Source organism: Prosopis cineraria, unplaced genomic scaffold (assembly GCF_029017545.1).
Source record: "Prosopis cineraria cultivar Desert tree isolate PC_DT_omini unplaced genomic scaffold, ASM2901754v1 PC4, whole genome shotgun sequence".
Lineage (NCBI taxonomy): Eukaryota > Viridiplantae > Streptophyta > Magnoliopsida > Fabales > Fabaceae > Prosopis > Prosopis cineraria.
In genome coordinates this window covers 3,423,081-3,484,028 of record NW_026555335.1, presented here as the reverse complement: position 1 = coordinate 3,484,028, position 60,948 = coordinate 3,423,081, and the positions used below count along the sequence as shown (strand labels likewise).

The 60,948-nt window shown below is 34.9% G+C and overlaps 4 protein-coding genes, 2 long non-coding RNA genes and 3 pseudogenes across 8 annotated transcripts; 4 read left to right on the top strand and 5 right to left on the bottom strand.

Moving 5' to 3' along the window:
• Nucleotides 1–3,881: 3,881 nt before the first annotated feature.
• On the top strand, nucleotides 3,882–7,467 carry LOC129309103 (uncharacterized). Its single transcript, XM_054950482.1, has 7 exons — nucleotides 3,882–4,160; nucleotides 4,273–4,390; nucleotides 4,728–4,816; nucleotides 4,922–4,968; nucleotides 5,067–5,155; nucleotides 5,439–5,572; nucleotides 6,302–7,467. Exons 1-7 carry the CDS (start codon nucleotides 4,065–4,067, stop codon nucleotides 6,974–6,976), a joined length of 1,248 nt encoding a protein of 415 aa, XP_054806457.1. The 5' UTR covers nucleotides 3,882–4,064; the 3' UTR covers nucleotides 6,977–7,467.
• Nucleotides 7,468–8,966: 1,499 nt separating this feature from the next.
• Nucleotides 8,967–9,972, bottom strand: LOC129308355 (glucan endo-1,3-beta-glucosidase-like). Its single transcript, XM_054949435.1, has 3 exons — nucleotides 9,748–9,972; nucleotides 9,080–9,661; nucleotides 8,967–8,972 (listed from the first exon to the last, which is right to left on the bottom strand). The coding sequence occupies exons 1-3, from the start codon at nucleotides 9,970–9,972 to the stop codon at nucleotides 8,967–8,969; spliced, it is 813 nt and encodes a 270-aa protein (XP_054805410.1).
• A 3,573-nt stretch (nucleotides 9,973–13,545) lies between these two features.
• LOC129309742 (heat shock 70 kDa protein 8) lies at nucleotides 13,546–15,749 on the bottom strand. The gene is given in 6 exon segments (XM_054951436.1): nucleotides 13,546–13,817; nucleotides 13,820–14,404; nucleotides 14,407–14,436; nucleotides 14,439–15,081; nucleotides 15,083–15,367; nucleotides 15,369–15,749. Coding segments are annotated over 6 exon segments (1,827 nt in total). The 5' UTR covers nucleotides 15,558–15,749; the 3' UTR covers nucleotides 13,546–13,722.
• A 730-nt stretch (nucleotides 15,750–16,479) lies between these two features.
• Nucleotides 16,480–16,887, bottom strand: LOC129308283 (uncharacterized). The gene is made up of 3 exons (XR_008592577.1): nucleotides 16,846–16,887; nucleotides 16,649–16,746; nucleotides 16,480–16,549 (listed from the first exon to the last, which is right to left on the bottom strand). It is a non-coding gene; the product is annotated as an uncharacterized LOC129308283 (long non-coding RNA).
• A 9,628-nt stretch (nucleotides 16,888–26,515) lies between these two features.
• On the top strand, nucleotides 26,516–32,667 carry LOC129308337 (G-type lectin S-receptor-like serine/threonine-protein kinase LECRK4; annotated as a pseudogene).
• A 1,320-nt stretch (nucleotides 32,668–33,987) lies between these two features.
• On the top strand, nucleotides 33,988–36,575 carry LOC129308354 (G-type lectin S-receptor-like serine/threonine-protein kinase LECRK2; annotated as a pseudogene).
• Nucleotides 36,576–36,990: 415 nt separating this feature from the next.
• Nucleotides 36,991–43,228, bottom strand: LOC129308054 (amine oxidase [copper-containing] alpha 2, peroxisomal-like). 3 transcript variants are annotated; one of them, XM_054949032.1, is made up of 6 exons: nucleotides 42,425–43,228; nucleotides 38,386–38,770; nucleotides 38,187–38,300; nucleotides 37,992–38,094; nucleotides 37,556–37,895; nucleotides 36,991–37,468 (listed from the first exon to the last, which is right to left on the bottom strand). In XM_054949032.1, the coding sequence occupies exons 1-6, from the start codon at nucleotides 43,210–43,212 to the stop codon at nucleotides 37,264–37,266; spliced, it is 1,935 nt and encodes a 644-aa protein (XP_054805007.1). In that variant the 5' UTR covers nucleotides 43,213–43,228; the 3' UTR covers nucleotides 36,991–37,263. The 3 variants fall into 3 exon arrangements, with proteins under 3 accessions (XP_054805007.1, XP_054805006.1, XP_054805008.1); XM_054949031.1 differs by having other exon boundaries at nucleotides 37,556–38,094; XM_054949033.1 differs by having other exon boundaries at nucleotides 37,303–37,468; nucleotides 37,587–38,094.
• A 6,019-nt stretch (nucleotides 43,229–49,247) lies between these two features.
• On the bottom strand, nucleotides 49,248–52,511 carry LOC129309865 (amine oxidase [copper-containing] alpha 3, peroxisomal-like; annotated as a pseudogene).
• Nucleotides 52,512–58,784: 6,273 nt separating this feature from the next.
• LOC129309901 (uncharacterized) lies at nucleotides 58,785–60,148 on the top strand. The gene is made up of 2 exons (XR_008592971.1): nucleotides 58,785–59,154; nucleotides 59,801–60,148. It is a non-coding gene; the product is annotated as an uncharacterized LOC129309901 (long non-coding RNA).
• Nucleotides 60,149–60,948: the final 800 nt, after the last annotated feature.

The window sequence follows — 60,948 nt, the reverse complement described above, 5'->3', positions numbered from 1 at the left end:
AAGAAAGCCAAGCAAAGTTTGTGCAATTAGAGGTTTGCTTTTGTAACGGTTGGGATTTAAGAATCACAGACATTATTATTAACCGCATAAAGCAAAGTCAAAAATCAGCATGTATATAGTCAAATCATTAGTAGTTTCTTTGTCATCTTACTAAGTTATTAGATTTTTTTTTTTAAAAAAAACAACTACTTGCATGAGAAAGGTTAACGAACCAACGTCTCATTTAGTCAAATTTCTGGTTGGAAAATAAATATTTTAGCGAATCAAGTGCTTTGGGTTCAAAATGGTAGGAATTAATTGATTTTGAGTCATAAGGTTTAGAAAAAGTTGGAAAATGATATGAACAACTAATAAGTTACCGTTTGATATCATTCGGTGCTTTACGGCTGTTGCTTTGCAAAATCAATTCAACTCACTTTTGAGTTCCAAATTACTTTATTTATTTTTTCCTTTTTTTGATAATAAGACATCTTCAGTTTCTTAAAAATAGAAACCTTGTACATCATGTCATCCAAAGTAATAGCTTTTAGTATACATTTAATTAGCTTCCCTACAAGTGCGTCTATAAAACTAATCTACGCATACTATTTTTCTCTTGAAATATTAACAGGCTTCACGTCTAATTTTCTCTTGAAGCAAAGAAAAAGGTACAGTAGGAGATGATTAGTTTTTTTATTTATATTATTTTATTTTATTTTTGCCTAGACAGAACGAAAGAGTAAATTATTAGTTAAACAAGGCATTTATGAAGTAGATATGAATGCTGCTACGAATTAATGCAGTCTATTCCCATAATATCTTTGGCTAGTCATCATTTTGGACAAAACGTGAAGCCTCACCTTATTTGTGTCCATTTCGGGTCATAAATCAGACACATGGGTCCTCCCCAGTCTTCTTCTTCTTCTTCTTATTCTTCTTCTTCTTCTTTTCTTTTTTCTTTGTCTTTTTTTTTTTTCGGTGGGGTATAGGCAAGCTTTCCAGTTTCTCTTGCATTATATGTAGTATAACCTTCTACAGTGGTGGTGCACTGGTCTATATATTATTATATACATGTGAACGCTTTTTTTGTTGGCACACAGCCACACACAGATCTAGAGGGAGAGAGGGAGAGTGGATGAAGGTGGGTAGAAAGTAAAAGCAATGTACACTTTGAAATTTAAAAGGCAATGATTCAATCATGATGTGGTTGTGCTGTGTTGGTGGCTGAAAAGGTATGCGTTTGGCCATTATGTTAGATATATGAGGCAAAGAAAAGAGAGGGAGACAGAAGGGGTGTTTCAAATTTTGAAAATGAGAGAGGAGAGGCAGAAGGAGAAACAATCAAAAGCTTTTTTTTTTTTTTTTTCGGTTCATATTTTTTCATCAAGGGTAGGTGAATGAGTTTATAATTTTGAAAATACATCAGGGAAACAACTTCAGTACAATTGGGCCACGTGGGAGGGCTTTCAAGCAACACCATCATAGGCTGTATAGCTATAGCCTTCTTTCTTCCTCCCCATGGATTCATACTTGTTTGATCTTCTTACTAAACAAAAACTTGGTATATATTATTGGTTTAATTTTATCCCAGATCGCAAGTCATCGTTAAAAATAAAATAAAAAAGGGGGGATATTATTTTTTTAGAAAGACAAGAGAATCTGACTGGTATTTGAATGAGGACAAGTGAAACAGATCTCACACTTACTTCCAGCTTTTAATTTGTGCGTATTAATTTTAACTTTAAACGATAAAGCTTACAACTTTAAGCTTTGGGAACCCCAACTTAGCAGCCTAAATATCGGTTTGGCTCTCTTAATATTCATGCCTCACCAGTCTCTAAGCCCCAACAACTCTTCTTCTTCTTGTTTTTCTTTTATTTTCCCCCACTCTCTCAGTGAACCGACGACCATTTCCTTTTACTTGTTATTCTATTTCCACCTACTATTTGACTTTCTCTTTCGAAATGTGGTAAACCCGCTACACGGTTCTAGACTATTAAAGAGCTCCGAATAAAAAACCTCAAAATAGACAGGGGAATTGAAGACTTCGCACGTAAAGAATGTTGGGACAATGATTTTTTTTTCCCCATCTGTGTTTTAATGGCGGTGATATTGTGGGGGTGGTGTGCAGGGTCGTTGCCGTAAGGACAACGGACTTGGAATTCTCATGCACGGGACTTGAATTACTTTTGGTTTCATCAATTTGATGTGTCTCTTACTACAGTATTGTGAATCTACGAACTCTCATACTAATGTGGAGGAGAGATGACAAGTATCGAGGTTTGACCTGCGCAACCCACACGAGTTTTTGTGGGTTCGTGCATTCGACCTATCTATGTTGTCCCTGTCTCCCAACAGAGTTCGCGAGAGCATTTAACCATCCACGGCTACTTTAATATTACGGTCTTGTTAAGCAAAACCATGCATTTAATTTATCCTCCTTGCATCCACATTAATTATGCAAGCATATCATTTTGAATTGCGATGCCCTATATATAGTACTGTAGTGATATTCATCAACCAAAATATACATGTACGCGGATATGTATACAGTCTAATATAGAAATGCGCATCACTGTCAACATTGATGCATAACAAAGTCAAAGTGGGCATTGAAGGCAATAAAATCTCTGCATACACGAAGTATGAAATATAAGTTAGGGGAGAGTGTGGTGATTTGACGTGGCTAGGAATCAAGAATTTGTATTGAGAAGGCGAGTGATGGATATTTAAGAGAAGAAAAGCTAATATATATGCATGAGGTTGAATTCACGCAAGAAACAACACCATCACTGTTGATTCACAGGAGACGGCCATGTACACATCCGAGAGAGAGAGAGAAAGAGAGAGAGATGGATAAATATAGCAGCTAGGTAGAAAAGGGTTGAGGAGGGAGAGAGAAAGAGAGAGAAACGACTATAATATATGAACAAAGACGCTAGAATCCAGAAAGGAGAGGATAGTGAGGGAGGGAGAGGGGAAGAGAAAGAGAGAAGAGGGAGTATGATTCACAAATGATACGTCTACTTATCCCGCAATATCCGTTCACGTGCTGCTTCTGGTTTTGGCCTGAGCAAAGCCCTTGCCTGATTGTTCATTCCCTCAAATGGCCATGTACCTCTCCCTTTATTCACTCCCCATGCCACTGCATGCAGCCTTTTCTTTTTTCACCCCGCATTTCACTTCTTCATTATTCACTCTCTCTGTCACCTTCAATGTTCATTCCCGACTGTTTGCCCCCCTATACTGCTCCTCATTTAATTTCCTCACTTCATCTCCACGTTGCTAAACCCTTTTCTATCCCACACACTCACATATCTAACAATGCATACTCATTCATCACGATCAAGACTTGGCTTAACAACCTTGATCAAACTTTTGAAAAGGATTGACCACCAACAATGGATGAAAAAATTTATGAATTTTCCTCACTACGTATAATACCTGAAAGAAGATTTTAGAACAAGTCTGAAGGCTAATTATACAAAATATCATGTTTTTATAAAACTATATAAAATGTATTAAAAAAGAGATAATCAGTATAAGTAAGATGAGAAATAAATTTTGCAATAAATCTAAGCATGTGAATGTAGAATGTTCTATAATTTAGTGGAATGGAAAGAAAATGAGATGGTTGAAATAAAAAATGTTTGGACTAGGATGGAATCGTTTGGTTTTTTTTTTTTTTGTTTTTTTGGGGGGGGGGGGGGTGACGATTTCCGTTAAACAATGCATTGACCAAAAAGTAGGGAGGAGTGGAAGTGTTGACGCTTTCACAAAAGGCTTTAATAACATGAGTGGGTTTGCATGCGTGAGTGGGCTTTTCTCGGATAACGCCGTTACGGGCCGTTGTTTCCCTATATATACGCCCTTTGAATTCCAAATTAAAACTCATCCTCCCACCCTTCGTTTTCCTCAGTTTTCTATCCCACAAATGCCTACCTAGTTCCAAATTGAACCCCGCCTCTTAATTTATTCATGCTTGCGTGAGCCAAAAGCTTGGCATATTAGTCTCTCGTTGGAACGCTAATATCAATCATTGTCCGTCGCGTTTCTTTAATCTCTCTACCCAGCTATTTCTCGTCATGGGCAAGAAAGAGCCAGCGGATCACAGAGACAATGCCAAAGTTGAAGCTGTTCTTGACCTCATCAGAAAACAAACCCCGCTCACTGTTAAACAGGTTCGTGATTTTTATATTTCCTTTCACCCTTGTTATTTTTTTTCATTGCTACCACAAAAATGGGGTCTCGGTGTGGTTCTGATGTACAGATTGTCTTATTGTTGATGTGTAGGAGAAGTTCTGCAACTACGCTTGCGTAGAACGGTTTCTGAAGGCCAAGGGGGATAATGTTAAAAAAGCTGCAAAGCAACTCAGGGCTTGTTTGTCTTGGAGAGAGAGTATAGGCACTGGTAATATACCCACACGCAACACAGATGCTAGCTTTTATTTTTCTTGTTCTTCTTCTAATGCCTCTCTTTTTCAAAGCCTTTTCTTTCCTGCTTGCCGTGAAAAATTTTGTAACGACACAAACTCTATCGTTTCTTGAATAATAGAGTTTCTCTTTTTGTTTTCTTCCTCCACCAGAGAATCTTGCTTTTTTGCTTTTTTTGAATCAGTTAAGTTTTAAAACAAACAGTTCAAACCCGCCCCCTCATAGTAATCATGAGAGTCACTCCAAATAAAAAAGAAAAAGCTTCTCTCTTTTCTTTTGAGAATAACTGATGATTCAGAATATTGCAAAAACAGAGCATCTGATAGCAGACGAGTTCTCGGCCGAACTTTCCGACGGGTTGGCATATGTAGCCGGTCACGACGATGAATCCAGACCTGTTGTGGTAATTTCACTAACCCTGTCTCCCTGTTTAAAAAACAGAGACGTTTTGCCGTTTTATTCTGGAATCTGAAGTCTGTTCGATGGTTTGAAATCGGGGCAACTGCAGATATTCCGGATGAAGCAAGACTACCAGAAGTTACATTCCCAGAAACTGTAAGAATTTAAAACCCAGACATTTCCTCGGGCATATTATATGTGTCACAGTGACCAAATAGTAATGGTTCGGGTGTTGTAATTTGAAAATGGTGAAGGTTTTCTCGATTGCTGGTGTTCACACTGGAAGTGGCCATCTCGACCATGCCAAAAAACGTCGAACAGTTTGTGATGCTTTTTGACGCGAGTAAGTCCACCTCTCGAATTCCCATCATAGCCTCGTCTCGTTTTTGAAATATAAACATGAGGAGAATTAATAAACAAGTGAGGTGTTTTTTTTTCCCCCAATTGAGAGGGGGGTATTATCGGGAATTGGAGCGATAATTAATGCAAATATCCTGTGGCAGAATTGGTGCATTTGAAATGAACTCAGGATGCGATGCATCCTTAAATAAATTATTGTAGTTCGAAGAGGGTGGCAGGTGTAGTGAATTGTAAAATTGAGAGAAAGGGGGTGTTGGCATGTGCAGGCTTTTACAGGTCGGCGTCTGCTTTTACGAACTCGCTGCTGGCGGCACTGAAAATTGTGGGAGAGTACTACCCTGGTCGGCTATACAAAGCCTTCGTCATAGACCCTCCTTCTCTCTTCTCCTATGTCTGGAAGGTATTCCTCTTCTTTTCCATTGTCTCTTTTAATTTAATTTAACAGCCATGCCTACTTGTGGCTGCTAGCCTGCTACAATACTCACTTGCCAGCGACGCCTCTGCATGCTCTGTTCCTCATCAATGCATTACTTTTAGCCAGCCCACCGAGTCTGTCCCAGTGTCATCAAAATTGTGGTTACCATGATTGTGTGTATAGGTCAACCATTTTGAATTTGGAGACAGGCATGCACTGTGAGCACCTTTGATTTCCGGGGCTTGCTGTTCACATAATGCTGTACTACTACTGTTTTGGATTATGAGGAGGGAAAGACATCGAAAATGACCTCGCCCACCTGTGCCCGTTTCCTTGTCTCGGATTGTTATACCCTTCTAGCCATGCACAATTGCACATGCATCCCAGCCCCGATCATAACACGCGCGCACACATCCTTTTTTGCTTTCTCCTCTTCCTTTTACCCCCCACAATCACATCACCAATCCACACCACTCCAATTAATGTGTACCCATTCTCCACAGGGAATATATATTCATTCACAAGGCCATTTAAATTTATTGAATACCAGAAAAGTAAAAAAATAGTTTCATCTCTTGTTGATTTGAGGTTTCGGACACTTTGAAAAATTACTAAAAAATTTATTCTGCTGTTACTAGCTAGTTATTAAAATATTGAGTTGAGGTGTGATAAAAATAAAATAAAACAATTGATAGTGGGGATGATTGGGTGCAGGGAGTGCGGGCATTTGTGGAGTTATCGACTACGACAACGGTAGTATCGTCCCTAGACTTTGAGGAATCGCTGGACTTCAACGACATGGCGGCTTACCCGAGAGCCTGCTCCTCCCTCCGATTCGACCCCTCCACCATCAAGTCGACGGCCAAGATCGGCTCCTGCTCCTCCTCTCGCTTCTCCTTCACCGTCTCCCATCACTTCGACTCCCTTAAGCCCTGGTACCTGAGCTTCACCGACACCTCAGATTCCAAGGTGGGCCCCACTAACCTGGGCCCCTCGCTCATCTCCCCGCTCAACGCTCGCTCCCTCTCCTTCGCCTCGCCGGTGGCCAGGGGCCCCCGCGGGGACGTCAGCGCCAGGCTGGCCGCGAGGAAGAGCCTGTTCCCCTCCACTCCGCTGCCGCAGCGCGTGACGCCAAAGGAGGTGGCGACGCCCAGGAGGACGCCGCGCCCCTCGTTCCTGCACTCGCCGGCCGTGTTCTTCAGGAAGGAGGGCCACGTCAGCAGGGCGGACAGGTGTCGGGAATCTTTCTTGCCGTTCTTGAAGTTCTACAGAAGGCCGTACGACGAGATGATTTATAGGTCAAAGATGAGGCCCCCACTAGGCGGTCTCATCTCCATCGTCTCTCCACACCTCAGACGACGCCACGTTTCGGTGTCCCAGCGATTCTAACGCGATCAACGGCGCCACGCGTACATACAACAAATATTTGGTTTCACTTGACTCGCCAATGAATGAGCCTACATAACACTAACAGTAATTATTTAAAAAAGAAAAAAGAAAAAAGACGACGACGTGCTGGGCGGAGCATGAAATGGTGTGCCTTGTGCATTGATTCGGTCCTTTCGAAGCTTCGAGTGGAGCGGTGCCTGGAAATGAGGTGGCGTAGGTGCAACGGCGAAGCATTCTTTGAAAATACTGCGGTGGGAAATAGAAGAAGAAGGAAGAGACTGATACAACGAAAGCGTTGAAATTGAAACGACAACGTCGAAATTTGTAATATTATTACTATTATTTTATACTTGTTGCTGTTCATGTGGTAACTTTCTGAGTATGGAGCGTGAGAAACAAGAGGGCAGAGAGAGAGCAGAATCTTTTGGACCAGCTTGGTCGGACTTTTTTTGTTTATAATAAAGGAAAAAGAAAGAGCGAGTTTGAAAACTCGGACACTGTTGTACTGTTGCTGTTGTCTTTGTCAATAGTTTATGGTAGAGTTGGTAAGAATAAGTGTCGGGTTTGATTGTCTGAGAAGTCAACCAGGGCTCTGTTTTTGAATTTTTATTGGGATGAGTATGGGGAATGGAGAAGTGAAAAATTTGACAAATAGGAGGATCCGGGTACGGCGTGGTATTGGGGATTGGGATGGTGGTGTCATGTATCTCATGTGACGTTAAGGAATCAAAAATGTAAGAGGAATCAGTGTTGCGGATTCGCATATGCCGGAGAGAGCATCGTGTTGGGTTTGACGTGTTCCAAAAATGGGATTTGAAGGAGAGGCGGAGATTGAGGTGCAATGAGGACAAACACTGTGCGGTGTGCTCGGCACTTACATCAGCATATGGTGTTTGGAAGCAGTGGTTTGTTTGGTTGTGGGGTTTGAAACTCAAAGTCTTCTCCTCTGCTTCCTCTTGCTGTTTTTGAGGCTTCCAAATGAAAAACGACACGCAAACTCGATTATGGCCGACTGCACCTCCTTGTCAACTGAAATATCACTAAATTTACCCCCCCCCCAAAAAAAACCGAGGGGGCTTTCCTTTTCACCAGGGTCAATCCTTGCCTATCTCTTCTTCACTTGGATCCGACAAACTTGGCTCCATTTATGGCATTCGATTCGGAAATACGTTGCCTGTTGGGGACTGAGGATTCTTGTTTTTCTAACTTTCAATCCTCATTCGTGTTACCCGTATTCTTTTGTAACTTTCATCTTATTCTTAACATATTGTGGTTGTTTGTGTTTCATAATGTACATTATTGTACGTTCATAATCTTAATATATATATATAGATATTGATGGGGTATAAAATTATCATGGCGCATTATTAACATCGAGTTTGTATGAAGATGTTTATGGTAAAAGAATTGTGAGAAATTATAAAGCTTTAAAATAACACTTGCTAACAACCATAGTCTTGGGTTTTTCTTGGAGTGTCTGGACCCTGGAGAATTGAGTGTTTGTACCTTCTATTCGGTTCAGAATATGATTACAGATCAATCTTATTATGGCATTATTCCCATGTCTCTATTGGGCTGGCTGTACAAACAGAAGTCCAAGCTCTTTTTGGGGCTACCACTTCCCTCCTTGTCAATCAGACAAACATATTTGTTAAATCGACTAACGATGGTTGGGCCCATTGAATATGATTTTTAGTTCAAACTTCGTAGATGAAAAAATTCACGTTCGTAAAGCTATCACTATTAGATTTAACAATACTTAAATTTATCCTGACAGTACCAAATATTACATAATTATAAAAATTATATTACTTAAAATATGTTTGTTTCCACCTATGATGTTATGAATCTCTTTAGATATGCTAAACGCCACAATGGAATGGAATGGATATGCCCACGCTGGGATACAAAGTAAGTGCCAGTAACAGTACTATTCAAGGTGGACAACATATTTATGCATATATATAAATGGATTCTATCAAGCACTTGATTAATTCTGTGCCAAATAGGGTAAACTTCAGTGAAATCATTATTGAAAGTCCCAAAATTTCTTCCCACCAAATCAGGTTGCGAGTCCTCATTAAACATGGAATATATATAAACCTCCAAGTAGTTTGTCATCCTAGGAGTGCCCCCAACTCGCTCGACGTGGTCCTTCAAGTTTCTGTTATAATTCCTGGCATTCTCCACACAAGTGTAGGGCTCGTTCCCCTTCACAGGCCACCCCGTCTCCGACACCACGACCCTCACCCCCTCCCGCCCAACCACTTTTGCCGCCGCCGCCACAAAAGCATCCACCATCACGTCAAATAAGTTAAAGTACTCCGGCTCTCCGTCAATTACCAGCGGCTTTTTCGCCTGAAACAAAACAGGCTCCAGAGCTACGTGCTGCGGATCATTCACCAGCGCAGAATAAGGGTACGCGTTTATTAGGAGCGGCGCTCCGATGGAATGCAAGAAGTTGGTGACATCGGTCATGAAGTTGGAGACACTGTCCTCGAACTGACCTGCCGACGGAGGGTAGGACTTTCCCAGAACTTTAGGGGATACGGAGGTTGTGACCTTTACGTCGTAGGGCACCTTGTTAGAGATAAGGGCTTGGTGTGAAGGTTTCTCATGGCCGGGGCCACCAATGAGGCGTCGGGGCCGGGGATGGGCTCGTTGCCGACGCCGATTTAGCGGAACCTGATGGTGCCGTTCAGAGAAGAGATGAAGGGGGAGATGTTTCGGTCGAGCCAGTCGGCGGCGGCGGCGGATTGGGAGGAAGCGACCGAGGGGATTTGGTCGCTGGGAAGGGTGACGGTGAGGACAAGGTTGGAGCGTCTGAAAGCTTGCAAGACCTGAAGATCAGCGTCAAGTAAACGGAGAATAGGGATCGAGTAGTTCAAATTTTGTGTGGGGAAACCCGCCACCTGGCTTGGTGTTGGCAGATTCTCTGCGTTTCTTCCATATGTGATCCCGACCTGAGCTCCTGCTCGCACACACCCCACACCCATAATTTGTGTGGATACATCTCTTACAGGTGGGTCTAATAAATGGGACCCGCAATATTAAACAACAAATATTTTGATTTCGAGATGACATAATTAAATTGATTATTAATATTAATTAACTTTAACTAACGATGGTCGATGAGTAAGTAATTAATCTCCGTGAAAGTAGTGCCTATTGATCTTCATCAGAAATGCACCATTTCTCTTGTCATTGTAACTCTTTGTTGAGAAAACTTTATATTAGGGATTTTGAATCTACCAACATATTATCATATATGAGTCTTTTAAAATTGACTCCTCTTTCAGCACATCATTTCATCAATTCAATCAATGATTTATTTGATTTAACAGAGACAGATTACTAATGATAACATTAAAATAAATACACTACTCATTTAATAATTATTATAAATAAGTATTATGGATTTATTTTTAAAAGTAATTAAATGACGACAGTATTAATTTATTTATTTTAATGTCATAATTACCATTTGGACACTATTGAATTAAAAAATAATTAAATAGGGTGTGTGAAGGATTCAAATCCCAATCCCAATCCCAAATATATATGTATGTATGTATAGTGACTGACAGAAATAAGAGCAGTTACCCTGGGCGTTCACAGATGGAGAGAAGCTGATGACAGCGGTTGCAAGAAATGCAATCCAGATTCCAGAGACGAAGGTCATGTTTGCTTAATTTGAAGATTATCTAAACAACATCATTTACTTGTAAATAATTATCACTGTGTCTCTTGTTTTGTGTGTTAAAATGCCGTAGAGAATAACGCTGAGGTTATAAGCCGTAGCAGCCCTGAGGAGTTGCAGAGGCAGTCCAGGTCCTTTGTCACCCAAAAACTGAGATGCACTTCAAGGGGACTTTCTACTCTTCCTGTAATTGCGTTGCTTATGCATTGATATTGATACATCCTGGGATTTCTCCCCCTTAAATATTTCAAACAAGTTAATTAATTGTCTTAACTAACTGCTACTATATTAATTTTATTAATTGTTTTCATATTTAATGTTTTAGGCGTACAATAAGTGCTCCATGCCGTAACTATATATTTTTTATCAATTAAGGCCACTTATTATGCGGTGCCATGCGTTTTCCTAGGCTCCTGTTGTTGTGTCTATGACCAATTTTGTTATTTCTTACTCTCAATTTATAAAATATTTTTAGGTAAAATTTACTTCTCCATTGCTATAACAAAATATGAAAAATTTTGAGAAGATTAAAATTTTATTAAATAGAATTATTTTAATTTTACCCTCTCTCTATTTAATGTTAATTAAATGTAGAATTAATGTTATTAAAATGAAGGATGTTTTAGAAAGTTTATATTTTTATTTTAAAAAAAAAATTGTTTAGTGTATTTAATGAGGTTTATTGGTGTGTGAGATTTTATCTAAAAGTGTCTTATAATTTAAATAGGAAGAGTATATATTAATAAATTTCATTAAATATACTTTATAATATTATTTTTTCAAAACAAAGATACCCCTATAAAGTTATAAAAAATGCCATTCATTTAATATTTTATTATAAAATAATATTGAAAAAAGAGAATATAACAAGAAGGATAATATTAAAAAAATATTATTAATGAAATCTTATTTTATTAGAATGTCTTATATTTTAAGATGTCATATTTATCCTAAAATGTTTTGTAATTTGAAATAGATGGAGCACATTATATGTACTCCTATTCAAGTAATGACTGTTAATTTATTAAATATATCAATTATTTGTTTTTGGTCAAGAAACTACCAATTATGGCGTTTCTATTCACACCATCCAAACAAGCCTGAAGATCCTCATCCTACTAATTGTCTTATTGGCTCTAACAATGAATCAATCTTGTTCCAGGTTTAGGAAATCTGATTTCTTTTTTTCTCTTTCTTATCTATCCATAGGTTTCATTTATCTTATCACAAGAAAAGAAAGTGAAAAAGAGCAAGGAGCTGTGAGAAAGCTGATGAAGACAGGGTGGTTTTACGATTATAAGAGTTCTTTTGGGTGTGGGGGATTTGAGGGCAGCGTTTTTCTGGGTTTTGTTCTTGGAGAAGAAGAGGAATAGGTGATGTGGATTTGTTTTTTCTTTTTAATTTTTAATTTTAAAAATATGCCATGTGTCATTCCAGGTGGCATAAAATGGTCAAAATTTTAAAAGTAATAGTCAAAATAGTTAAAGGATAATGATAAGGTGATATTGTATCAAAATAAAAACATTGGGGGTGAAATTATGCTAAAAAATATTTTAAGATATAGAGTGTCTCTGGATGAAAACATTAAGGATAGATTTATACTTTAATCATTTTTTTTAACCAAACACATTGAAATTCTAAAAGGACAATTCATTTCATTAAAACCTTAACAAATTTCAAAATACAAATGAAATTCCTTAGACTTTTAATTGATCTTTTGACAAAATTTTAAAGTGACTTTTGTAAATATAGTTCATACTATAATATCAAAATAAATAAACAGTCCAACATTTATATATTTTATATTATGGTCATTTTATTATATTTCTCAATAATACCGTTACACATTATTGATAAATTTCTTGTAAATTTTTTAAATTTTTAATAATAAATTTTTTGTATATTAATAACAAATTCCATATATATTAATATAAACTAACTATGCTCCTAAATTTTTAAAATTTTGGTGCGTACTTTCTTATCACAAGATTTTTTTTCGTTAGTGGGCTAATTTATCCAATTTTTTAAAACTTACAAATTTGCATCCTACTTTTGAAATTTGCAACTCCTACTTTAATTTGTAATCCAATTTTTCAATAAACTTTTATTAATAATAATGGTCAAATTGTATTATTTTTAAAAATTAAAAAAATATTATATTAAAAATAAATTTAAAATTCTAAATGCTCTTAGACTTGCAGTTTAAAAGCTAAGGTGCCCTTTTGCTTTTAAAAACATAAATAATAACTTATTTTATTTTAAATTTTTTTGTCCCATTTAAATTAAAATATACTCTTTCTATCTTAAATTATAAGATACTTTTAACAAAATTTAATATTTTAAAATATAAAACACTTAAAAAAATTAAAAATTTAAATTTATTATATAAATTTATTTTAATATTATTTTTTCTTCCTGTACAATTAATTATAGTCTATTCTCTTTTCAATATATTAAATGATGAGTTTTTAAAAATTTTTATTTTAAAAAAATAAGGTTGTTAAAAATGAATTTTATTAATATATAAAATTTTATTTAAAAATATTTTATGATTTAAAAATTAAAATTTAGAACAATATACCCGTGTATTAGCAACTATTTTAATAATGATTTTTTGTTTTTTATTTTTTTATACTTCCATGCATATTAAAAATCTAAACAAATTATTTTTTATAATTCGAAACAGAACAGTACATTTTTGTCCACCAATTCCTTATTTTCATTCCCCCTATTATTATCTTTCTATTTAACAATAGTAAATGAAAAAAAAAAAAATAAATAGAGTCCCGTCAACAATGAAAGTCATTCTAGATGGAAGTCATGATATTAAGTAGATTATAGTCATATAGATATAGATTCATGCTATGTTTCAGCTTTTATTATTTCATCATATACCGCATATTTACTTCCAGATTTGTAAGATCGGAGGCGCAGAACACCATTTATACAAACACCAAACGCTAAAACACGTCTCTAGAACACTAGAAAACCATGGTTAAAAAAAAAAACAAAAAGAAAATAAAAGAAAAGGCATTGATGTATCACTTTATGCTTTCCTCTGGACAGTAACCAAGTCCTGTGTATCACCACACTTCTTATTTAAGGCCTCAACGCACCAACCATGGCCGTCATCGACAGTTGCATCCTCACTTCCATGACCGGAATCACCGACTGCCGAGACCCTGGCATTACAACACCTACTAACACTGTCAGTGCATTTGCTGCATTTATGTCCATGCACACATTAATCTCCGGAACTCCTTTAGGTGCTTCAGGAATTCCAACTACTTTGAAATATCCCAGCAAATGATTCTCTTCAGCCTTCTTTTCCTCACCTTCATACACAATGATCAATGCCTCAGTTTGATTATCATGACAGGTTGTGAAAACCAAGTCCCTCCTTGCTGGTATTGTTGTATTCCTTGGTATCAAAGGGACAAAGTTGTTCCCATCAGCTCTGATCCCTATAGCTAGAGGTGCGGTTTGGATAGTTAGCAAGTCCAAGTTTCCCACAGCTCCCTCAACTGCTGCACCCCGAACCGCAGCTTCTAAAGGATTTAACCCTTTGTAAAGTTCCTTTCCATTAAACATGCTAGTCACAAGATTCTTTACCTTCGGAATATAAGAGCATCCGCCAACGACTATCACATCGCTTACGTCCTCAACCTCTACTCTGGCATCTTGCAAACACTGGATGATGAGGTTTTCACACTTCTCAAACACCTTTTGTTCACTTCCTCAAACTCGTTCCGGTTTAAACCCTGTTTAGCTTCAATCCATCTCCCAAGTCTACATCAATATGCACACTAGTTTGAGAGGAGAGCCTATGAATGGCGTCCTGAGTTGCAACTCGGAGCAGGGCCATAGTTTTGATTTCTTTGATACCGCGGGTCGTGAATAGAGTTTGAGATTCTGGTAACAGATAATGCATCGTATTCTGAAGCAAGTCTTCGCCCCCTATGGTACTTCCTGCCAATGCCTTTATCTGTGATACTCCTCCGGCTGTAGATGTCACAGCGACATCACAATAGCCAGCACCCATATTGAAAATTAGAGCAATCTTCTCGCTTCCGCTGCCCATCATGTCATGAGAACTCTGCTGCTGCTGCGCATATAATAAAGCCACAGCAGTTGGTTCAGGCATCAGCTGGCGAATGTGAAGGCCAGCCATAGCACAAGCTCGTTCAATTCGGGTCAGCTGGAATCGATTGAATGAGACCGGAACTGTGAGGACTGCATTTCTTATTGGTTGTTTTAGCTGAGGTTCAGCCATCTCTCTTAGTTCCAGTAGAAAAATAGCCAGGACTTCTTCTGGCGTGGTGGATCTCCACACATTGTTCACCAGTGCCGCAATAAAGGGACGTATACCAATATCCAAGGTCTGTACCAGAAATGGGAGATTTTTTACTAGAGTGAACAGCTGGGTCTGTATCAACTCTTCCAATCAAGCGTTTCATGTTGAAGATTGTAGCTCCGGATAACAAGTCATGTTCATGAGAGAGTTGACTTTTAACTCCTCCAGAAGGGGTATCATCATTAAAAGTCACATATGATCTCATAATCTTCTGGTCTCTTGTGTTCTTCAAAAGCTCCACTTCAGATCCATTCCACACAGCAATACTGCATTGTGATGTACCAATGTCAATTCCAATGCCAATTTCAGGAAAAGTTGATGACTTATCCTCCCCAGTGGTGTTCACTGTCAGATGCCACGGTGTATGAATTCAGCCATTCTGAAATAGATAGAGGTGAGATCATAAATTTTGTATGGAGCATCATAAAACAGCAATCAAACATTTTGGAGTTTAAGCTTCGCCGATGCTTCAACAAATTATTCCATCCATCCCTGATTACTACTCTTAGTCTACAAAACATGTCCATTATACCATCGATGCTAGGAAGAATGCTTCAAATACAAAGGGATTACAAAAATGTGATATGGCATTTCATTTGTTTCATTTTGTTGTGCAATTCTTAGATCTTAACCATTTTGCAGTTGTTGACACGGTCCTTATCTTGGTAACCCAAGTAGACAAACTTGTTAGATGCAAAATTGAATCGTTACAAAACTGACATCTGAAATAGTTTAATCCAATCCCAAAATCAACGTACTAAAGATTGCTCTTTAGGATTTCTCCCAGCCTCTTCCTTCATAAGAATAATAGGATGGCATGATTCTTTGTATCTACGAACTCATTATCCTCAAAATAATTGAAGGCCCAAAGTCCAAGTGATTAATAGTTGGGAAAAAAAAATCATAGAAATTGCATTTCACAAGGGTCTTTTTACAAACACCTCTGAGACGATTTTGCTCAAGTCGAATACAGAGCATGGACACAAAACTCAGTTAGAGAAATAAGACAACAAATGTAAAATGCATCTCTTAGGATATACAATGTAAGTAATCAAGAAAACTTAAATACAGAACAATGCAAAAGAACATTCATTATCATCAAAGAAGATGAAACACCATGCGAAATGGCATCTTCCAATAAATGTTGGTTCTCTATTTCCGTCTTCATGCGAAATGGACAAGCAAGAGATACAGGAGCCCAAGCATATAAGCCTTTATACTAATAAAGATTTTTTGACCGTCATACTGATAAAGATTAAGCAGACCGCAAAGACAACGGAACGGGAAAAAAAATCAGAAACAAATTCTATATTATCTTTTGATACATTCTTATTAATTGCACATCAGAATAGGGAGTTTATACATTTTGGATCAAGTCAAGACATGAGTATAGTAGAATTCCAATACACAAAATGACAGAACAGAAAATGTCATCAATGAACATCGTACCAAGAATCAACCCGTGGCCCAATTGATCAAGCAGAGAGAGTAAGAACTAAACCAAAACGGGCCCAGCGCACTGCAGGTCACGATTACTAGTCTGATTTTAATCCTCAAAAATCGAAAGAGAAGGTATAGACAACTCAAGTAAAACAAGTAGGAATGAAAGAAGCCGAACCTTGGTGGAGCAAAATGCGTAAGAAGAGATGGGGATGAGGAGTCCGAGAGGGAAGTAAAAGCAGCAGAAGCTTGAGAAATGAAGGAGAACCTGAGAAGCTGCGAATCCGATTGGCAAGTAGTAGCGTGAGATGAAAGAGGGAGAAACTAAATACAACAGGAGATGGAGTTCTAGAGCGTGCCAGAGAAAAAACGAACCATATTTCCTGAAGAGTCCAGACTCCAGAGCGACTCAACAACTGTGCTCGTCAGTCGTCACACTGCTCAGATTTTGAGTATTCTTTTATATTTATTAAAATAAAAATTTATAAAAGTTATAAAAAGATTTTAATAAAATTTTTTATCATCAATGTGATTTCAATTTAATTTTCAAAGTTTAATTTAATACAAATTTTTTAAAATTTTTATATATTTTTATTTTAACATTATATAAAAATATAATATTAAAAATTAAAATATATAAAATTGATTTTTTTTAAAATTATAAGTTACAAATTTTAAAATCTAGACTATACAAAATATATATAGATAATTAATATATAAAAATTTTAATATTAAATTGATTCTTCAAATTAAATATAGATCAAATTGATGATACAGAATTTATTAAATTTTCTTACAATTTTTATAAATTTTTTAATAAATATAAAATAATATTTTAAATTTAAACTATTCAAATTAAAATCAGATGGTTCAGACTGCTCATTAATATAATGAGCATGAAGATGGATCCAAAGCTCTAAGGCTGTGATCATATTTAATTTAATGTACACTTGTATATTAAATTAATTAGATTGTACGCCATTGCAATGAAAATGAAGGGGCAGGGAGGGAGGGAGAAGATTTTAGTGAATAAATGAGCAAATGAGGTTATAAAGTTTTGATAGAAAAAGGTATAAGGGAAAAGAGTAAAAAATCAATTAAACATTTTTAACTTTGCTTTATTTTATTTTATTTTTGGAACCCATTAAAATTCCCACTCCCCTTCCTAACTTTCTTATTCCTCCCTTAAACTACACAGATCATAAAATTGATAAAATTTAAGTTAAATATTACAAAAAATATTAATTTAATACTTTTTTAAAAAATTAATATTAATAGTATTTAAAAGATTAAGTGGATTATTTTTTAGTAGTTATTTTATAAAAAATAAATGTCTCGAATTTGTGAAATATAATTATACGAGTGATGAAGGAAAAATAACTATAATGATAAAAGTACCTATAAGGCTATAACTATATTTCCGTGCACGTATTTTTAATGTTTAGAGATTCTCTACAAGTGCTCTACTGCCATTCAATTTAAACAGGCTTTAATATCTTGTTTTTACTTTAATAGTATCTTTTTAAGTTTATTCTTTTTGTTTGAATGCTGATACTCTCTCTTTTAAAAAAATATAAATATTTTTAAAAAATTTAATATTAAAAATTATAAAGTATTTTAAATTTTTTTAAAGTATAATTTTTATTTTTTTTAAACGCCCATATTAAATATATTACTAAATTTTTTTAGGCGAAATATTTTATTAAATATGAATAAATATAAAAAGATAAAATTAATTTTAAAAATAAGTAATTATTTATTTTGAAGTGAGAGATTAGTAAAATATTTTATATTTTTTAATGAAAGCAGTAATTTTTTTTTTTTTTGTTTCTTTGCAAGGGGTTTCTTTCTTGCAATATTCATTCTTGCATTTCTCCCATCTTCCGAAATAATCGAACACAACACGTTCACGAATTGAATCAAAAATATTTCGGACATGTACCCGAAATATTTAACGAATGGGTCTATTTAGTTTTGGCTTTTAAGTTGGCCATAATTTTGCCAGCATTTTCCCTTAAGAAAGAAGGAAAACCAATTATATTGAGTCAACATTTGCTAGAATTCCAATAAAACGAAGGATGAACGCTATATACCATTCGTAACTTCCAAATTAAAACTGCTAACATACATAATACATTCATTGAATGATTATAAAAGTAACAGAATTAGAAACATGTTCCAACTACAAATATGCAACAATAAATTAGAAAAACCACGAGCATGACCAAAAAAATAAAAAGAAATGATAATTACATATATTTTTTTATCTAATGTTGTGTACGACTTACAAACTTATATTACAAAAAAAAAAAACTTTTGGTTTGGTTCAATTTACTTAGGTTTCTTGAACTCAAATCCGAACCAAATCAAACAGACTGAAATAAAAAGTAAACGGAATAACACAACTGGACAAACTAAATTTTGGTTAGATTTGGTTTTGCACATACTTAGACCCCTTGTTATACGTGCAAGAAAAAAAAAGTATTTTTAGTAATATCAATTATGTTCTTATAATTATAATTCATTATTTTTTAATTAATTTTCATGATTTAATAAAGTATATATGCATATAAAAATTAAATTAATGTATCTCTTGGCTGTTAATTCTTACAAGGTAAAAAAAAAAAATTATGTATTTAACGTGATGTTTTCTTGACAATCAGATTAGAATAAATACATGTTAAATTTATAATAAAAAAATCAAAAGGTCAATAAAAACAGTTAGTTATGGGTTAAATTAGAGATAAAAATAAATATTTCTTAATTTATTTTAAAAAAATCTTACGTATATGAACTTGAGTATAAAATTTTAAAAAAGGGAAACCATTGCAAAGACGTACAGTAACTTTAATGACAAACTTATATAGCAGCTTATAAAATCAGATCTGTAAATCAGAAAAGCTACTTTATTGATTCCTTGAGAAAAATTTGGAGTAGATACAGGCTTGATTGTACAGTATGAGATTGGACCAAGACAAATAAATGTCAAGATATGGATGCCAGAGAGACCAAAATCCAAAATCGTGTTAAACATTCCTTAAAGGCATGCCTTCTCCTTTCGGAACCATCCACTTAAACTTCCAAAATGCTCTTTGACTATCTGATCTCAGATTAGTCATGGAATAATAATTAATTTATTAATTAACTACATTTTGCTTTAAAAAAACTGCAATGATTTTCCTTCCCATTTCTTGCTGTTCATTTTACTTTACCCTTCCTGTCGAAACTTAATGGTTTGATTAAGTATAATGAATTATCTAATCTAGAAAAGTACTGATTATCCTTCCCTCCAATAACTATATCAATCTGGTAATGGTGATTAAAGGGATTTTATTCTCTAAAGGGCAAACTTGATGCAATATTTAAAATTAGATAGAAAAAAAAATAATTTTTTAAATTACTGTTTTATGATTGATAAAAAAGCAACTAATCATTTTTCAATATAAACATTAATATATATTCCTTTTGTTCAATTTTCTAAGGTATTTTTTTAAAGTGATATATAACCTTTTTTGATTCACAAGGTATAAGACATTTTTTGGTCTTTCTAATACATGACTTATAATTTTTAAAAAATGTAATTAATTAGGGATATGTAAATATGTAATTAATACTCCCTTCCTTAAAAAATAGAAAGTATTTTTGAGGAGTTGAATGTTCAACAACATATAAGAACTTTTAGTTTTCGAGAGGTGTAATCAATTATCTTTTTTTTCAAAAGTGCCTAAATGATGATGACTTTATGTTTATTATGGGCATTTAATAGGGGTAAATATAAAAAGATATGGTTAGTTTGAAAGTAAATAACTTTTTATTGGGAGTAAAAATTTTGGTTAAAATGCCTTACATTTTTTAACGGAGAGAGTAAACATTTTTTAATTCATACACTTTATTGTTGAATAAGGATGAATATGGAAAAGAATGTATAATTTTAAATGCTATTAATAACTAATTGACATTAAATTAATTAAAAGTTATTGTAAAGGAGTATATGTTACATATGACAATGAGTCAATTTTGTCCTTTAATGTTAAAAGATTTCCTCTCTCATCACCCTATTGTTAACTCACCATTAGTGAGCCTCACATGTAATTTTTTAAAATATTTTTATATTATAAAATATTTAATTTTATGGTATCCAAACTACCCATGAACTTTATAGTAAAGTTGAGGAGTAAAATAACCCTTAATCCAATATTTATAGAAAAAATATAAAAAATTGAATGCAAGGCCTACCTATGTGAATAGACGGTGAGTAATGACAGGATAATAAGAGAAGAAATTTTTAATGTTGAAGGGACATAATTGACCCACAATTAAATTTATGTTGCCCTCGTGAAACTTCAAGTAAGGTTAAAGGAAAAAAAAAAAAAACCCTTAGTTTATACCTTTTAAGGTCTACATCAAGAGAGAATGTGTGTGGTATATAATAGTATAATCATTCACAGACAAAAAAAACATAATAATAATAATAATAATAATAATAAATGGCATTTTTGGAGAGCTCTCATCACCCTATTGTTAACTCACCATCAGTGAGCCTCACATGTAATTTTTTAAATATTTTTTATATTATAAAATATTTAATTTTATGGTTTCCAACTACCCATGAATCTTTATAGTAAAGTTGGAAGTAAAAATAACCCTTAATCCAATATTTTATAGTAAAAATATTAAAAATTGAATGCAAGGCCTACCTATGTGAATAGACGGTGAGTTAATGACAGGATAATAAGAGAAGAAATTTTTAATGTTGAAGGACATAATTGACCCACAATTAAATTTACGTTGCCTCGTGAAACTTCAAGTAAGGTTAAAGGAAAAAAAAAAAAAACCGTTAGTTTATATCTACATCAAGAGAATGTGTGTGTGTGTAATAGTATAATCATTCACAGACAAAAAAACATAATAATAATAATAATAATAATAATAATAATAATAATAATAAATGGCATTTTTGGAGAGTGAAATCCACCACCTCATGTTTAAGGGGTAGTTAAGGAAGATGCTTAGTAATGCATTGAGCTACGAGCCTGGGAGGTCATGGGAGTGTGGGTGTATTCAACATACTAATGATGCCTTTATAATTTATTTCCTTGCACATCTTTGAGTTAGAGTTAAAACATACATATACTCTAAAGCCACAAAAGGAGTGAGGGCATCCAACCCACGGGGCAAGAAATGCATCCAGGACAACTTCACAGATTTAAATGCAAAGCAAACCTCACGTAGATTGATCATTATTTTGTATTTTTTTATCTTTTTATAAGTTATTTTTATTAATTTCACTAACATCAATATAAAAAAAATTAAAATAATAAAGTATATAAAATTTTAAAGGTTAGGTGTATTTTTATCTTTAAATTATTATTCGATAAACATGCAGTGTTCTGAATTATTTGTTGCATTAATTTCATTCTTAAAGTAATTAAAATATAGCCATACTGCCTCTGACGTTAAATACCCTAACATTGACCATTAAAAATGCTAACTAAGACTTAAATTTGATTGAAAATATCACCAATCATTCAAAATAGATCCAAATTAAAGTGCATTTTTATTACATTTAATTACTTTAAAAGCAAAATTACTACGACACAAATAGTTCAAGACACTTGAAAAATAATTCAGGAGCAAAAATGCACTTAATTTAGATCCACCTACCATGACAAGTAGCATTTTCGGATAAACTTAAGTTTTAGTCAACATTTTTAATTGTTAACGTTGGATATTTAACGTCATAGACAAATATATTACGTTTTAATTACTTTAAAGATGAAATTACTATGGTAAATAGTTTAGGTTCTTGGGTGCTCCTTAGTTGAGAGGCAAAAATGAATCTTAACCCAAATTTCAAATATGTCCTTATATAAAAATTTTAAAAAGTGATGTCATATTATTTTTCTCTCTCTCATAAAAGATAATTTGAGGAATATTTTTTAAATATGACCTAAATAACCGTATTAAATATACCTTTCAAAATATGTCATATAAATAAGATCGAAAGGAGAAATGGCTAAACTTATACAAAACTTATAATTAATGTTTATTTTTATTGTCAAATTTCTTTTAATAATAATAACACGACAAGAATATAAGTCCCGCAAACCATCGAACTATGAATTCAAAATTACCACAAGAGGAAACACAAGATAATAAATAGGAAAATAGCACTAAACGACCAATGACGGAAATTAATATCAATCAGTGAATAATTAATTTAAAAATTACACTATAATTTCTTAGTTCTTAATTGATATTAATTTGTTATGTTAAAAAATAAAAATTACCCCTAAAGTGTTAAAAAAAATAAGCTACTCTTCATCATCGCTAGTCACCAGATCCCCTGTTGATTGCAAGGTCACTAGAGTCTAGAGACCAATCACTGACAATATATTTTTTAAAAAATATTTTGTTTAGGTGGTTAAGGGGAGTTTGATTCAATGACTATTGACCATCTAAAAGAGGCCACCAAGCCCTTTTTATATATGGCAAAAAAAATTAGTAAACCAAACTTCTAACCACTTTCATGTTATAACATAACAGTGTATTGTTAGTTCATAAATAATACTTGTTAATTTATTAATGTTACTTATTAATCTGACATGAATAATTAAAAAATTAGTAACTTTAAAACTTCATGCATTTTATTTATTAAAAGTCTGAATGTATTGTTGTTAAAATTCGAATAGATACTTGTTAATGAAGGACTAACACATATTAATTAAACCATCATATCAATTTTTTTAACTTGTTAAAACCATAATAGAATGTTGTTAATTTTCAATGAATTATTGTAAAAACCTAAATGTATACTTGTGAATAAAGGACTAACACTTATATAAATAAGCCCATTTTATCCATTTTTTAGCTTGTTTAACGCTCGAATCAACTATTGTTAATCTAACATGAGTTTTTATTAAAATTAAATGGACATTTATTGATAAAATACTAACACATACAATTACATTCATCACATATGTTTTTTAGCTTGTCAAAACTTGAATGGATTGTAGTTAATTTAGAATTTGTTATTGTTAAAATCAGAATAGAGACTTATTGATGAAATACTAAAATGTACAATTATACTCATTCTATATGTTTTTCTAGCATGTTAAAACTTGAATGGACTGTTATTAATTTAGAATGAATTGTTGTTAAAACTCAAATGATATTTGTTGATGGTTTCTAACACGTACAATTATGCTCATCCTCTATTTTTTTTAGCTTGTTAAAGTCTGAATGGAATGTTATTAATTCATAATGAGTTGTTGTTAAAATTCGATGGACACTTATTGATGAAAGATTAACACGCATAATTATGCTCGTCTTATATGTTTTTCTAATTTTAATAATAATTTATTATAAATTAACAACAATCCATTCAAACTTTAACGAGCTAAAAAAACATATATGATGCACAGATTATACATATTAGTCTTTTATTAACAAATATCCATTCAAGTTTGACAACAACTCCTTTTAAATTAATAATAGTCCATTAGGCTTTAACATCTAGAAAAATGTATAGGATAAGTATAATTGAATGTGTTAGTCTTTCATCAACAAGTCTCTATTATGATTTTAACAACAACAAATTCTAATTTAACAATAATTCATTCAGGTTTTAACAAGTTAGAAAATACATAGAATGAACATAATTATACATGTTAGTCCTTTATCAAACGTATCCATTCAGATTTTAACAATAGCTCACTGTAGATTAACAACAATTGATTCACGCTTTAACAAGATTGAAAAATGAATAAGATAGTTTTAATTGTATAAGTGTTAGTCTTTATCAACAAATATATATTAAGTTTTCATAACAATTTATTGAAAGTTAACAACAATCTATTTCAATTTTAACAAGTTAGAAAAACTGATAAAATGATTTTAATTGCATGTATTAGTCCTTCATCAGCAAATATTTGTTTGAATTTTGACAACAACCTATCACTTATTAACAATAATAAATTTAAATTTTAAAAAAGTGAAATGCATGAAGTTTTAAAATTTTTAATTTGTAGTTATTCATGTCAGATTAATATAGTAACACATTAGTAAAACAACAAATGTCATTTAGAAATTAACAACATATCGTTATGGTACAATATGGAAGGGGTTAGAAACTTGATTGGTTACTTTTTTTTGTGCCATATATTACTTAAAGGGTTAATGGGATATTAAACTATCCCCTAGCCATCTAAATGTTAAGTATATAAATCTTACCCTTATCTAGTTAACTTTATATACTTAATACTCTTCTTCACACTTTTGCCCTTTTTTAATGTTTTAAATAAAATTATCATTAATAAAATTTAAGAATATTTAGTAAAAAAAAAATAAAGGTAAAAATTTATTAAATTTGAAAACAAAGTTAAGAAAATTTTTTTTTTTTTTATTTAATAAAATATGATAGATGTATTTTATAAATAAAATCAGAGTGTCATTGTAAAAAAGATTGCTACGAGGAATCACCGGGAAAAAAGGTCACTGAAAAAGAAATGACTAAAAAGTTGGTCCAACTAAAGCCTAACCCTTCATTTGGATGGAAATTAAAGTTGAGGGAAAAAAATGGGAGGAAAGAAAATAGAGAGAAGAGAAATCTAGCAAGAAAATGTTATCATTCATTGTGTTTGGATGGACAGAAGAAAATAAAAAAAAAATAAATAAATATTATAATAACTATAATACCAAGTATATATCATATCCAATGTAATTATATTTATAAAAATAATTGAAAGAATAAATTACATTAAAATTAACATTATCAAATTAATTTAAAATTAAATTAGTTGTTAAAAAAACGTGGAAGCTAAAGATGCAAATTTTGTTTCTATTTTTTAAAATCAAATTACTTATATTTAAATCAACATCATCAAATTAAATTATATTAAAATTAGTTGTTAAAATTAAATTAGTTCTTAAAAGCTAAAGACATAAATTTTTATGGAGATTGAAACGGGCAAAAGAGGGACAAACAAGGGTAGCTAGTATAAAAACTAAGAGTTTACTCTCAAAATTTCTTAACTTTTAGAGAAAAGTTAGAAGGAAAATATAATGGGTCTCACATCTCATTTTCTTCTCAACTTTTCTCTTCTCTCACTTTTTTTTTTCATCCAATAAGAAAAAAATAAATTTTCTCTTTTTTCCTTTTATATTTTTTTTTTATTTTTCTTTTCCACCAACAGAGCATAAAAAAAAAAGGTTAATGCTTAGCATAATGCTTTTTTTTTTTTTGAAACAAAAAGTAAAGGGGAAGGTCTTTAATTGTTTGGGATTTTATAGTTACTTATAGGGATCCGATTCTATCATATCATGTGTAATTATGTAAATACTGATTGAATTAATTACAGCACCGGAAAAGAGTTGACTGCAATCTCATCACCATGATTGAATTGTGACATTGCAAGTGGTTATTGATTTACCTAATTAGAGAATTAAATTATTTTATTATAAAATCTTAAATTTAAACGTTAAATAAATATGTTAAAAATATTATTGAAATTTTTCGTGAACCCACCATTAATAATAATGATCCCATATGATGAGAGGTTTTTATTAGTTTAAATGGGAAGTAGTAATACCCCTAAATTTTTAGGACACTAAGTTATTGAATCAATAAATAATTAAAATGTGACATAAAAAATAATCTGTCGAACAAAATCAAAAGCAACTACGAATATTAAATTACTAATGATCCTTAAAATCTCAAGACAATTGTGGTTCAATCTCAAAGGTTATGTTATGTACCAGATCTACTTTACAAGTAAAGAAATCAACAGGTTATCTTGCCACTGTTGCAAGGAACGAGCATATAAATAATTGCTAAAACTGCGCTGTCCCTGCTTTAAAAAAAAAGCCTGCCTAATACTTCAGACTCGGTTATTAAACCAAATGGAATCCCTCCAGAATAAAGTTAAAACACACATTGCGAAATTCAAACGCTTCCATGTGATCCAAACACTCCCCGTATAAATATCATACCTCTCCTTTCAAGCCAAATACAAAGATCTCCTTCTTATCAAACAGTTCCCTTGGGGGAAAAAAGCTTTGACAATCATGGTTACTCAGTATGTGGTTCTCCTCTCTCTTGTCGGTTTCAGCCTCTTCATAAATGGATCACTATGTCACCCTTTGGACCCTCTGAGCCCCTTGGAAATCAACCAAACAAGGCACATCGTTCTAAAGTCTCACCTTGGTGCTCTTCCAAATCTGACCTTCCATTTCGTAGATCTTGAAGAACCGGACAAAAAGGATGTCCTCAAGTGGCTGTCCTCAAACACAAGAGGCATTTCTAAGCGTAATCCTACAATCCCCCGTCAAGCCAAGGTGGTGGTTCGAGTCATGGATCAGACCCATGAGCTCTTAATAGACCTAACCAGAGGCTACATCATATCAGACAAACTCTATAACGGTCATGGCTTCCCTCCCTTCACTTTCAAAGAGCTTTTCCGAGCGAGCAAACTGCCTTTTCAACATCCCAGATTCAAAAGCTCTGTTCTCAAAAGAGGCTTAAATTTGTCCGAAGTTTCTTGTGTGCCGTTCACAGTTGGTTGGTATGGAGAGAGAAACACAAGAAGAGACCTCAAAGTCGTGTGCTTTTACAGAGGAGGATCTGCCAACATTTGGGCCAGGCCCATTGAAGGAATCACAATGCTGGTTGACGTCGATTCAATGAAGATCAAAATTTACAGAGACAGATACAGGGTCCCTTTGCCTAAAGCCGAAGGTACGAACCTGGAGTCGAAGAAAAGGCGTGGAGTTTCTCCTTCCTTCAACATGACAAATATGGGTTCACCATTGAAGACCATGAGGTGAAATGGAGTAACTGGGTTTTCCACATCGGATTCAACGCAAGGGCAGGGGTGATTATATCTACAGCTTCAATATTTGATGCCAGAAAGAACAAGTATAGAAGAGTCATGTACAGAGGACACGTGTCCGAGACCTTTGTTCCTTACATGGATCCCACAGAAGAGTGGTACTTCAGGACTTTCATGGACATCGGGGAATTTGGGTTCGGTCGTTCGGCAGATAGCTTGCAGCCAAGGATTGATTGCCCAGAAAATGCAGCATTCATGGATGGCTTCATGGCTGGGGGTGATGGTGAAGTGCAGCAAGTGCCTAGGGCCATTTGCATTTTTGAGAGGTATTCTGGGAATGTGGCATGGAGGCACACGGAAATCAACAATCCTAGCAGAGTGGTAATGTATTATTCCCTAAAGAGCACACAGACATTGCGTAGCAGCCAAATACAATTTCATGTCATGTTGTGTTTACACAAGTGTGTTTGGTTTTAAAGAATGGGCGCTTCATATTTAAGCTGTTCATAGAATATTTTGCTGCAATGGAAATTCTATCAATTTGCCTGTGAAAAGTGTTGGTACGGTTTTGTGCAGATAAGAAACTGGGGAGGCTGAAGTCAGTTTGGTGGTGAGAATGATTGCGACGGTGGGGAACTATGATTATATTCTTGATTGGGAATTCCTAAGAAGCGGGAGTATCAAAGTCGGGGTATGCTCTGTTTACCTTTTTGAGTATTCACGGCACGGACATTATTTTAGAGAAGCTATTTTATTCATTAATTGAGGGAGAAGAAATGGCAGAATCGTATCGAGAGTAGCCCTGTGTGTGTTCACTATTTAATTCCATCTACAGGGACCATCACGAGTCTAGCCTGGTTGACTTTTGAGTTTATTTATTATTGCATGTACAGGTGGACCTGACGGGCGTGTTGGAGATGAAGGCCGTGCCATATAAAAATAAAAGTGAAGTAACAGAAAGAGTATACGGAACATTGTGGCAGAGAACACCGTTGCGAACAACCATGATCACTTCCTCACTTACCGTCTCGACCTGGATGTTGATGATGACGGCAATTCTTTCGTCAAAGCTAAGATGCAGACAGTGACGACGCAAACTGGAAGTGGTCCCCACTCACCATCTCCGAGGAAGAGTTACTGGACGGTGGTTAGAGAAACGGCCAAGAGAGAAGCCGAGGCCAGGATGCGGCTGGGCTTGGAGCCAGCTGATCTGTTGATAGTGAACCCCAATAAGAAGACAAGGGCAGGGAACCAGGTGGGCTACCGGCTCATCGCCGGGCAGCCGGTGACTGCTCTCCTATGGGACAATGATTATCCTCAAAGAAGAGCTTCCTACACAAAGTATCAATTGTGGGTCACGGCTTATAACAAGTCGGAGAGATGGGCCGGTGGGTTCTATGCGGATAGAAGCCAAGGAGATGACGGCTTAGCCACATGGAGCCGCAGGTAATGTATATAATGAAACCCGGAGTTTCAGTTTTAGATATATATATATATATATATATAGCATGAACGAAAGCATAAACAAAAAAATGGAGACCACCATTTAATTTATGAGAGTGGGATTGGTAGTGAGGGAGAGAAATTGAAGAATATGACGGTTGGTTTGGTTGATGATGCAGGAACAGAGAGATCGAGAATAAGGACATAGTAGTTTGGTATACAGTAGGAATCCATCACGTCCCTTGCGAGGAAGATTTCCCGGCCATGCCCACTGTTCACGCTGGTTTTGAGCTTCGGCCTGCTAATTTCTTCGAAACCAGCCCTCTTCTTCAGTGATTTATACATTAATCTGCCATGTATATTCCTCAAACTGTCCAATTCAGTAAAGCTCATTATTGCTGGTGTTAACACTAACCTCATGCTTGTTAGTGGTCCTATTTAAAATTGAAATGATTAACACATACACTGTTTTTTTTTAATATTAATTTGTGAATTTTCTCATGATATATATCCCCGGCCAATTATAATGAGTCTCTAGAATAAAGGCGTTGAGATGATACTACTTATAAAGTCTCGGTCAATCATGGAACACTTTTCACTGGGAAAATTTTCTCATCTTCGATCTAAAGAATGGATACAAGAGTGTTTCCTTGTCTTCATGCAAAAAGGAAGGACCACCTCCGAGTCCAAGGCTTCAATCACAGAGAAGCTAAATAGCTAATTGAGATTATTCCACAAGCATCACAGCCCAAACAAAAAGAATTGTTCCAAGGTTATTTTACACTTTTGACCATTTCTTGAATTACTATTATTTTATAAATTTCTGATTTAATTAGTCTCTGATAAAAGAGCCTCTCTCATGCCCATCGTAATTAACTCGTGGTCAACCATTCAAATGAGTGACCCAAAGCTGAAAAATGCCACAACTAGAATGTTTAGTTGACTGATAAAATAGGACCAATTCCCCGAGACTAAAAATAGTAAATAGGACTAATTAATCCCTACAGCGTATAAAATTCAACGTGCTTGCGCCCAACCTGAACCGTTTGCGGAGAAATCAACTTCAAATTAAATGCTAGTCATCGAGAACTTCAATAATCCGTGAGGGGCCACGCAAGACGTTGAATATTTCAGAAGAACAAACGCAACTCCAAAACTCTGTATGGTAACATTTTAAGTAGGTACTTAGACAAACAAGAGGTCTAAAGTAGCTATCGAAGGTCACTCCAAACCTAACCAACATAAATATCACCATCTGCATTCAAATCTTACGGCGGATACTTCATGTTAATTAGAAAAAGATCAAACCATATTTGGGATTGGACTATTATTCCGTTGTCTGAATTGTCTGCATCTCCTCATGTGCGCTTCTGTGCTTCATATTATTTCCTTGGTCTTTAGTTTTTACACTTCGTTGGCCTCCCTCACCAATCCTTTCTTACCGAGAATTAATGGATGTTCCCACTAAACTCCTTGTGCTCTGTGTACCGTTTTTTCTGTTTATTCTATGCTCTAATGCTCAAACGGGCTCAAATTCTATCCAACCCGGTTCAAGCATCGTTGCTGGCTCTAATACTTCTTGGAAATCACCTTCAGGTGATTTTGCTTTTGGGTTCTACCCTCTCCTCAACGGTCGCTACCTTGTCGGAATTTGGTTCGATAAGATTCCCCAGAAAACTCTGGTCTGGTCCGCAAATCGTGATGATCCAGCTCAGATTGGATCCACCGTCAATCTCACACTGAATGGCCAGCTCGTGCTGCATCATGCGAATGGGTCATTAGTTTCGATCTATAATCAAACAAATAATAATGCTTCTGCTGCTGCTTCAATGCTGGACGATGGGAACTTTGTCTTGAAAAACTCACTCTCAAACACCATATGGGAGAGCTTTGGTTCACCCACAGACACCATTCTACCGGGCCAAAACTTGGTCGTGGGTCAGATTATCTACTCCAACGCCAATGGAACACAAGATTACTCTACCGGGAATTACAAGTTGGAGGTCCAATCTGATGGCAACATTGTTATGGTTGCTTTCAGGTATTCCGGTCGTGCTTATTGGTACACTGGAACAATCAACAACAATAACGTCAGTATCGTCTTCAACAACAACACAGCTATGCTTTACGCCGTCAACGGTACCCGGAATATATACAATATGACAGCCCAAAGTCAATTGCCTAACCCAATCGAAGATTACTACCATCGAGCAACCATCAACGATCATGGTAATTTCCAGCAGTTGATTTTCCGTAAAGAAAATGGAAAAGAGTGGACGCCTACATGGGATGCTATAACAGAGCCCTGCTTAGTGGATGCCATCTGTGGGGTGAACGGCTTTTGCACTTCACCCGACAACAAGGCGGTCGATTGTAGCTGCTTGCCTGGCTATGCATCTTTCGATCCTCATGCTCCCTCCAAAGGCTGCTATCCTAATCTAGTGATGGATTTTTGCACTTCAAATACATCTGTCTCAGATTTTACTGTGCGAGAAATTTCAGATGCTGATTTACCCAACTTGAATTTTGGTGATATGCAATGGATACGTAACTCTGATTTGAATAGTTGCAAGAGGGAAGTGATGAATGATTGTTACTGCATGGCTGGTGTTTTGATTGGCACTGATTGTTTTAAGAAAAGGACACCTCTTTTGAATGGAAGAATAAGCATCCCGACCACCAGCAATAGAGTGGCTCTTGTTAAAGTTCCTCTGGTTCGCAAAGACGATGCAAATGACTCGCCTTCTTGGGTCGTTCTGCTTGTGTCATTCTTATCTTGTTCGCTGCTCGCTCTTGTTTTTGCAGCTTCTGCTATTCATCATAACCCAAAGCTTCGGCGTTGGATACATAAGGAGACACCTCCCGAGCCAAAACCAGTGGATATCAATCTAAAGAGATTTTCGTTTCAAGAGTTAAGAGAGGCAACAAAGGGGTTCAAGAACAAGCTTGGTCGAGGAGCATTTGGCACCGTGTACAGTGGGATTTTAACGTTGGAAGGCGACCAGGTTGAGGTTGCCGTGAAACAACTGGAAAAGGCAGAGGATCAAGATGAGATTCGTGAGAAGGAGTTTGAGACAGAAGTTCAAGTCATTGGTCTGACTCATCACAGGAATCTTGTCAGGTTATTAGGCTTCTGCAATGAACAACATCATCGTCTTCTAGTTTACGAGATGATGAAAAATGGGTCACTATCCAGTTTCCTTTTCGGGGAAGGGGATAAACCCAGATGGGAAGATAGAGCCAAGATTGTGCTTCAAGTCGCAAGGGGCTTGCTATATCTTCATGAAGAGTGCGACCCACAGATAATCCATTGTGATATAAAGCCGCAGAATGTCCTTCTTGACTCCAAGTATATGGCAAAAATTTCTGATTTCGGCCTTGCTAAGCTGCTCAAGAAAGACAAGACTCGAACAAGTACCAACATAAGAGGGACAATGGGATATATGGCACCAGAATGGCTCAAGAATGCACCCGTCACTGCAAAGGTTGATGTTTATAGCTTTGGGGTGATGCTGTTGGAGGCCATATTCTGCAGAAGGCACATAGAGCTGCATCCAAGTCAAGATGGAGATGGCGAGGACATGATACTGATAGATTGGGTTCTCTATTTAGTGAAAGAAGGAAATTTGAGAATGACGGTGGATCAGGATCTTGAAGCTTCAAATGATTTCAATAGGTTTGAGAGGATAACTATGGTTGGTTTATGGTGCCTGTCTCCGAATCCAACGGTTCGACCATCTATGAAGAAGGTGACGCAGATGTTGGAAGGAACGATGGATGTTGGTATTCCTCCTCTGATTGATGCGCAGATGTTTTAAATGTCTCTCATGGAGGGACTGCTTTATTTGCAACTAAATTTGCTTGCCTTTTTCATGTTCTTCAGATTTCACAACGTTGATTGAAACTACAACACAAAGTGTTTAAACGAAATTCGCTGAGGGCCACTTTATTTAAGATTAAAATAAGTAATTTTTAGGTAATTTATAGATTTTACAAAAAGAAATTTATTTTGTAAAAATTTTATAAAAAACAAACATTATTTCATGTTTAATTATAATAATAATAAAGTTATTATTAGTTAGCTTTCTTTAAAAAAAATTAATGATGTTTTTCTTAATTTTTATTTTATAAAAATAATTTATTATTATATTATTTAAAAATTTTATGATATTTTGCGTACCTGCCTCTTTAAAGCGCTTCCTCTTCACGCATTCAAAATAACTTCTTAAAATAATTAAAAATATTTTTTTTATTTTGATTATTTTAAAAGTTTAAACAAACATTTTAAAAACTCACAAAATAATTTTTTTAAAAAAAATAAGTAATTTTTTTATAAAATAAACTAAAACAAACGGGTTCAAAATTTGAATTAAAGCAATTCATAAAGTCATAAATTTGGTTTTTTTTTTATGTGTATTGGATTTTCTTAAACAAACTCACCATTGGGATCAAACTTAAAGATTAGCGTACAACATGCATTTTAAATGTAAACAACTATTATCAAACTGCTGATGGGAAAATATTCAAAGCTCCCGTACAAGTTACAACTACACCTTTAAGTAAGTCAAACATGTATGTTTTCCAGAGTTTATTTCTTATATATATTAAGATTCTTACAAAATTAACGTGCAAGGTTCCTGTGTGTTCTTGAATTTTTCTATAAAAAAAATTATATTATTATAAATAATTTTCTCCAATTATATTTTTTTTATTATTATCAAATTATTTTTACAAAAATTATTAAAAATTTAAAATTAAATGGTCGGCTTCCTGCCTCTGTCACCGTTTGAACCCGTCTTTCATTATACTTTTTCCACTATCAGACCCCTTTCTGTTTTATTGTTCCAACACTCCGCATTTCCTTTATCAACAATAATTTATTATCGTAGTAACGAAAAGTAAACAATGATATAATCGGGCTCCAGAAGACAGTGGAAAAACAACTGAAGCTTCAAGAATCGACGTAAATATATGGGTTGGAATTTTAAATCAGGTCAGTCACATCAAGTTCGGTAGTTAGGTGGCCGCTATCGTCATATTGTGGAATGAAGCATCAGATTGACCAGCAAGCAATAGTCAAGAGTCAAATTTTGGAATAGTCTATGCAAGTATGTTTATCATCTCAACTTCTTATAAAATATGGATTGTCAGACCGCTATTTTCTCGTGTGACCTTAGGAGTCTGAATTTCCATACAAGTTCCTGAGACATCTTCCTATCTTGTTCTGCTCTGCACATGAATTCTCAATGGCTTCTATAATCTGCCTTGTTTTCTTGCACTAGTTTCATTCTTAAGCGTCTTACATGCCCAGAATCCTTCCTCGGCAATAAATTTGAATTCCAACATCACTGCTGGATCAAATTCTTCTTGGAAATCTCCATCCGGTGATTTTGAATTTGGATTCTACCATCTTCCCGGAGATTACTATCTGCTCGGAATATGGTTTGGGAAAATCCCTGAGAAAACTCTGGTTTGGTACCAGAACCTCCTCGTGAGAGCAAATTCCGTGATCCAACTCACTTCTGGAGGCCACCTTTGGCTCATGTATCCAAACGGAACCAACGATCAAATAGACAAAGGAAATGGAGATAGTGCAAGCTTAGCCTTCATGCAAGACGATGGCAATTTTGTGATGAAAGACTCCAATTCAAGGGTTGTTTGGCAGAGTTTTGATTCTCCCACTAACACGATGCTACCGGGGCAAGTCTTAAACGAGAATGATGCGCTCTATTCCAAGGGGAAAGGATCCCTGAACTACTCAAATGGAAACTTCAGGCTGTTGATGCAAAACGATGGTTACTTGGTACTTATTTCTTATCTATGGTCAGATCCTTCTAATTGGTACTCTGTAACAACATCATTCAATAACGTAAGTTTGGTATTCAATGATCGTGCTTTCTTGTACCTTACTAGCAGCTCCATCGATGTACATCCTTTGACGAATAACCCTCCAACCCCGACAGAAGATTTTTATCATAGAGCAACAATAGATGAAAATGGAAATTTTCATCGATATGCTTATAATCGGAGAAATGGCAGTGGGTGGATAAGGGTCTGGAGAGCCATTGATGACCCTTGCAGAGTGAATGCTATTTGTGGAGTGAATGGCATGTGCACTTCACCTGATAATGAAACAGTGCAGTGTGAATGCGTTCCAGGTTTTATCCCATTTAACACGACAAATGTAGCCTTAGGATGTCGCCCAGAAACTGTGATTAATTATTGTGCACAAGACCCTTCTAGGTTGAACTTCAAGCTGGACGTTCTAGATGATACTGATTTTCAGTTTGATTCCTTGTCAGACTTTGCTGAGCTGAAAACTGCAGATTTAGAAGCTTGTAAGAAATATGTCATGGATGATTGTAATGTAGTTGCTGCTACCTTCAATGCTACATCTTCAACATGTGCTAAGAAGAGGATGCCATTGGTGAATGCCAGAAAGAGTGCATCTTCAAAGGGACAAAAAGCTCTGCTTAAGGTTCCTTATTACAACAGTAATATGTCTGGAAGATTCGAAGGTTCAAAAAATAGAGTTTTGACGTCAGAGTTTTTCTCAAGATCATCCTTGCTATGAGTTCTACCCTTGCTTGCTTGTTTGGAGCCCTTGCTGTCTGCTACCACCCTTTAGCTCAAAGACTACTGCGAAGAGACAAGTTTCTAAATGCAAGGGCCATTGGAATCAACTTCAGAGAGTTCACATTCCAAGAGCTTCATGAAGCAACGGGTGGATTTAGTAAGATGATTGGTAAGGGATCTTCAGGCAAAGTCTATAGTGGAAATCTTGCTATTGATGATGCAAAAATTGCTATTGCGGTGAAGAAGCTGGAGAAGAAAAGTGACAAAAGTGAACAGGAGTTCATGACTGAGCTCAAGATCATCGGTCGCACACATCACAGAAACCTAGTTAGACTTCTGGGTTTTTGCATTGAGAAAAGCCACAGACTTCTTGTTTATGAGCTTCTGCCAAACGGATCACTGTCCAATTTTCTGTTCGGACAGAGAGAAAAACCTCATTGGGGTCAAAGGATTGATGTTGCTCTTGGAATTGCAAAGGGCTTACTTTACTTGCATGAAGAGTGTGAGACCCAGATCATACATTGGGACATCAAGCCCCAAAATGTATTGCTCGATCACAATTATGCAGCTAAGATTGCAGATTTTGGGCTGTCCAAACTTCTCAACAAAGAGCAAACCAGAACAAACACAAATCTCAGAGGAACTATAGGGTACATAGCCCCTGAATGGCTAAGGAGTGCACCAATAACTTCAAAAGTTGATGTCTTTAGCTTTGGGATTATGTTGCTTGAGATTATTTGCTGCAAAAGGCATGTCGAACAGAGTCAAGTAGACGACGAAGAGAGTGATGAAGATGATACAGTCCTTGCAAAATGGGTTCTGAGGTGTATCGTGTCAAAGAAACTAGAGCAATTAGCGGGTCACGACTCAGAAGTACGGAGTGATATGAAGAGGTTTGAGCAAATGGCCTTGGTTGGGTTATGGTGTATCCATCCAGATCCAGCACTCAGACCAACAATGAAGCAGGTGAATCCGATGCTAGAGGGAAACATGGTTGTTGGGGTTCCTCCATTGCTTTATGAGCAAATGACGGGATAAGAGCCTGTAGTTTTTCGATCTCTGCTTTATGAGCTGATGACTTGTAGTTTTATATTTGAATCCCTTTTATTGAAAAGCTTGCAATGGTCAGCATTGCTTTTTGCCGTTGATTCATTGGGGCGTTTGTGTCTCTGCGTTCTTAAATATATCTAAAATTAAAACTCTTATAAGTTAACTCTTTACTCTGTTAAAATGTATACACGAGATCTTTGGTGTATTTTTTTTCTATTATTATTCTCTATATATTCTAATGCATAAAGTCTCGTCTTTTTCTTTAAAAATCGGTGAATTGAAAAATATCTGTGAACATTGATAACTTCATTATAATGGAATATGAATCTTATAGAGCAACAAGAAATTGTTTTTAAATAATTGCGCCAGAGGGTCAAAAATTATACTGGCGACTTTTCCTTTGTTTTAAAAAAGTAATCGTTATATTATATTTTCTTTGGTTTTTTTTTCCCTATTTGATATCTAATCTCTATATTCACGGACAAATTGATTTTTTTTAAAAAAAATTCTCAAACTGCTCTAGTACTTTTTTTTTTAAATGAAAGAAACAAATAAAAAAAAATTGGATTCCTAACAAAGCCGAACCAAAGGCCCAAAAGTAATGCCCAATTAGTCAAGAAGGGAAGGAAGTCGTCCAGGTTTGAGACGTCAAGAAAAACTACAGAGAGCTGCAGGTAGCCCAAAAATTCAAGAGGGAAAAGAGGAGAGGGTGATTGAAGCTGCTCTCCGTGCCTATTATGTTGTGATCACAGATCACTATCTTGATATACACTAATGGGAGTGGGACTTCAGAAATAACTTCAGCAGAGTAAATGGAAGAAACAGAATGTATTAATCAAGTACAAATACATCATTATTTCCAGTGCTTCAGGCAAGCTATAACATGAAAATGCGGCTACGATTTGAGAGTGCAGTTAGGCAAGTTGACATGCTTTGGTGGTAAAACCTTAAGAACTGGATTTCTCTCGAAGAAGTTGGTGGGTCTTAGCTCAAATCCTCCGCTCAACGTTGGCATCACCGGAAAATCTTCCTGGCTAGGGACATGATGAAACCCTACCGTGTACCACAATACTATATCCTTGTTCTCTATCTTCCTGTCCCTGCACGTACATTTACGATCAATTAACATATTATACACATATATATGTGTGTATGTATTTATTCAATAATGAGTTTTGTGCTTGTGCCTTTGGTTCCAGGCGGCTAGAGTGTCATCACCTCTGCTACGATCAGCGTAGGGTCCTCCTGCCCATTTTTCGGACTTATTATAAGGGGTGACCCACACATTATAATTGGTGAATGCTGCTCTAATTTTCGGATAATCATCGGCCACCAAAAGTGGGTGTGATACTGAGCTTGGGATTAACCGATATCCCATTTTATTTCCGGGTTTTGTCTCCTTGTTAGGGTTTACCACTGCCAGCTCAGATGCCTTCAACCCTAAGTTTATTCTGGCATCAGCTTCAGTTATCGCAGTTTCCCTCACAACCTTCCAATAACTTTTTCTCGGTGTGTTATGATCAGTGACTGTTACAATCTCCAGATTACTCTTGACGAAGGAGTTGGCCTCTCCGTCAATGTCGAGGTCAAGATAATATGTTAAAAAGTGGTCATGATTGATACCAATGGTGTAGTCTGCTAGCAGCGTGCCGTAAACTTCCTCCTTGATTTGATCTGTGTGGGTGTACTTTCCTCCTTTTACCTCCAGTATACCACTAAGTCCAACCTGTTTAGTTTAAGACAGAACCATGTTCATAATATATAACAAGTCTAACGTAAATTTGAATGTATGCATGAAAAGAGTTGTATATTTTATACCCCAAGTTTGATGCTGCCGCTTGGTTTGAACTCCCAGTCTATGATGTAGTCATAGTTACCGATGGTAGAGACCATTCTCACCACTAGGCTCACATCTGGCCTCGCCTCCGTTATCTGCAGACAAATCCAAAATTATCATTATCAATGCAAAATAGTATGGTGGGTTTTTGCTCAAGCATCAGTCACCAGAAATACACACCACTTGGTCTGGGATTCCTATCTCAGTGTGACGCCACATGACATCGCCAGCATACTTTTCGAAGATGCAGAAGGCGTTGGGAATGTGGACGGGGTTGCCGTCGGAGGATTGGTAGAAAGCGTCGTGAAACACGGCGTTTGAGGGGCAATCGGTGAGAGGTTGAAGGGAAGAAGCGGACTGACCAAACCCAAATTCGCCACTGTCAAAGTAAGTCTTGTAATACCAGTCCTCGGTTGGGTCCATGTACGGCACGAATAGCTCTGATATGAACCCTCTGTACAGTACCCTCCTGTACTCTTGCTTTTCCAGATCGTATATTGAAGCCAGCGATATGATTGGTCCAGCTCGGATGTCAAATCCTATGTGAAATTCCCAGTTGGCCCACCTGAGTTCACCCCAGGTTTAATTGAGAAAGCGGTCAGCGTTCAGTTCATTATTAATTAGGCTCCCCGGCAAATTCATCACCGGCTCCCACAGACGAAATTTAAAGAATGAAGGAAAGTCAACGCATCGCATGCATCCAGTGGCTTGCTTGCAGTGTATCATATGTAAACTAAAAAGTTAGCCATTGGATGACATGGTTCATACAAATTTCACTTGTATCATTGTTGTTAGATCTCAACCAAATATAATTAACAACATGCCATGGAGCGATGAAAGGTCCAAAAATCAAACGCAGTAAATAGTATGGAAAAGAAATCGCAACAATTTTTACACACTAAGTTTGATATTGATATGTGATCAGTACTAAATATGACAATAACTACATAAATAAAAAAAATATCATTTAGAACAAGAAAAATATGTACTACAAATAACAAAAAAGAAGGATAATTTTTTTTATAAAATTATTATTAGTGTTGGTAGTTTTGAACGATTATCAGGCTTGTTATAAATGCGAAGTCTCAAATGTGATCAAAAGGTCTCCGAACTCCCTTGTCTTAATTTATCCATATGTGACGATCCCATGTCCAAATAATGGTCTTCTTGGCTCAATCTCTTCAAATCTTAAGGGTTATATTTTTTTCCTGACTCAGTGCTTACTTAATTTAAAAGGTTTCTTTTTAATTAAATGGACCACATCTTGTCTTAGTAGATGGCTTATTGAGCCTAATGTTCTCTCTTTTATACTTTTGGATTACAATCAAACGCCGTTTCATTTTAGGCTTGAACAATTACCTTACATAACTAAGACACCACATTAGTTGCTATGTGTCTATTCTTAACATGAAGTGGCAACTTTTGTTAAAATAAGAAATAATGATAGATAAATATGTGTTAAAAAAGGTGGTAAAGGTGAGGGATTTTTATATAGCTATCTCAAAGTTTAGAAGAGTTTTGTATATTTTAATTTAAAATAAAATAGAAAGATAATAAAAATTTTAGCTCTTCAAGTTTGTTTTAACTATTAATTTGGTCACTTGAATTTAATTTTTATTGATTTAGTTTCTTTTGTTCTCCTAGATTATTGTGTTGGTCTTTCAAGTTGTAAAAAACAGATTGACTTTTAAATTAATTTAATGTGTACAATATGTTGATGATATGGATGGTATGTATATGTAGTTAAATATGAATAAATTTACCTTAATTTTTTCAATATAATTACTTACATTGTATTTTCTTCTTTTATTTTTTTTAATTTTAGTACATGGCTGCCATCAATATTTTACTATATTTACGTCAGATTATTTTAACAATGTTACCTTATCTTTAAACAATAAGACCAAATCAACAAGTAAGACATAATTAAGATATTAGATTTCTTATATTAAGTATACTTAAAGATAATATACTCCATCAAAATAACTTAAGTCATTTGGTTATATATTTTCCAAACTTATATATTTATTATCTATTTTCTAATCTTAAGATGTGAAACTGCACTTATCTTCTAATATTTTTTCTATTACTTTTTTCTTTTTTCTTTCTTTTTCTTACCTGAGCTTGTACTTTTTTTTAAGTCTCAGAAGTCTCAGGTCTATTCAATTTATTTTCTTTTTTCTTCTTTTTTTTTAATCTCTCATTTTTTCATCTTTCATTTTTTTCCTTTTTTTTTGGTTTTTGGTTTCCAATCAAATAGCTTTGATACCATATTAGATTTTTTATATTAAGTATGTTTAAGATAGTATATTCTATCAAAACAGCTTAAGCCATTTGGTTATATACTTTCTAAATTTATATTTATTATCTATTTTCTAACCTCAAGACATAGGACTTCATTTATCTTCTAAATATAAGAGACCAATTCATAAAAATTAAATTTTGATTGAGATAAACTTGAGAGCTAAAAATGTCATTATTGCTAAAGTATTTAAAGTCACGTCATGATATCCAATGGCAATGCCAACACACAATAACAAAGTAAAAGACATTATAAGCTAAAAAGTAATGTTTTAAAAAACAAACCAGACAATGAATAGAAAATGTTAGTGGGTCACTGGTCTCATGATTCAACTGGTGGTTGAACCGATAATATAATAATTAAATAAAAAATAATATTTATATACATATATATTGAAAAAGGGTCAAAACGGTTCGACCACTCCAAGTTCTAGGTTTTTGCTCTGGGTCAAAGCAAGCCAATTCAAATCAACTGTCAGAATAGGCCAAATGGTTGAACCATATCATTTTTTTTCTCTACGTGATGATTTGACCTGTCTGAGTTGGTCCGGGTCTTAAAACATTGCTAAAAGGGACAAATCAGCATTGCCACGGATTCTATGAAAACAAAACTAAGTATTGAAAATGCTAAATATAAATATTAAAAATATGAAATATCAGTATTACAAATATGAAAAATGAGTATTGAAAAATCAATTCAAAAAGTTTTCGATTACAACCAATGACTACAATCCAATTTTTAAATATATTGTTAGTGGATTCTTAAATGTCATTTTCCCTAACTTTTAATAATCACATATATTTGAAAAGAACAAAACAAGAGAGTTGGAAATTGTCATCGTAATATTATACTACGAGTATGTGTATTATATTCAATGAGTTCCAATATATATATAATAAGTACTTATTTCATGATTTTATAATTAACTTAGAATAAATAAAAATTATTGAGTATTGATGCCAATTTAATTCAAGATATTTATTTAATTTTTAATTTTTTCTTTATAAAATAATTAATATAAATTTTAAAAAATATTAATTTATTTTAGACCAATTAAGTCATAGATTAATTACGGTTGGGTCATTAAATCTTGAACCAGCTTGTTGAAAGGCTGATCCAATTTTTAAAACCTTCATGTGTAGTGTTGGGCCGGCAACCATGTTCATGTATTTGTATTGTACTAATATACTAATTTGTGTTTTATGAAAAAAAAAAAAAAAAAAACTAATACATGCGCATGCGATTTCCTTGCTCCGTTTTTTATCAATTTTGACAGGGGACCTGATCATATCATCACACACGTGATCCGAGCACACGTATACGATGAGACAATTTCAGAGGCGGCTTGGTACTCGGGACGGCAAGTTCAAGGAATAACGAAGCCGACAAAATAATTTTATTACTGTTGAAGATAATTTTAAGAAATAACCATGGAGATATCCTATACAAGTATATACATGACATGTACGTATGCGTATCTCCCGTTTATGTCTCCGAAATATGGAGAGCAAATGTCAAATCTCTCCTGACTAATTAAGCAAGCAAGTGTGGATACATAATTGAAATTTTCTTGACTAACTTTAAGAGTGTGTTTAGTTGGGGAGACCGCTCCCCTCCCCTTCAAATTGGAAAGCTTCCCTCACCTTCCCCTCCCCCCCTCCTCACCTCCCCTTTCCTTCCCTCCCCTCCCCTCCTTTTAAATTAAATACACCTAAAGGAACATACATGATGAAAAATATAATTCATTTCTGTAACAAGTTTCAACTGTTTATTTCCCTCTTTTTAATTCGAACAAAGTGTAATTTGACAAGCCATATGTTATTTTGAAGGAAGCATAAAAAGTCCAAAAGTATCCATTGATGAAAAAGATAGCGGAAAAAGTGAAGAAAATCAGAGATCATATAATCCAGAACTAACCTCACAGTATGACCATGGATCTCAAAGCCAGGTCCTCGAGGTTGCAGAAAAGCTGAGCCCTTGAGCTCAGGACCAAAAGGAGGCTTCAACTCGGACGCTCGATACTCTGTACCCTCAGCTTCAGGCACCGGAGCCACCATCCTATCAGAGTATCCCACAATCTTCATCTCGTCAAGATCAACCACAACAGTTATTCCCTCCAACGGCCTCGCGTACAAGGTGATGGTTCCGTTCTTGTAAAAGCACTGGATGTTCAAAATCCTATCGGTCTTAACCTGCCCGAACCACCCCACGGTGAAAGTAGTGCACACAACCTGTGACAAATCAAGCCCCTTCTCGTTCACCGACTCTATAAACGGCTTGTATTTGAACGGAAGCTCAGAAGCTGTGGTTTGTTCGTCCAAGGTCAACATGGGGAAGCCATGGCCTTTGAACACTTTGGTGGAGACGATGGATAGGCTCGACAAGTCCACCGTGATCTCTAGAGATTTTTTTTCGAAGCGAGCGACGACGAAGGCTCGCCGAGGCATTGGGACTCGAGGTTTGGATTTTGAGGACAGCCATGACAGGATTGCGTGCTTGTCGGGCTCGTCCAGGCCTACATATTGGAAGGTTAGGTTGGTATGAGTGGAAGAGGCTGGATAGGACCTTGAGATTATGGTTCGGACCAGGTTGAACTCGGCTGGGGTTAAAGGGTCAAGTGGGTGTGGGTGGGTGGCTAGGACCGAGAGGGTAGAGAGTAGAGTGATGACGATGAAGAAGAGAACAAGTTGCGCAGTTGAAGCCATTGCTATATGTGAGTAGAAAAGTCGAAGCTCGACTTCTTATATAAGAATAATCATAAGCACTTCATTAATTTTAGTATCCTCGTGCACGTATTCATCGCCTGCCCTGAACAAAAACGCCAGCTGATAGATGATACAACCAACCACACGCCTTCAATGTGGGCCCTATTTTGCATGTGGTCAAGAAAAATAGTAATTACATACGCATGTGTGTGTGTGTGTGTGTGTGGAGATAAAAAAAAAAAATTAGGGATCCATCTGAAAATTAAGAATTGTAAGATGATCGGTACCTACCATTTTAAATATTTATGTCGATTTTATAAAATTTTGTTTATTTTTGCATTTATTTTATTAGCATGTATAGTTATTATTAATATGTTTAATAGCTAATACCTTTTAATTGAGGATAATTTGAGTTTAGTATAATGAATAATTATAATAAAATATTCCTAGCATCTTTTCTTCTTTTCGCAGCAGTGAAATATATGTGTGGTGTATCATGTGCGTGACAGAGTCAAGCTATTATGAGAACTTTAACTTGACAAGGTGAAATGCATTTGTTTCAATTAGGAATGATGCATAACTTTTTCCAAGTTTGTGTCCCGAAGCTTTAAAACTCGCCAATCATATCCAAGTAATTTGCTTCTTTTTTGACAAAACTGAGAATTGAGCCAGATTATTGAATTTTCGTATGTGATGATCAGTAGTTTCAACTTGGTGGTTGGCAAATTCGTAGTCACCCTTCTTTCATTTTCCGATGGGCTATAGTAAATTTGCGGACAAAAAAATGTTGACTGCCACATTTTCTTCAATGGACCTGCATATCTTGAAGTGATCACAGATCGGAAACCTTGCCCATAATTATATATATTCCACCCACTAATATTTACAAGTTTCTTCTTTCTTGTGCTTCAAACCCATTGCTAGCTCTTCAGCTTCCATTTAATCATCGAGATATATTGTAGTACGCACAGATAATCTAGGCTCGTCGCCCCAGATATTGATCATTATCCGTGAATATAATTAACTATTTTCTATGTCTATATATACAATATAAAATTTATAATAAATAGTAATACTTGTGGGTTAAATGATACTTTAAATGGCTTAAAGGTGATTTGAATTTTGAACTCGATCGTGTTAGATAAATTTTAAATTCAGAACAATTAAATTTTAAGTAATTTCAACCCCAACTTTACACTTATACATAATGGTGCCCATCATCTTCTGCTGTGCCTTTCTTTCCACCCATGTCTCTCTCTCTCTCTGCCTTCTCCTCCCTTCTCCCCTCTCTCTCTCCACCCCCACGTTTTTCTCTCTCTCTTCCCTTCTCCTTTTATTCCTTTTAAAGTCAGTCGCTCAGTAAGCATCCACGTGAATGACGAAAACAATTATTATCAATATGAAGGTCACATACAGATTGACAAATATAGTGCATGTATCTATTATCCACAATTCAAGAAGAAAACTCTACAATAATTTGAAAACCTGATATCCCCTGTCACCACTTTCCCATAGAACATCTGTTCGAAAGGTTTATTCTTGTTGTTCATAGTGAGTTCAGTGAGAAGGAGGCTAAGCAAGATCAACATGCAAGGGCCTACTCAAGTACACTGAATGGAAACATCAGAGTTCGGCCATCCACCATGGACGAATGTGAACCACCTCTGATCATCATCGTCGGCTTGCTCCTTCTTCCCTACACACAGAACTCCGTGATCGAGCGAGGCGACCACGATGGAGCGAGGAAGAAGCTGCAGAAAGTTAAAGGGATTGAGGACGTGGATGAGGAGTTCAACGATCTGGTGGCGGCAAGTGAAGCATCGAAGCAAGTGGCGCATCCACTGCGGAACCCGTTGCAGAGGAAGTACAGGCCACACCTCACCATGGCCATATTGATACCTTTCTTCCAGCTATTCACTGGGATCAATGAGATCATGTTCTATGCGCCTGTGTTGTTCAATTCAATTGGGTTCAAGGACGACGCGGCTCTCATGTCTGCTGTCATCACTAGTCTTGTTAATATGTGACTGTGCTTGGTCGTTCGGCTTGTTTTCTCGTCTCTGATATACCCTGAACATAATACTTGCGTTTGTATTTGTTCTATAGAATACATGAGATGGAATTCTGTACTGCGACGGTGTACCAGGTTCCTTTGCTAACTCCGTTACCTGCCGACGGTGTTCCAGGCAGAGAAGCTAGTGTGGTCATCGGCGGTATTTACAGAAGTAGATGGAGCTTACGGCATGAAGGAAGATGCACGCCACATCGATCGACGCGGACACTGAGCCCCCGCGTCGAAATCGAAATCGAAATCAAAATTAAAATTGAAATTAGAATTGGGATAAAATTAAATTTTAAAAATATATTTAATATGTTAAAAAAAATAAATAAAATTTTTATATTATTTTTGTTTGGCATGTAAGACAGGAAATGAAATTATGCTTAAAAGACAAAAATATTCCTAAAAATTAAAATCAAAATTAAAATGTATTAATATTGTGATTTAATTTTTCATATACTATTTAATATACAAATGAAATATTATATAGATGATGGATATTAAAAATAAGTAAAATATTTTTTAAATGAAATATTATAAATATTTAAATTATATATAAAAACACACACACATGATAATTTATATATATAAAAATTTGAATTGTCTGAGTTGGGCATTTTGAATTGGGCATATATATATATATATATATATAAATGAAAGTACGAGTTGAGCATTTTCAATTGTTCACTGTGCAACTGTCTGCATGCTCAATTTTTTCGGTATTAATCACAAATAAGCAAGGGCATAGTTGTCTTCTCTATTTTTATATGAGGATAAAATTGCCTTCAAAAAATACAATTTCATAGAATTGCTCCAATTTTATAGCTCCCATCAAAAAATTCAATTCAGCCTTTTTTGCTTGAATCAAGATTCTTGAGAATTTAAATTTACATGTACCAAACATCATTGTTTTATGATTTCAGTTTTAATTTCTTCTCGATACTTGTGACTCCACTCTACCAAACACAGCCTGATGGAGTGAGAAACGGCGTAGGTGAGAGAAAATGTGGGCCCCCGTAACAGAAGTTAATTCCGAAATTGACGGCGAGCACTGATTAGGTTCAACTGTTCGGATCCAAAATGTACCGACACTAATTCATGGTTCCAATCGCGCCTTAGCCTTAGGTTTCAAATTGTCATTTAACTCTTTTATTAATTATCACTTCCTTTGATATTACAAGAAATTTTTAACTTAAATCACTCCCATGAGTTTGAATTTTCTTTAAAATTACACACATTTTCATATTTATCCTATTTAATAAGGCGTCTTAATTAAAAAAATATTATTAATTATACCCCACTAAAAAGTATTTACAAAAAATCTTATTAATTGTATCTTCAAATATTTAAAATATCTTATATTTTTTAATATCTTATTTTTTACATACCACAATATAAATTATTTTTTAAAATTTTGCTTGCTCTAAAATATAGAGTATTGAATATAAGATATATATTTTTTAATTATACCTTTACTTTATTGAATAATAAACAATAGTATTTTAAATAAGTCAAATGTTACATTTATTACACTCATTGGCACAATTAAAAATATATAAAGATTTTTATAACATTAAATTTTTAACTAACTTTTTTAAATATATAAATTAATTAACAATTATTCATATTATAATATGAAAAAAACACTTAAAAAATGATTTTTATTTTTGAAAGAGGAGCAACATTTTTGATGGCATAAAAACACGACCTAGTTTTTGTACCGCATAGGAACGCTAGTTAGGATTAGGAGGTAATAACTAGATGGCGTGTGAGAATGAATATACTCTCTGCAACGACTTTGTACAGTTAAATCTATGAACATTCACATCATCAAATTATTAAAATATGGTCTAAAAGTTCAAGTGCATGTATTGAGCTAACTATAAGTTGAGGATATACAACGTCATGTCGAGGTAAAAGAGCCGTGTTTGTTCTTGCTTGTTTTCCTCCTGCCTCGTTCACGGGGCATTAGTCTCGATGACCAAATCAAATTAATTTTCATTTGTCTATGCTTTTCCTGAAATATCTACTTATCTAGTCGCGTGATTGATTCTGAACCACACACACATTACGGCAATTGCTTTGTTTTACATAACTAGAAATGAAAATAGTCTCAGCATTGACTTTCTTCGAAATGAAAAAGGCCCGAGAATTGGAAACTCAGCATTAGTGGGGTGAACCAATGGTTTTCGTCGGTTTGTGCGTGATATTTCATTTAATGTGAACCCATAAAATAAAATTTGTCAACAAATACAGCACTCTTCAAATTGGATCCGACAATCTCATTTAAAAAACAAAATGGCATCTAAGGCTTATCAAAGAAATTTATACCTGAAGCTAAATATATTTTGAATTTATTCTGCAAGCTCAAAACTTTTATATGCCATTATGCTTTCTAGTAAAAATACTCATTTGCCCCTTATTCAAAATGTACAAGTTTTTATATATATATATATATATAGGATGTCCATATATAATATAACTAATATAACAAGGTTCATATATTAACCACATAATGCCCATTTATTATATATAAATTTCACCTAGCTTCATAGTTAAATAATAATGTACAAGTTTCTCAAATGCACAAACAAAAAATGTTGATCTATAACATGACAAAGTCATAAATTAACAACACAATATTCATTTATTATATAATCTATGTGATTTGATTGAATAATAATATATAAGTTTTTCAAATATATAAATAACAGAATGTTCATATATAACACAGTAAGGTTCATACATTAATAATGCAATATTCATTCATCATACACAATCTGCACAGTTTGGTTAAACAATGTATAAGTTTTTTAGGTGTGTAAATAATAAAATGTTTATATATAATATGATAATGTTTATACATTAACAACACAATATTTTACGCACGATGTTTTTTTTCAAATGAGAGGCAAATAAATCTTTTCACTAGAAAACATATTTGAATATAAAGTTTTTAGGCCTGTAAAATAAATTCAAAATGTAGGGACCTTCTTAACTTTTCTCTTTTTTTTTTTTCATAAGCTCTTAACTTCTTTGATATGGGAGCTTTAGGTGCCATTCTTTCAAAAAAAAAACCAAAAGGAAAAAAGGATCCGACAAAAATACATTATTTTACTGCGGCCCTTCTTTTGTACGTTCCCGTGTGACAACAAAGTTTATTGGGAAGTCCAGACAGTATAGAAAATAATAAACCCATGTCGACAATAGCTTCGTTTTTTTGTTCACGTAGACGTGGTATGAATAATCTCAAATCAAAGATGCGTAAATTTCGTTAATCAATAACATAAACTTTTTCGCTTTCACTTTTCCTCATTAGTTGGAAGGGGGTTTTCCATATTACTTTTTAGATGGAAATATTTGCTTTAAATGTAAACTAAAAGACAGAGCTAACAAATGTTGACTCATTTAATAGGAGTTTAGTTCCTAACTCACAAATGTAAGGAATTTATTAGCAAAAGATCTAAGTACATTTGACTCTCCACATCCAAGTTACTTAAACTTTTTTGACAAAAAAAAAAAGAAAATATATCATTCAAGGACTATTAACGATATTTAATATCAAACAAGGATTAAAAAATTTTAAAAATAATTTTAGATCAAAAAAGACTATTATACCCATGCCTTTTTAATTAACAAGTAGTCCTTTTTTAATTAACAAGTAATCATTCACATTTAACAAGAAACCATCACCAAAAATTAAAAAAGCTTGGTTGTGGGTATGGACAAGTTTAGATCATGCTGCCATTCAATAATTAACAAATATTTATTTACATTTAATAAAAAGTTATTCACTAATTAATAAGTTTAAAAATATAAAATAGCTTAGTTGTAAAAAGGGATAATTGTAGACTGTGTTTCAATAAGTAATTATTCATTAATTAAGAAGTACATATCTTTATTTAACAAATGTCATTCGATAATTGACAAATTCAAAAATTTAAAAGAGTTAGGTTGTGAGAAAGAAAAAGTGTAAATCATATTTTAACAATTAAATATTTGTTAGTTAATAAGTACACATTTGTATTTAATAAAAAATTATTTGCTAATTGACAAATGCAAGAATCTGAAAAAACTTAGTTGGGGAAGGGATAAGTGTAAATTATATTTTAATAAATAGTCATTTATTAATTAACAAGTATTCATTAATATTTAATAAAAATTATATTTAAAAAGAGAGGCAGGAGTATTGTAATCTTTTCTTTCTAAAGTTATTTTCAAATCATTCCCGTAATGATATTTTAAAATCTTTTAATCCTTATTCACATCAAATATCCTCACCCGTCTTTGAATGATGTTTTTCCAACAAATAAAATAAAAGAAGATACGTCATAGACCAAAATCAAACAGTCCATTCCCGCGGACAGAATCATGAAAACCTGGAAGGAAATCAAATAATTTATTATTAAACAAACAAGCGGGAACCAAAAGTGCATGAACTTTTAGACTTTTTACTGTGAATCCCTCCCCTGTTGACTATGACAACCACACACAGCGAACCACAAAAATCAAATTAGGGAAACATGCCTCCTTCATAATATGTATAATTCAGTTAAAAGCTAGCTCTGAATTTTACGTCTCCCATTTATTGGATACCTATTGTGAATGTGATGATGAAGCCGTTAATGGCTAACTGAACTAATTAAGGCTGAGAAGTGCACTTGACGCCACGCACAGGCTTTGCTGGCCTCACTTTAAGCACTGGATTTCTCTCGAAGAAATTGGTCGGTCTTAGCTCAAACCCTCCACTCAGTGTCGGCATTGTGGGAAAATCTTCCTGGCATGGCACATGATGGAATCCCACAGTGTGCCACAGCACTATATCCTCGTTCTCAATATTCCTGTTCCTGCACCGTGTACGCAATCGAGGAATGTATCAAGAAACTTGATTGATACTTTTTGATCTTGGGTCAAACATAAGTAGTATTAATAATTAGTATTTACCTTAGGGTCCAAGTGGCCAAAGTATCATCACCTCTGCCATGTTCAGCGTACAAGCCACCAGCCCATTTCTCAGACTTATTGTAAGGAGTAACCATGACGTTATAATTGGCGAAGGCTCCTCTTATTTGCGGATAATCGTCATTCAACAACAATGGATGAGCCACAGGGCCTGGAAATAGACGGTACGCAATGTTATTCCCCACCTTAGTCTTCTTGTTAGGGTTCACGATTGCCAGCTCGCTTGGCTTCAATCCCACGTTGATCTTAGCATCAGCCTCTGTTTTAGCTGTTTCAAGCGCAACTGTCCAGTAACTGTTCCTCGGTGAGCTGTGATCTTTTACGGCGACAGTCTCTAAATTGGTCTTCACAAAGGAATTGGCTTCTCCATCGATGTCGAGGTCAAGATGATAGGTCAAGTAGTGGTCATGGTGGGTCCCGATTGTGTAATCTGCTAGCAGTGTTCCAAATGCATCCCCCTTGATTTGATCTAAGTGGGTGTACATTGTTCCCTTAATTCCTAAAACTCCTGTTAGCCCAACCTGTTCCCATACAAAGACAAAATGAGCTAGCGGTCATTACAACTATGTATGATTTTGTCAAACTCTTCGATGAATTTGCAATGCATTCATGATTTTGTAGAAGTTAGGAATATGAATGTATACCCCAAGTTTGATGGAACCACTGGGCTTAAATTCCCAGTCTATGATGTAGTCGTAGTTGCCCACAGTTGAGACTGTTCTCACCACAAGCGTTACATCTGGTCTGACTTCCGTTATCTGTCCGTGGAGGGGGAAAAAGAGCATTATTATAGTCTTAATAAAAATGTAAAGTTAGGCTAATGAAGAAATACAATAAATTTACGTTTTCATTGACTTCGACTTCTGTGTGACGCCACATGATATCTCCAGCATGCTTCTCAAAGACGCAAAATGCATTGCATATTTTGACTGGCTTGCCGTCTTCTCCAGCATAATAGGCATCCAAAAATACAGCATTGGGAGGGCAATCCGCGCGAGGCTTAAGTGGGACCATGGATTGCCCAAACCCATACTCTCCACTATCGAGATAGGTCTTGAAGAACCAGTCTGCCGTTGGGTCCATGTATGGCACGAAGAACTCTGAGATGTACCCTCTGTACAGAACCCGACGGTATTTGTGCTGTTCCATATCATATATGGAAGCTAGAGATATTATCGGTCCAGCTCTCACGTCAAATCCTACGTGAAGTTTCCAGTTTGACCAACTGCCCTTGTCCAAAACACGAGTAATTTCATAGGTTAGCCAGCAAACACTGAATTAATTTTTCAAGCTATATATAATTAAGTTTCACTTATACCTAGTCATTTTTGTTGAAGATTAATGTTCTATATATATTAATCAATGCTTTATAAGTTTCTTTTTTAGTAATTTTTAACTAAAGGTAACTCTCGCATCAGCCTGACATATATATTTTAAAGGGATAAATTCTCAAACAAATTAATTAACCTGATAGAATGGCCATCGATGCTAAAGCCAGGTCCATTTGGGACAATAGTCATCCCATTGAGCTCAGGACCAAAAGGAGGCTTCTGCTTTCAGAATCTGTACTCCGTGTTGTCAGGTCGAGCCAACGGAACGTTTCCCCTATCAAAATATTGAATGATCTTCCTGTCATCAAGATCAGCCACCATCGTTATCCCCTCCACTGGCCTAACGTACATGTTTGCACTTTCCACCTCATCTACGTAAAAGCACTGAAGCTTCAACGTCCTTTTGCTCTTCACTTCCCCATACCACCCCCCAGTGAATGTGGTGCAAACAACGTTGGAAATATTTAAGCTCCTTTTGTTGATGGACTGAATAAAGGGTTGGTATTTATGGGGGAGTTCGGACACACAGTCTTGCTCATCAAAACTGAGCATAGGGAAGCCATGGCCACTGTACACTTTAGTCGACACTATGGCGCGTTTGGATAAGTCTACAGTGATCTCTAAGCTCTGCTTGTTGAAACGAGCGATGGCAAAGGCTCTACGAGGTGGGAGGGACGACTTGGAGTATAGCCATGAAAGAACAGAAGGCTTTTCAGGATCATCCAATCCGATGTATTGGAAAGTGAACTTAGGGGGCGAGAATGGATATGATTTTTTGACTATAGTTCGAATGAGGTCGAACTCGGATGGGGTTAGAGGGTCTAGAGGGTGTTGATGGGAGGACGAATGAGAAGCTGTTGCAGAGCAGAAGCAAAACAAGAAGAGAGGAAAGAGGGAAAAGAGGTTTGGTTTCATTTGTGCTAATGAACCAATGAACAGTTCGGAGAAGGTATGGATGTGTGTGTGGCCAATACGAAGGGTGGTGTGAGGTTTTTAAATAGCATGGCATCACTCACCAACTGGCAGTAAAATATTTGACAAAGGCGGGCAATAGGATATACTATAAATTTTCCCACGTGACACAGCACTCTCGCTAATAAGTATCCTGATTACATTAAATTTAATTAATCATATCGTTATACCAATTCAACTTTGTTCGACCAGATTTGGAAGAAAGCGTACGCATCCATTCGGCTCCACTATGTCATAATATTCGCGTGCTCCAAATCCCTTTTTCGTAAACTATGCCTTTGTTTCTTGGGGAAATTTCATTTAAGGCCCTTTAACTACACTTAATGAAAGAGTAGGACCCCTTAAACTCTAAAAATTCTCTCCACACCAGAGGTACTAAAGTGAAATTAAAATACAAAATAAAATTATCTCATTGACCATCATTGATTTTCTACTAAAGTTATTCATTTTTCTACATGAAATTATTTATTGACCTATAAAAAATTATCCATTTTCCTACATAAAAGGATAAGGAATAATGAGATGATTTTACTTTGCATTTTAATTTCACTTTAGTACCCTAGTCTAAAGTGAATTCTCAGAGTTTAAGGAACCTTTTTTTTCATTAAGTGTGATCAAGGGGTCTTAAACGAAATTTTTCCTTGTTTCTTCACATAGAAAATTAGTTTCTACCATAATTTTGAATGTGAAGTTTATATAAACACACGCCGACTCCCATGCATAGCCTTTTTTTTTCTTTTTTGAGGCTTAATACAATCTGTAAAAATGGAAACTTATCTTGTTAATTTCAATACGAGATATATTTATATAAGGAAAAAAGATCTATCAAGATCTCTATCAAAGAATAAAATAATAATAGAAAATAAAATTATTGTAACTACCCTAACTATGCAGAACAATATATACAATAAAAAAATCTAATATTGCCTTATGTTACCTCTTACAAGCTGGAGAATGAATATCACCCATGCCCAGCTTGAACAGGAGATCATTGAAGGGACTACCTCTAAGAGACTTGGTGTAAATATCAATAATTTGATCCTTAGAATGAATAGGAAGCAAATAGCTTGAAGCTTATCACGAACAATGTGATAGTCTAGCTCAATATGCTTAGTGCACTCATGAAAAGTAGGATTAGAGGCAATATGATAAAGGTCTTGTAATAAAAATAATAGCCATTGTAACGCACAAGTTACAAAATTAAGAGCTCAATGTTCATCCTTACATGAGGAATGAGAAACAATGGATTTTTTTAGCTCTAGGAAACCAGAACTTTATCAAGAAAAACACAAAAGCCAATAATGGAATGATGAGAATCAACACAACTAGTCCAATCAGAAATCAAAGAAAGCCTTCAATTTGATATCAAAGTCAATAGGAAAAAATAAGCCCTAGCCTAGAGAGGACTTAAGATAACAAAGAACATAATGAGCAACTTGTAAATGAGTACTACATGAATTAGATGTAAACTAAGGAAACCGCTAGATAGTAAAAGCAATGTTAAAGGGAGTAGTTGTCAAATGGAGGAGACGACTAACAAAGGTGCTAATAAGCAGATGAACATTAATAAGAGTATCATCATCTTTAGAGAGCTTGATAGACTTGTCCATAGAGGTAGAAGATGGTTTGCAAGCAAGATAGCCACAATTATTGAGAATATCTATGGTAAATTTGCGTTAACAAACTAATAAGTTTTACTATTTTAATAAGTTTCATTCTTTTTATCATGATCGGCTCTTTTTATCATAGCATCTCTATTTTAATAAATTTTATTCTTTTCTACCATAGTAGTTGCCTATGAAATTATTTTATTATTAATTAAGAAAAATCATTTTCTATCTTGGTAAGGCTTTGTAAAGTTACTTGATTTTTTTTTTTACCATAGTAAACTCTTCCTACTATGGTGTTGTGTTTTCAAGAAGAATAGTCTTATCCTTTCTATTATGATAAACTCTTTGTTATCACAGTAGAAATTTAAGTATATATATTCAAATTACACATAATGTTCAAAAGTTTGAGGCATTACAAAAGTGGAATCCAAATCTACTATTTTTCCCAATCACCTTCTTCCTTGCTCCCCCCAGCGGTGTCTCTTATGAAATTGTAACAACGGAGTAAGACAGAGTCCCAGTAACTAAATAAACTATTGTATTGATTGATAAGCCAAAACACAAATGAGCATGCGAAGTGGGATATTATAGAGATTATATGATTATGGTATAGAATAATATTACAAATAACCATAAGGCACAATGCATAATCTACAAATTCCAACCAAACCTGCTAAACACTAGCAACTGAATTCGTAGGCTATTGACATGACTGGGCCATATCACCAAATAGGGAAGGTAACCCAACCAAGGCTACATTCTTCTTTCAAACCATGATTTTCTCCTTTTTGAATTATCGAGGTGTCGTATGCATAACTACCGCCACATACGGTGAGTAAGGACTTCCAAATAGATATAACTGAATACCAAGGCCATACACAATGTCGAGAGATGCCATATGATTTTGCACTACTATAGTCAAGGTGAATCTCCTATTGCAATGATCCACATCACATACATGCACGGTTATGCATTCACAAGTACTCACAACTATTATCACATGTCACGATCATAACCATTATATTGTAGAAACGCTCTATCAATTTAACATGTGGGATTAAATTAGTTTTCAAAAACATCTTTTTACTTCACATAAGTTCTAAAACCAACTCATGCACCTGCATGCTTATCCATAAAATATATTTAGATATAATTACAAATTTCACATTTTATGAAACCTCATATATGGTCTAACGTGTCAATAAGTAAGGTAGATTATTCAATTATCTCAATCCTTTTATTATCAAAAAGGGTTATTCGTACGATACCAGAGCTTTAAAAGTCTCCACAAACTTAAAAGGGTTTTAAGTAACTAAAGTCTGCACAATTAAATGATGATCATCAATCACTGGTTCTAATATAAGCAGTATTTAGCCCAATTAAGATGCTCATAACCTTAAACCTCTATCATTAGATGATTTGATGCCTAACAATGTTCCATTAACATCATATAGTTTTATAAAGCTAAACAACATTAATTTAGAATATGCATTACTCTCAATATACTGATTTAAGGCTAAGGTTCATCTAAACCCTAAAGCCCAACTTCAAATCATCATAAACTCACTAATCATAGGTATAGAAATTGAAATAACTCTCAATGGCTCCATCTAAGCTAATGAGTTCGTCTAAAACACCCCTATATTAGAAATTAAGGGTATAGACTTTGGGTGCAAGGTGATAGGTTTTGTGTACAAGGGTATAGACACAAGGTGCAAGGTATAAGATGATAGACTATGGATGCAAGGGTATAGGCTTTGGGTGCAGGATGCAAGGTAATAGGCTTTGCGTGCAAGCTTATAGGTTTAGGGTGCAAGGATATAGGCTTAGGATACAAGAATATAAGATTTAGGTGTAAGGTGCATGGGTACAAGCTTTACATGCAATGGTATAGGTTTAAGGTGTACGGTGCAAGGTCATGTAGGTTTTGGGTGCAAGGTGTAAGATGATAGGCTTCATGTAAAAGTTTATAGGCTTGAGTTGCAAGGGATATAGCTTTAAGGTGCGAGGTTATAAGCTTCGAATGCAAGGAGTAGGATGATAGGCTTGGAGTGAAAGGGTATAGGTTTGAGATGCAACGTATAAGCTTATAGGCTTGAGGTGCAAAGGTATGGGCACTGGCATTTACTTTACCTCTAGTTGTTGAGTTTTCACATAATCTTTGATAATTACATGTAATTAAAAGGTAGTGATGATTTCCAATGACCCTTCACCAGCTAACCGAAACTCTAACAGGCATACCATCACCTATTAGAGGAGGGATTGGAGCTCCATTGACCAAATTTTGTGTGTTTTTTAATTAACAAAGAGGGGCATCCCAGTCATTTATGCATATAGTTTTATGAATAAAATATTGAAAAAATTACACCTAAGTTCCACAAAAAAGAATTTATTATCAAAAGATCTAATGAAATTTATAAAATACTCTCAAGTCTTAAATCCCATCCATTTATACTTTTACCAAGAACATTTACAATTGAATAACAAGCATTTACTCATGTTATTATAAGTTATCCATTTTCTTTACAAGTTGTAATTTCATGTTGCCTAATTATAAATGACTTTAATCAAGTTATAAATACATAAAATTTGAGACTTGAGAGTATTTTGTAAATTTTATAAGATCTCTTAATAATTAATTTTTTTCTATGGAACCTAAGTGTGATTTTTCCTGAAATATTTGGCTTGGTTTTTAGATTCTCTTTGATCCTCGGGCATAATTTCCGTTTCAACAAGGTATTTTATAGTAATTCTCTCTAAAAAAAATACAACACAATTTTTGATTTTTTAATTATTTTCAAAAAGACTATTGATTTCCCCGACCAAATGCAGCATTGAAAGAGCGGAAAACTTTTATCATGCGGTTCACTTGGTCAACAAAGCGGGGGAGTGTTGGTGCATTATTTAAGTGGGTACTCTGCCCAAAACAGTCCCATGTTGCATATAATCAATCAATTAATTACAATGACAGAGGGAGGGGGGCTGATCCTGACAGCTGTCGTACTACCTCTGCCCAAGAAATTCCATATGACACAGCATTCTTGGACCCACCACGCCCAGGCGCGCACTCGACGCCACCCTGCCCCGCTGCATTTTAATGTAACTCCTCTCACATCTTCACATGGTAACGCTAACCTCTGGCCATCGTGGATCTGTGATACAGACGTAGAAACCTAAACTTGAATCTGGTTCTTGGCCGGCAACATATTCCGAGCTTACAAATTAAATGACCTCACCTGTTCTTCAAGTCATTCTCCCGAACCCAAATTCATTCATTCATAATCCGTGATGGCTCTTTTTTTATGTTCAGTGTTTAAGTGATTAAGTGTTCCTGTTCCACCAACGACCACCATCAACTCCTGACTATATGTCCCCCCTACATGAAATAGTGCACGACCAGAGGAACCCAACTTCCCTACATATTGTTAACAAATAAGTGGCCTTAACTTAAAGGTTTAGTCCATGTTTTTTTTTAAAAAAAATGAACTCATGTAACATTTTACCAAAAAATTTAAAAGACAAGAGACAGCCCGAAGGCTAAGCCTGTTTTTCCTTTTGAAGGGTGTTATCGAGGCCCGATCAAATACTCTTATAGCATGTTTCGTGGACAAAAAGCATTTTGTAAAAAGGAAACAAGAGATGTACTTAAAAAAATAAGATACTCCATTCAATTTTTTCATCATTTAAAAAAAAAGAAAGAAAATTCTTTTTTTTTTATTTTTTAAAAATATTCGTTTACCTATCAAACATTTCATTAATATTAGATTATTGATCTTATAGTTGACGAAAGAGGAAATTATTGGATCAAGAGTTTTAACAAAAAACCCAAAGGAAAAGTTTAAACTTTTTTGAACATTTTCGGACCCGGACTTTTTAGACAGACTTGCCATACAAGAACAAAACGCTAGTCAATTTGCAAAACCCAAGCCCAAAAGGCCCAAGAAAAACTCTAAGCTGTCTCGTACGGGCGGGCTTTCATCCTCTATGAGTGGGCGGGCTTTCTGGTCAACCGTGTTTGTTTATGTCTTGTGTTTATTAAACCCATTCATTCACCAACCCAAGATACGTATGTTGATAATAGGGAAGGACAGGGAAGCCGAGGCGCAATAATCTGAGCGGGGTCCCGGAAGGAGGGGGAAGAAAGATATTATTGAATTCAAAGGCAACGTCAGCCGCATTCCACTTGACGGGTTCGATTTCGCTGGTGGTTACTTACAGCTTTAGAAGTAGTCAGATCAGGAGCTGCCGCCTAAGACAAGATAACGTAACACAGTCATGTTTTCTCGAGCTCTCCAATTAAATCAAAGTTTAACATTTTACCGTAACAAGGCAGTACTTCTTACAGGCAGATGGACTGATGGTGACAGGATGGGGAAAAGCGACAGGACTGTCCGTGTGCCACGAAGAACGCGGGAACTGGTGGGGCCCGTCCACGTCGTAATCGTCGCATTCGCCTTCCGCACTGGTAGGGACCGCCATTTCCCGCTTTGAAATCATTATTTATTTATCTATTTTTATATCTCGAAGCGATCACGACGTTTCCGGTATTCGTGTGGGGCCATCCTGGTGTTAGCGTGGAATTTCAGACAGCAAAGAAACCCCAAACAAACACAAGAGAGTGGAGTCGGGCCCCGCGCCCTTTTTCTCCTCTTATCTTATGATCTTATCCTGCTCTGACGCCTGATGAAATGGGCCGCTGGGTCTGTCTCTTCTATATATTGTTGGGAGCGAGGCGTTTGAATTTCAAGGTACTCTGGTGATTCCTCCATCGGCTTCTCAATTGAGCAATCTCTTACACGCCCTCACATCTCGCTATTCTGCATCCTCTTGATCACAAATTTTCAGATCATGCCAACAATCCTGTCCCTTTTCCTTTGCGGAATCTTGATCCATTACTTGCAAGTTGCAGCCATGGGAGGCTGCCCTCCTTTGCAGATTCATTCTCGTGTTGAAATACAGAGGCAACCACTGTGGATTCAGTGGTTCGTTCCCACAAGAAACAGAACAAGTAAGCAGTGAGCTTTCTCTCCTCCTTCCCGTCTCCTCTTCTCTCCGTCTTCCCATTTAACTTTATTAGTTTAATTAAAGTGTTCAAATTTTACTAAGAAAAATGAGGGGAGGGGGAGTTCAGTCGGGATGGTTTTTCACTCTTTCTTAATTGACAAAAAATTGATGGTCAAAGTCAAGATGAGCATTAATTATAATTAGCTGCTCTTCCTGGGGAGACTGGGATAGCGGTGGTCAATCACATCTCAGTTATACAATTATTAAATAGTACTAATTGATTCATTACAATAAAATAAAAACTCCTTTGATCCACCAGTATAACATATTTTTAAATAAATTTTATATATTAATAAAATTATTAAATATATTTTATAATTATTTTTTTAAAAATAAAAATATAAATTTTTATATTTTTTATATTATTTAATACTCATCGATAAAATAATTTTTAAAAGAGAAAATATATAAAAAAATAATATTAAAAATTATTATTAATAAAATTTTATTTTTTATTAAAAAGGTACTTCTCATTAAAGAAACATTTTACGGTACGAGAGCAGTATTTTTTATATTTTAAAATGTTGAAACTGTTTTAAAAGTATGTTATAATTTAAAATAAAGGAATACTAACAGAGTTACCAAGCCAGTTTATGACAGCGTGACGTATGGAGGACAACTTGTTGACAGACATCGTTCCGGCAAAGTATATAGAGGAAAAAAGAGGACAGTGTGTGGACCCGAGCGTGAATTAAAGGAGGAGGAACCCACTACCCCATTCCTTAATTCTAACCATTCACCGCCCGACCAACCCCCACCTGTATGTTTTTCCGTGGCCTAAGGCAAAACTAGTTGAACAACGATCTTGCAAATGAAACACTTAAATGTTGTAATCCCTTTTTTCCCTTGACTTTCAATATGTTGGTTGGAAATGAGCAAAAACCTTAACGCCCATTAATTCTCTTTAACAATTTAAATAAGTTTTAAATTTACTCATATTATATATACTTCTTTGTTTTTATTTATGAAATAGGGAGATAGTATTTATTTTGATCATATATATAGGACATGTCAATAATTATTACGTTCATCTTTATTATCTTACCCCTATTAAATGTTAGAAAGTTTATCAAATACTAGAGTTTTTATTTTTAAATTAGATATGTTTTTTAGGATAAAAGTTGAACACTTTTTGAATTTTTGAACATAATTAATAAAATTTAAAATTTTTCTTGATTTTTATCAAAATGCTATGGATAACTTATAAATATTAAATAGGACGGGGGGTGTATATATGTATACATTCTCCTCTGGTATATATTATAAGGAACTTTTAACTATTCCATCTATTTTTATTTATAAGAGAAAGTATTACTTTTATTTTTTTTATACAAGCAAAATCACATATTTTAATAAATATTTATTGAAAACTTCTTAAATTATCCCCATAATTTTATCATTCATAGTCATAAGAGACAATTAAGAAAGGCTTGATTAACACAATTAATTAAAAGTATTATAGTTCAATTCTTTTAGTTATAGACATAATTAATATATTTAACTAATTTTCTTAAAACGTGTGATATAGTTTTTTCTTCTATAAATAGAAATGAAAGGAATGTTTTACTAGAACTTAGGAATAACGGTTGATTCATTAAATAATATATAATGAACCATAAAATTATATTTACAACAGGAATGCAATTAGAAAATGGTACTCAATAAATAACCATACATGTGTATTATATTAAAGATCAAAAAAAATTTTTGGGTGTCTTACAACAAAGACTAGAGAAAG

Bases quoted from the DNA above. Each gene is read 5' to 3' on its own strand.
- LOC129309103 (XM_054950482.1), top strand. From the start codon at position 4,065: ATGGGCAAGAAAGAGCCAGCGGATCACAGAGACAATGCCAAAGTTGAA. The intron at 4,161-4,272 runs GTTCGTGATTTT...GTTGATGTGTAG, and splicing joins CCCCGCTCACTGTTAAACAG to GAGAAGTTCTGCAACTACGC. The intron at 5,156-5,438 runs GTAAGTCCACCT...TGGCATGTGCAG, and splicing joins TGTGATGCTTTTTGACGCGA to GCTTTTACAGGTCGGCGTCT.
- LOC129308054 (XM_054949031.1), bottom strand. From the start codon at position 43,212: ATGGCTTCAACTGCGCAACTTGTTCTCTTCTTCATCGTCATCACTCTA. The intron at 38,301-38,385 runs GTGTGTATTTCT...ATTTGTCTGCAG, and splicing joins TAGGAATCCCAGACCAAGTG to ATAACGGAGGCGAGGCCAGA. The intron at 38,095-38,186 runs GTATAAAATATA...TAAACTAAACAG, and splicing joins GCGGCAGCATCAAACTTGGG to GTTGGACTTAGTGGTATACT.
- LOC129308355 (XM_054949435.1), bottom strand. From the start codon at position 9,972: ATGGGTGTGGGGTGTGTGCGAGCAGGAGCTCAGGTCGGGATCACATAT. The intron at 9,662-9,747 runs GTCGCTTCCTCC...CGGCACCATCAG, and splicing joins CCAGCGACCAAATCCCCTCG to GTTCCGCTAAATCGGCGTCG.